Source organism: Borostomias antarcticus, assembly GCF_949987555.1.
Source record: "Borostomias antarcticus genome assembly, chromosome: 20".
NCBI lineage: Eukaryota > Metazoa > Chordata > Actinopteri > Stomiiformes > Stomiidae > Borostomias > Borostomias antarcticus.
Window position 1 is genome coordinate 16,026,797 of NC_140253.1, and position 72,089 is coordinate 16,098,885.

General features: G+C 45.7%; 1 pseudogene across 1 annotated transcript; it reads left to right on the forward strand.

Annotated features, from left to right (window-relative positions):
* The first annotated feature begins 29,272 nt into the window (after window positions 1-29,272).
* LOC311322609 lies at window positions 29,273-50,986 on the forward strand (annotated as a pseudogene). Its single transcript has 2 exons — window positions 29,273-29,332; window positions 50,143-50,986. The product of its transcript is annotated as an uncharacterized misc_RNA (transcript).
* The last annotated feature ends 21,103 nt before the right edge of the window (window positions 50,987-72,089 follow it).

The following is a 72,089-nucleotide window of genomic DNA, read 5'->3' on the forward strand; positions in this document are numbered from 1 at the left end:
GTATACTGTATACTGAAGTATGAAGTCTACTGAATCTGATATATACAGAATAATATTTGGAGGGCCTATTCATCAGTTAATAAGTGATAATAATGGGCAACCTTAATCTAAAAATATGCAAGCAAAGACAGTGTCATCATATCAATACAATAATATGGGTAAGACCATTCTAAGAGGATAAGTCGTTTTTTTATAAATCGGTATCTGTATCGGCCGATCCTGAGGAAAATAATCGGTGATCGGTATCTCACCTCTGTTAGACTGGAGCGTTGGTACCTACCAGACCCGATCAAACTATCGGCTTGTTTTCAGGGTTCCTCGTGTGCATTCTGAACTTAGTAGATCTGCTTTTGTCCATGATGCTCCTTATACCTGGAATACTTTACAACAGACTCTAAAGCTTGAGGTCCTTCCTTCAGTCGCAGAGTTTAAATCCATGGCTCTTGGCATTTGTACTTCGACCTGTAACTGTTTTTAATTAGGGCCCGAGCACTGGCGGTGCGAGGCCCTATTGAATTTCGAAGGATTATTATTATTCTCCTACCTTCTCCATCTTCTTCTTCTTCTTCTTCTCCCCAAACAAATGCCTTTTTGGCGGCCTAAACATCGATGAAAAAGGATGAAACTTTGCAGATACATCAGTCCCGGTGAAAATTTTGATAATTCATGGGTGACGGAAATGGGCGTGGCAAAACAGCTCAAGAGCGCCCCCTGGAATTTAAAATGGCGAGCCCCACCTTCCAGTTTGATGTAGGCGAACGAAATTCGGTGGGCATATGTAGTTCATCGAGACACACTAAAATGTCTTAGAGATATACCCAACATGCAACAGGAAGTCCGCCATTTTGCTTTTAATGTGCCATTTTGTCCTTGTTTTTACCATTTCCATGCCTCGTACTTCAACGAACTCCTCCCACAGATTTCATCCGATCAACTTCATATTCGGTCAGCTTCATCTTAAGACCTTTGTGAATCAAAAGTTATCAAAAAAATTGAGTTTTCACCACACACCCTTGCCGTGGCGCCCCGCCAAAGTTTGACATTTCGCCATAAAACACAAAGTCCTCATAACTCCTCAATACATTATCCGATTTGTCCGATATATCTCACGCTTCATGACGGTTCTGTCCTGAACACATCTATGTGTCAGTATTGCATCATACTTATAGCGACACCTATTGGTGAAACAGTACATCCTCATAACTCCTACATACATTATCCGATTTACTCCAAATTGCTGACGATTCATGAAGGTCGCATTCTGAACACATCTATGAGTCGGTATTGAGTCACACTTGCAGCGCCACCTACTGGTGAAACAGGAAGTACTCATAACTCCTACATACATTATCCGATTTACTCCAAATTGCTCAGGGTTGATGAAGGTCGCGTCCTGAACACATCTGTAGGTCAGTATTGAGTCATATTTATAGCGCCGCCAACAGGTCAAGCAGGAAGTCATCATAACTACTACATACATTGTCCGATTTACTCAACATTTCTCATGCTTCATCAAGGTACCGTCCTGAACACATCTAGGCATCGGTATTGAGTCACGCTTAGAGCGCCACCTACTGGTGACAGGAAGTTTCTCTCAGTACTGGACACCGAAATAGCCCGCTCAATGCTGCTCGCAGCCCTAGTTATTATTATTCTTGTATATTGTATTTGTTCTGTTGTTATTTGTGTATCTGTGTGAACTCATCAGCACTGTAAATGAGGGAAACCTCAGTGCTTTACGAGTATAAATATAAGTAGGAAATGAAGAAAAAAAAAGTGTGTGACCTTTGGCGTGGGTGGGACCTTGGACATGCTGCTTGATGTTGAAGCAGTCCAGCAGCCACAAGACTTCAGCTGCTGGAGTTCACAAGGACACTGAAGTCACTGAGCAGAAGTGTTAATGGACACATGGAGCTCACAGAGGTGAGTAACTGGGATTGCTCAGACATGGAGGCAGTGGAGGCTTTAGGGGGGCGGTAGATGAGGACGGCCTGGAGCAGAGCGGACCCAGCCAGCACAGCCCACCACCACGACCCATGGAGCGGGACTTCTGTATGTACTGCACCCCAAGCCTGGGGGGTGGCTTGCTTTAGTGTCCTGGGGCCTCATTTATAAACGTTGCGTAAGTACAAAAGCGTGCGTAACCCATGCTGAGCAACTTTCTACGCAACTTTCGGTATTTATAAAAAACGAGCTTAACGATAAGTTGGCGGAAGGTGTGTGTAACTGTACGCACACTCCGACCCTCCTGTTACTACGATAAGCACGTTTCTGGAGAAAGGGGAAAACGCGACTCCGATGGCAGAGGGATGAAACTCGGGAAAGTCTGCGAAACACATGACATATTGAATAATAAATACATCGGTCGCTGCAAGAAACCCTCCAATGTGTCACACAGTTTAAACGGAATCAATCGCCACCGTAGCCTATAATCACGAAATAATGTCGGCATTGCTTTGGATGTGTCTGTGAATTGACCCATTTGTGTCATAATATAATGTTATGTTGTAGGTCTATTCATTTATAAGCTATCCCGAGAAGCATCACGGTTAGTAGCCTATGAATAAAAGCCACATTACGTTGATAACACAACACGACACGAGCCTATAGGCTTATCATAGTAATGATTCCGTATGTCGATAGCCTACAACTATAAGGCCTATACCGCACCAAACAAATGTTGCATTCGGCATTGAAGTATATTTATTCAGTTAATCATTTATTTAGTTAATTATTCGTATGTTTAATTATCCACCTATTCATTCGTTAATGTATGTATGTATTTATAGCCTATATTTGATTAGGCTTTTATGTAAACCCGAATGACCACTGAGGCAAGCCGCAATTACAATGATGTTGAGCAGTGAATGGAAATGTCCTACTTGAGGCAACTGTAGGCTACATTAGGATATATGGTACATCATCATATATCCTCATATTGTCTTATGATTGTCATGTAGCAGGCATGCGAGGAATGTGGGCCTAAAAACGCATGTCATCCCAATGCTCACATGCCGCTTTGGTAGAATAAGCTGTGCGCAAAACAGCGCATGGAGGTGATGCGTCTCCAAGTTGTAAGAACACAAGGGAGCAAGTTAGATTATTAATTTGCCGAATCGTCATGTGTGTAGCTATAATTACGCTTTATAGAATCGCATGAAACTCATCCCTGGTCCATATATTTACAAGACCTCGATACAGGCACTGATATAGCTGGATTATAGTAGGCCATGACGCACGGGGCCTTGGATATGCCGGGACTTGGCACAGATGTTCTAATATGTGCTTGGCTATCCCGCAACATCCATTACAACACGCAGCTTCTATATGCCTACAGAATGTTTTGAGAAAGTATGTGAAATGCATGATATCCCGGAAAATACACAAATTGGCTGCTGCAAAGAACCCTCAGATCTGTCGTACAGTTAAATTGGGGATACTTGCCTTAAGTAGTCACTATAGGCCTACGTGTTTGCATTGCTATGGATGTCATTGTAAATTGACCCGTTTATACGTTGATAAGTTAGGGCTTTTATTCATTGGCCACACTGTGAAGCATTAGGTTACGTGCAATATAGATCCAAACCCCATTACCCATGCAACAACACTATAGGCATATAATGATTATCAGTTTGGATATAAGCAGCCACCTAATAAGGCCTACCGCACTTAACGAATGCCAATATAGCCTGCATGATAGATAATTCATTATAATTTAAATGGGACCACTCAGGCCTAACAGGTGCTCTTATCAGTCATGCACATGTGAAATCATCGTTCTGAAAAGATCCTTTTGCGGCGTCTCTACCTCGTTGACCAATACCTCCACCTCGCATCGGTAAAATGTCTCTTTCTCTTTCTGCCTTTTGCACTCGGCTCCATTGTCGTTGCATATGTATAGGCGTATCACTGACCATTTATAGGCAATTGTGGGCGTTAATTGGGGTGTGATCAGAACTTCACGTGCGCCAAGTTAAGTGTTGATTGTGATTTATAAAGGGCATCTGGCATTGGCGTGGCCTAAGTGAACATGGGTTGTGATACGCAACGTTTTATAAATCGGAGATTTTTTGTGCGTATATTTTCATACTTACTTAGCTAAGCAAACTTAGTTACGTGGATTCTACGCAACGTTTATAAATGAGGGCCCTGAAGTCCTGCTGGTTTTGCCATGTCTCAGCCACACATACAATGTCAATCCTTCTGTCTGTGATGATGTCATGGATGAGTAGTAGGGAGTGAGTATTGAGCAACAAACATTGGTCCTAGGGTCCACTATCTGGGCGGAGTTGCCAACAACAACGGCTCTGTTTGATGGATGTTGCACTATAGGATTGTGGGTAGTGTTTCTTTCCAGTACGAACAGCAATATTGTGAGTGGACAAAATTAGGACAGATTTCAAAATACTGACAAAATTCAGTTTTTAAGATCAAATTCAGAAAAATGGCACACTACATGTCATGAACATGTTGAATATATATTTGATTTGGTTTTATAGTTTTTGAGAAAAAACGTGTGATGCTCACTTAATTTTGATGGTGGTTGCACAGTCATTGCACGTACAGCTGATTTGTTATGACTTGAAGTTTTAAACTTTAGCTCATGCCCACAATGCCAGTTGAAGATTTTTGGTATAGGACTGGACCTATGTGCAAAGTTTGGTGATTTTTCATGCATGGGAGGTCAGACTTCCGAAGAAGCAGAATAAGAAGAAGAAGAGAGGAAGAAGGAGAATAAGAAGAAGAAGAGAGGAAGAAGGAGAAGAAGAAGAAGAAGAAGAGAGGAAGAAGGAGAATAAGAGGAAGAAGAGAGGAAGAAGGAGAATATTGGCAAATACAAGCAGGACCAGCAGCTGAGCTGCCCGGCCCCAAATAAACTGCCCTGACACTACATTTCACTACTGGACACATATAGCCTGAGGCGCCAAATAGTTTGTGCTCATGAATGCGCAAGATCAAAGTCAAATCAAGATCAAATTCAAATTAAGATCAAATTCAAAGCAAGATCTAATTCAAAGCAAGATCAAATTCAAATCAAAGTAGACAAAGTAGAGATATATGGTGTAATGTTTACAATGTAGATCTGGCTGACATCTGGCTCTTCTTCCACGCTAAAACGAAGTGTGGAGAAAAGTCTGGCTATGCGAGACCAGGTCTGGTCTGGACCAGGTCTCATTTAGTGTTGCTAAACCTAGTCCACACATGCACAATTAAATTATATTGGTGGGAAGTTTGAATCTGAACCAAATCTTACCCTATCCATAGTGATTATTTTGCAGATAGACTAGTAACCTGCACGTAAAAAAAGAAAAGAAAAAAGGAACGAAATGAGCAACAGAGCCATAAAACATGTCTCCCTTCAAAGGGTAATTCCCATCACTAAACTGCACACTGCACCTTTAAATACCAACTGTGTAAGGACTGCACACTCAAGAGATAAATAACAGTGCACTAATTGCATCATCTGAACTATGAGTATACACAGGGTTAGGAAGGTTACTTTTAAAAAGCAATCCCTTACAGTTACAAGTTACTTGTGAAAAATTGTAGTCAGTAACGTAATCCGATTACCACCATTTAAAAGTAAAGTAAGGGATTACTTTCAGTTACTTTTGGATTACTTTAAATAAAATGTACTGTGTATTTCACCAGATATAAAATGTACTGTGTATTTCACCAGAAATCCTACATTATTTATTATTTTTCTGTGTTCTAGAGCTGACAACATAGCTAAACAGCAGTTGCCCAGCGCCCGCCCAGTTAGAGCAAGTTTTAATTCCAAGAGGTTAGGGTGCGTGTCATCTTGCCTTGGCTAGTTAATTGCAGTCTGCAAAACACGACACTCGTTGCTAATGTAGCTAACGTTAGGTGTAAACATCGGAGCCAGCTCTAAACTCCAGCGCTAATGCATTCTAAGCAGCTGTGATTGACGCTATTCAGCTATACAGCTTGCCAGTGGACACACAGCCTTATATATTATGGATAAAGCACCCACTGACCAGTTTTCCCAGGCAGTTAGTTATAGCTCTTGAAAATAATCTGAATGGGCGCTTAGGTCTGGTTTTCTGGTTGAACATTAGTGCTATACTGTAGAAGCCTACTACTAGCTAGTTTAGCTGTCAGTGGAAGTAAGGTTAACGTTAGCTACCCTAACGTTTGACATTAGCTAACGTTAACCTACCTGCAAATGCTTTTTCAGGTTGGACGTTGAGTCCTTGGCCATCGAGAGGGTTTTGTTGGCTGGGAGGCATAGTTTACACTGCTGTAATATTGTTGTGGTTCTGTGACAGGTAAATAAAAAAATGCTGGTATTTCCAGGATTTGAATGCACATTGCGGTATTTCTGCCATGATGCCCGTGCTGCTCGCTGTCTGTCTGGCAGCTGTGGTCCAACGAGCACATCAGTGGGAATCTTGTTGGCGCGCTGCGTGCAATTGGTATTAGCCTACTACTTCTTTTTTCTTTTTTTTTTTTAAAGCTATTTTGTAAAACTGATGAGGAGGTGAGGGGTGATTGTAATCATGCCTGTAATCCCCGTTAATAAGCAAATGTAACTGTAATCTAGATTATATATTTTAAATTGTACTGTAACGGACTACAGTTACTGTTTTTTTGTAATCTGATTATGTAACGGCGTTACATGTAATCCGTTACTCCCCAACCCTGAGTATACAGTACTATCATCGGGATAATTATTTACCTGTGAAGGACTATTCAAAGTGCTGCTATGGTACTGTACTATAAATCACTAAGCTTTCTTAAATCGTACATTCATCCATGACACAATATAAAAAGCAGCTTTCTGAGAAATTCTGTAACCGTTTCTGTTCAAATGGTTCCTTAGACAGGATGTTGCTTTCCTTGATTCTTCAGGCAAGGACAAACAAATGCCTTAATAAAGCCCTTGGAGGCACCAATGCAATACAGTCTCCTGTCAGGTCTGTAGAGAGCCTAGCATGTCTGTTCTTACACCCCTAGCATGTCTGTTCTTACACCATACAGTCTCAGGTCAGGTCTGTAGAGGGCCTAGCATGTCTGTTCTTACACCATACTGTCTCAGGTCAGGTCTGTAGAGAGCCTAGCATGTCTGCTCTTACACCCCTAGCATGTCTGTTCTTACACCATACTGTCTCAGGTCAGGTCTGTAGAGGGCCTAGCATGTCTGCTCTTGCACCCCTAGCATGTCTGTTCTTACACCATACAGTCTCAGGTCAGGTCTGTAGAGAGCCTAGCATGTCTGCTCTTACACCCCTAGCATGTCTGCTCTTACACCCCTAGCATGTCTGTTCTTACACCATACTGTCTCAGGTCAGGTCTGTAGAGAGCCTAGCATGTCTGTTCTTACACCATACTGTCTCAGGTCAGGTCTGTAGAGAGCCTAGCATGTCTGTTCTTACACCATACTGTCTCAGGTCAGGTCTGTAGAGAGCCTAGCATGTCTGCTCTTACACCCCTAGCATGTCTGCTCTTACACCATACAGTCTCAGGTCAGGTCTGTAGAGAGCCTAGCATGTCTGTTCTTACACCCCTAGCATGTCTGCTCTTACACCATACTGTCTCAGGTCAGGTCTGTAGAGAGCCTAAAACACATACATTGCATGTGTGTTCTTACACCATCGGGCATTGTGAACACGTGAGAAACTGGACGGTGTTCAATGTTTGTATTTGCTGCTCATCTGGTGACAGGAAATTAACCACAAGGCTTAGAAGAAAAAAGTCAGTCCTTCTCTCTCTGTTATTCAACTGAGATGTTTTAGTGCTGGACATCCACTGATCTTTTGCCTGGCCAGCTGCAGTGCTGAAGAGGCCAGCTTGCCAAGTTTGCAATGATTCACTGATTGCTGACCCTGTTTGTGTAAAGGCCTGAAAAGAAAACATGATTGTTTTTGATTGAGCCTGAGATGTGTCTTAGATTGCAGGACATCCTCGTGACAGTGTTTGAAGCATTTCAACTCAAGACAGAATGTTCCGAAGAAACAGATGCATACTTTCCCTCATATCTTTATAAATGACTAGTACAGTATGAGTAGTACAGTACCAGGCCCAATAACAAGGGGCGCAGGAGATATGTCCCCCTCACATTTCAAAATCTAGCTTTTGCCTACTCCCCTTTTCTAATCTCTCAAATCATATTTAGCTTTGGCTGCCTCTTTCTGCCGATCGCTGAACTGTTTGCGTGTTGCGTTGATGAGAGCAAAGACTGGGTGTGTCCAAATATCCAAACTACATACAGTGTGTTGTATCATTCAGCTGTACTTGAATGATAACGTTCTCTGGATTTGAACGCCCGCCAGACTCTGCCCCAGCCTAATCATCTATGTATTTCCTATATTAAATTATGAGTATTATGTATATGGTATATAGATTGTTTCATGTATATTATAGCTTGCCTCTCTGTCTGTCTTCCTGAGTCTTGTTTAATCTCTCCTCCCCAGTCCGAGTATCCTCCATCTTCTGTCACTACAAAGACTCTTACAACCACACTAATTAGTACATGCTGTTCTCAAAAGTCACCAGAAATGAGTACCTTCCCTCCTACACCCTTGCAAATAACGTGTGCAGGGGCGATCAACAGTTGTGTGGAAGCAGTAATCATCCATGGACTCTGGGTTGCCATGGATCTCATCTCCTGGTAACGGGTGAGATCAAAGCAGGGCTGACGGGGAAGCTGAAAGGCTCTATAGACAACAGTCTGTGATCGCAGGGAGCAACATCAGCACACTCATCACATCAGTACACTCATCACATCAGTACACTCTAACATCACATCAGTACACTCTAACATCAGATGTGCACGTGTGCTTGTGAATAGAACAGAAGAATGCCCACATGAAGGATCAAAAAGGCTTCGATTAAATGCTGTCGCTTGATGTAGATATAAATTAATTATTAAAAGAATAAAGAACACTATCAAATTTAAACATCAAAGTTATGATACCAACCTATTTTTTGTAATTTGTTATTAAGAGTCGTCGTTGTCTTTAGCAGTCATTAATTTTGTGTTCAGGTTTTGGCGCCACCCACGGGTGTAAGCCCTCTCTCGCTGGGCTTTCCCTTAGCCTCAGCCTGCTGCTAGATGTGCCTAGGGTAAGCATGCTTCAAACCAATCAGTAGCTTGTTCGCTCCGGTGCCTTATCTGTTACTAGGTAAATTAGGATGTCTTCTGTTATTTTTAATCAACTCAATCAACTCTCATCACATCCACATTCAAGCAATGGATCTGTACCCTGTAATGGATCTGTATGCTAACTTTACTGTTGACTTACAGTGAAAAAGGAAAGTAATGTTACTGGAGATATCAGCAAATTTCAGGGATTTTGCAAAGCACATTTATCATAGTTTTTCAAACGCATTTACGTATATGCCCCATTGACTTCCATTGTAGCCCAGTGAGAGCCTGCAGAAAAACTACAGCTAGCTTAATACTGGAACGTCAAGATCATGGTAAACAGAGCTCTGAGGTCCAAAATAGTGAACTACCCCTTTAAAAAAAACTGTAGAAGTAGTGACAAGTTAGAAAACGGGTACACATTTGAAATTATGTGACGTGTCCATTAGTAGTTTGAGATTTAGACCAAGCAGTAGTTGCCAATACCGTTGCACACCAGCACTAGAGGGCAGTAGAGATTGCTCATACAGATGTGGGAACATAAGAATGTAACTTGACCCGCGGTATTCTAACAGGCGCTTTACGTCATTCCGCACCACCGCTCGCCTGCCCATAGGGGTGCAGTAATACCACTCATTGACCCATTGCTGTAGCTCATCTCGCACATTCGATGAGCCTATCGTTCTCAAACTCCTTGTTCTCTGTCTGGTTGTAATTTAATTATTACGAACAAAGCCTATCTATTTATAGTTTCTATCTCTGTAACTGTCGCCGGGTCTATATCTGTTAACTGTCGGGACAAGTAGAAGTTTAATACATTAGGTTGAGTGTTCTCATATGGAACATGGCATCAGGACGAGTAAGATGGCTAACGGAGCTGACCAGAGATGTGTTTGAAATGGTTCACTCACTCCCTATTCCCTATTACCATGGATGTATTGAGTGCGACTCATAGTGAACTACATGGGGAATGATTTAACAGTTTTGGGACATTACATGGAATGTAACTGCGTAAGATATTCATGACTCAAACAAGCAGACGCGCCGATCACTGATGGCAGCAGGTTGAAATATCAGGTAGTATTCAGGTTCCATGTTTAGTTGAATGATAAATCCCATATAAATGGTTGGAATTCTAATGATGTGCAAGTGTGATTTTGTCAACTTTAGTGCTGTCTGCTAATAGCAGGCTGTGATGTCTGCTAATAGCAGGCTGTGAAGCTGCACGATAAGACCGTGATAGCAAGTTAGCTCACGACAGCAGCTTCCATAATATTAACTGTAGCTGTCGGTGGCTAAAAAGCAGATGGCTAACTTTACAACGATGATTCCTGTAGCTATTTTGATTTTGATGCTATTAGTTCAACTTCTGTTCCTCGGGCAGGAACGGAGACGAACTCGCATTAGCAGCAAAGCAGCTAGAGGAATGATCTTAACATTAGCTAACTGCTTTAGCTACTGCTAGCTACCGTCTTCTTCACTTCTCCTTCGGTAAAACATGACACCGTTGTGTTGTGGTATTGTGGAGGGCTTAGGCAGAAGCAGGAAGAGAAACCACTTTTGCCCCATATAAGTAAAATAATGGCCTCATAAGCATTTTTCAATTGTAAAATTGTGTTCACTTGTTTTAGTTTGCAAACATATGCAATTTTCTTAGCATTCCCAGCTTTGTATGTAGTTTTAATGTGAAAGATACATCTTGAATGCAGTCAAGACAAATTTAATTGCCTCTTAACTTTTGTCAAACCCCCTGGTTCCAGTCAATTGGATTATAGGCTATAGGCTACTTTCGTTTACAATGACGTTATCTTATGAACACCAATAGCTTAACCTATAGGCCTACATAAAAACAATAGCCTAAAACCATGTTTATTTACAATGTATTTTCTTTCATTGATAGCATGCCAATAGTTAGGGGGAGGAAAACGACGCGCGGTCTCTTTAGCCCTGAGACCATCAGGCAGGCAGCTCAGGAGGTCGTTGAAGGCTATATATATTATGATATTATGTCTAATAATACATTCGTTGAAAGTACACAGACTGATCTACTATACGGAATTGGACCGAGGAGTGTTCTCATATGGAACTAGGCTGCACACGCCCGCCTGCGACAAGAGCGGAATTGTAGTCAGCTTTCCCCGCTGCGCGCAGGACGCGTGCGTCCCCCGCTGATCCGAGCGAGAACGCAGGCGGAATGTCGCTCCCCGTCTGAAACGGCCTTGACTCCTGGAATCCCAAGGTCTTTCATATTGAAATTCTCTTGATGGTCTGGGAAGTTGGGAGACGTGTTAAGGGAGTGCATCAGTCGTGAGCCTTGACAGTAGGCTACCAGCCTGCGCTGCGCTCAGCACAAAGTTGGATGAATGGATGGACTTATTGGAATCCTGGAAAATGTTTATTGCGCTCTAAAATCATGAAAGCATAAATGTAAAAATGCAGCAACAGAAGTAGTCTAGATGAGATGGTGGTTTAGATGAATGGCAACACATAAATTGAGACATAAATTGAGACTGGTGATAATGCTGATAATCTACAGTAGGGCCTACCTCTGGCTGAGTTCATGGTTACAGCCATTCATCTCTTACACATGGGCCTATACAATACTTGCACAATCTACTTTGGAGGTTAAATCCATCCAAACTAACGAATTCAATGGCCGCCGGTCATGGCAAAGCACCCGCTAACGCAGGCTACCCCCCTCCCCACGATCCAGGGCTAGGAAACCGGTTCATCCAGTTTATTTGAATATAAAAGAATTTGGGGGGGGGGGGGGTTACAATAGTCTAGTCCAGGTTCACTGGCGAGTGACGAGCTAGTCAGATGGCGCATGCATGTGTGGACATTGTAGGCCGATTCTGTAAAACCTAAAGAATAAAAGTAGGCTGACAGGGAGGAAATCTATTTGTTTCTTTGTTTGTGCTCTGTATGCACAAGATAGTTAATGTTCGGATATAAATGGCAGTATAGCGGGAAAAAACCCTATCAAAGGCCAAGATTAGAAGGGATTTGAAGATGTAATTGGTCATTTTAAATGGGCCTACTTTATCTTTTGATGCCTATTTGAACGGACTGCATCGATCAATGCAATGACTCCATGTTTTTCAGTTTTACCCTTTTCATCAATAAAACATCATTTTTACAACCATGTCTCATTGATTGGGAAGGCATTTAGAGCTGCCGGTCTATTAGCCTACATTCGGACTCAGAGGATGACATAACTGTTTATTGAGAAACAATTGCAGGCTGGGCTATATAAAGAAATACCACAATGCATGTAGTCTAGTTATATTACATTATGGTTAGGCTATAGCCTACTCTACTTATGGTAGACCGCTCGCTAAGCATATAAGTAAAATAATGGCCTCATAAGCATTTTTCAATTGTAAAATTGTGTTCACTTGTTTTAGTTTGCAAACATATGCAATTTTCTCAGAGGATGACATAACTGTTTATTGAGAAACAATTGCAGGCTGGGCTATATAAAGAAATACCACAATGCATGTAGTCTAGTTATATTACATTATGGTTAGGCTATAGCCTACTCTACTTATGGTAGACCGCTCGCTAAGCATATAAGTAAAATAATGGCCTCATAAGGCTACATTGTGGCTGTTTTGTTCATCGCAGAAGCCTATAGCCTAGGCTACACATTAAAAAAATTTTTTTTTTATATAGACCTAGAAGGAATCAGAATATGTGGAAATTTAATTTTAGCCTATTTTAATACAATTCAAATTCTGCTTAGAGGGAATTATTTTCAACGGACATTATGACCTGAGCATAATTAATAATTATCTAAGTAAATATAGGCCTATGAGAACGCAACGCTTTTTACGGTAGGCTAGGCCTATGCGTCTTGTGATTGTACTGTAGCCTAGGCTACAACTTAAGGCTTATTTGGCCCTATTGAATTCATTTAAGCCTACTAGGCTACTCATTATTATCGAATTATCTAGTTGATATATGAATAAAACAATAAGCCGTTTTAATGGCTATGGGCTACTAGTTGTAGCTATACACGAGTTGATGCGCTCTGCTCTTATACGCACGGTTGAGGCGGCAGCTCAAATACACTTCGCACATATCCTCTGCTATAGCCTCTCACAGCTGGCGGCCGGTATAAATAACTAAAAACATACACAATATTTTCTTATTTGAATGATCTTGAATATATATATATTCAAGATCATTCAAATAACAAAATATTGTATATATTGTGCATGTGAACGCACACTGTCAAACCTGCCGCTATCTATGCACAAGATAGTTAATGTCCGGATATGATTGGCAATGAGTGATCTTTACTCATGGCGACTATGTCAATTTTGTATGGATCCACAAGTCGATCAAGCTTATTTTTTCTTTGTATCGTGCTGAAGCCATATAGCCTACTGCGCTCAGACTTGGCTACATTATGCCCCGTCTTCAAATTTACTTCCGGGGTTTACGAGTAGCCTACCAGTTGAATGCGTTCCAGAAACAAAACGCAAAACCCCCACGTTCACCATATCTTTACTTACAAATATATTTACAATACTGTTATTTTGCGCATTTGACCAAACAGCCACCACGTCTTGACCCGACGTCAGTTACCGAGATAGATAGGCTACTGTAGGCCTAGATATAGGTGTTCGTAATAATTAAATTACATCCAGATGGAGAAAACATGTGTTTGAGAACAAGGTATAGCACCTTTCATACAGATAAATTCAGCTCAAAGTGCTTTACAACAGAGCATTTAAATTAAAGAATGTGAAACTTAATGATGCTTCATTTGTAGACTATAGGAGAAAAACACTGAGCCCAGCCTGCTAAATCTACTCAAAGACGCCACCTGGCGGTGGTGCATCACTAAAACGAAATAACACCCGTCTGAAATCCCACGAGATTTCCAACGGGATTTCCCTGCCAAATACCGCGAGGTGAAATGCTGCAGCATGTGACATTTCTAACTTCCCACATCTGTAAACCTGCACTGCTTACTTCACCACCTGGGTGTATTTATTAATCAATTAAAACATCTATTAGGCCTACATATATTGTTGGTGCTCCTTACGTTCTGGTGTGTGTGTGGGGGAGGGGGGGGGGGGGGGGGTTAAACGTTTCATGAATGGCCCTCTTAAGCCACATAATTCAATTTATCTAGTTCTTTGGATACTAGAATTTCATTATTTCTATCTTATTTCCTGAAAGACAAGGTGTTACGTAATGAGGGAGGTGGTTGTGAGGGTCAGCTCCAGGAACGCCTCCATTGCAGACATCTCCAGTCATCTCTGTAACGTGATCTGAGAGGAAGGGAATGCTTTGCAGACGACGAGTTCCCACAAGCTTTGACTTGACCCCTGACCCCCACCGGGTCAGTCAAATCCTGTAGGAGTTGGCCTGTTAGGGGAGGAGGCCAGCACACAATGCACACTTCAGGGCAAACAGGCATCGGAGAACAACATGTTAGTCTTTTTCCCAGTCAAAGGTAGAGAGACCTTGACACAGAGAGTAGTGAGAGAAAGCAGTCCCTGGTGGGAGAAAGGGACAAGGGAGTGGAGGATGGTCCCCTCAAAAGGACACTATTTCTATCAGCTGTTTTCAGGGAGCAATAATCGAAAGCGCAAGAAAATGAAACAAGACTGAAAATTCTGGAGACGTAAATGAATTGAAGCCTTTCATTAATTATCATTATAAATGTGATTAGAATATTGCTAACGACTAGTTATTACAAGGTTTAGTATTCCTGGTCCTATGTGGGCCCATAATTACAATATATTTTCATCCATTTACTGTATAATGTCGTAGTAATTACAAAAACTGGAAGCCTTAATTAAGTACTGCGGGGGGGTCCAGTCTAAAGTCTCCCAGAAAAGTAAGCATCAGACTGTTTTATACCGGTAGTACGGTAGGATACACCTCTTAATCCATTTGTCACGATAACCATAGAATGTAAATCTCATCATCACTGAACAATCTGAATAGTCAAGCTTGACCCTTCACACATAGTCACTCTTCTCCAACACAGGATGATGTCATCACTCACCCTTCAGACCCAAACCTTGTGCTGGGTCTGCTGTGTTTGGTCAACCATTCTACCATCCTGGAGTGTCTATGTTTACCAATCAACCATCCTGGAGTGTCTGCTACCATTCTTAGTACTATCACAAAAATGCTGGTACACATGACACCAATCACACAGCAAGGCAAGACCATTTAAGCAAGGCAGTTTGCTAGAAGACGAATAAGATACATTAAACACATTGATTAGCAATTCTGAGCATTCAAAACGCAGCAGCAGTTAGGGTGAAACCCTCCTGAGTGAGTGAGTATCTTTGAAATTTCTCTGCGACACTTTGTTGAGAGCCGCCACTTGTTAGAACAGTGTGTTTCAGTATGTGGGAGGGTTGGGAGTTCTACAGTACGGTACGTGGGAGGGTTGAGAGTTCTACAGTATGTGGGAGGGTTGGGAGTTCTACAGTACGGTACGTGGGAGGGTTGGGAGTTCTACAGTACGTGGGAGGGTTGGGAGTTCTACAGTACGGTACGTGGGAGGGTTGGGAGTTCTACAGTACGGTACGTGGGAGGGTTGGGAGTTCTACAGTACGGTACGTGGGAGGGTTGGGGGTTCTATAGTACGGTACGTGGGAGGGTTGGGGGTTCTATAGTACGGTACGTGGGAGGGTTGGGGGTTCTATAGTACGTGTGAGGTTGGGAGTTCTATAGTACGTGGGAGGTTGGGAGTTCTACAGTACGTGGGAGGGTTGGGAGTTCTACAGTACGGTACGTGGGAGGGTTGGGAGTTCTACAGTACGTGGGAGGGTTGGGAGTTCTACAGTACGGTACGTGGGAGGGTTGGGCGTTCTATAGTACGTGGGAGGTTGGGAGTTCTACAGTACGTGGGAGGGTTGGGAGTTCTACAGTACGTGGGAGGGTTGGGAGTTCTACAGTACGGTACGTGGGAGGGTTGGGAGTTCTACAGTACGTGGGAGGGTTGGGAGTTCTACAGTACGTGGGAGGGTTGGGAGTTCTACAGTACGGTACGTGGGAGGTTGGGGGTTCTACAGTACGTGGGAGGGGTGGGAGTTCTACAGTACGGTACGTGGGAGGTTGGGAGTTCTACAGTACGTGGGAGGGGTGGGAGTTCTACAGTACGGTACGTGGGAGGGTTGGGCGTTCTATAGTACGGTACGTGGGAGGGTTGGGAGTTCTACAGTACGTGGGAGGGTTGGGAGTTCTACAGTACGTGGGAGGTTGGGAGTTCTACAGTACGGTACGTGGGAGGGTTGGGAGTTCTACAGTGCGTGGGAGGGTTGGGAGTTCTACAGTACGGTACGTGGGAGGGTTGGGAGTTCTATAGTACGGTACGTGGGAGGTTGGGAGTTCTACAGTACGTGGGAGGGTTGGGAGTTCTACAGTACGTGGGAGGGTTGGGAGTTCTACAGTACGGTACGTGGGAGGTTGGGAGTTCTACAGTACGGTACGTGGGAGGGTTGGGAGTTCTACAGTACGTGGGAGGGTTGGGAGTTCTACAGTACGGTACGTGGGAGGGTTGGGAGTTCAAAAGCAGAAGGCTGACACGACGGAAGCAGAGATGCACTGACATGTCATCCTAAATAAAACAAACTCTTGAGAAGTGGGGAGGTTAGACGCCGGGGCTTTTTCACACATCCTGCGGTGGTGTGTACGTGTGTGTGTGTGGGGGGGGCGGGTCTTTGGGCTCCATTGGTGCATGAGAGGGGTGATGGAAGCCAGTCTCCTCCTAGTATGCTACCAGCATTCCTTTTACAGCAAGAATACTGCCAGAACGAATCTGCAAGACAATACATTACATTTGACACAGTGACTGAATGTCCAAGACACTGGAAGTCTGAATGAGGCTTCTAGGTGTGCAAGTTCTCAACAAAGCTACTGTGCAGTATACTGTATACTGTACTGTACAGCCAAATGAATACTGTAGATTACACAGGGCCAAAACAGAAACAGACAAAGCCTCATCATGATTACATACTGTAGGACAAAATACTGGCAATAATCTTAGTGACATTAGTCACTGCATCAATATTTCTTCCAAAACTGTCAGATTTTTACTTCAACATCTTTACTATCAGTAATTTTCAGGCATGCTCCAATCTGCATCTCTCACACTTTTTGTTCCAACTGCTCCACACTCAAACTAATTGGACAAAAATGTTCATGCTACGAAAATCACTGATTTTAATGAAATATTTTGTGGAGATTCATACACTCTGCAGCTCAATATAACTTCATATGTGGGCTCAGGAGCCAAAATGAAACTTGCAGAGTCAAACATAGACTTGAATAACTGCTCCTGCAGCTCAAGCCTTCAGACTCATACATTTTTCATCGACCCTCATATCTCTGCTATCTGTGCTTCACTGCTGAGACTAGCCACAGGTTAATTAGCCTAACCTCCACAATGTATGCTGGGTCATGATACCTGTCTGTGGCCTACACTGTCTATCAGGAATCAAAGCTTACCGCTCTCTATGATCTGATTGGAAAGCATTTCAGCCATGAAACAGGTGTAGCTTTATCCCTTTTATCCCTTTTATAAGGGATAAAGGTCTTTGCGGGCAGGGGCTGTTTCCAAGGGGATTTAATACATCAGCTGGCCGTGCCATTCCAATAGGTTTGCAGAGTTCCAGAATATTGCTAGAATTTTCATAAAAGTTTGGTAATTAATGGAAATCGACAAGTAATGTTTGGATAATAATTGCATTAGGAAGCGCTTTATAGTAACCATCCGTAATAAGCATTAATTAATAGGTAATAAGGACCTTATAAGTCCTTATAAGATGCTTATAAGACATTATTATGTGTTAATAAGACTATATTAATGTTTAATAATAGCATAATAAACACGCTTATTGATAGATTATAAACGTTAGTTAATAGGTAATAAGGACCTTATAAATCCTTATAACATGCTTATAAGACATTATTATGCATAAATACGACTATATAAGTGTTTAATAATAGCATAATAAACACGTTTATTGTTAGATTATAAGACATTTATAAGCACTTATAAGAAGCTTGTTAACTGTTTATAGACTGCTATTATGCACATATTATGCATTTATTATTAAGGTTAATAAATCCTTTATTATGCACTTATTAACAGTATGTTTCACGCAGCTCCCCCATCTGGAATGAGCACTACATGTGGTCAAGGTTGATACAATGTGAATAAAACATTACATACTAAAGCAATATTTTAGTGGTGAAACACAAAAACACACAAAGACAACTCTTTTGGGGGACCTGCGTGAAACATACTGTTAATAAGTGCATAATAAAGGATTTATTAACCTTAATAATGCATTGTCTCACTTTAGATCCACTACTGCAAAATTGCATAGTTAACTGTTAATAAGTGCATAATAAAGGATTTATTAACCTTAATAATGCATTGTCTCGCTTTAAATCCACTACTGCAAAATTTCATAAGTGCATAATTAACTGCTAATAAAAGCAAAATAAGTGCATATTAGCAGTCTATAAACAGTTAACAAGCTTCTTATAAGTGCTTATAAATGTCTTATAATCTAACAATAAATGTGTTTATTATGCTATTATTAAACATTAATATAGTCTTATTTACGCATAATAATGTCTTATAAGCATCTTATAAGGACTTAATAAGGTCCTTATTACCTATTAATTAACGCTTATTACGGATGGTTACTATAAAGCGCTTCCGTAACTTCTTGGTATGTTACAGGTTTAGGAATGTATGTAATATGTTTGAAAAACATTTAGACTTTAAACTAGAGGAAATGCTTCCAAATTTCTGTTTTCGGCCCTGTTTACACAACGATCCCTACATAAAATGGAAAACTTTTGTTGCGATGTGGCCTTTTGTTTACATGAAAACGGCATTTTGGTGGCCTGAAACCGCAAACTTTTAAAACCAGGTTCCAGAGTGGAATTTTTCAAGAACGCCACCCTTATCGTTGCCGTGTAAACTGGCAATACACAATTCTTGTGAAAACGGTGACATTATTTTGTATACTTTATATTGTATATTGTCTATCGTATGTTTTGTGGATTGTCTATTGTATTTTATGTTGATATGGACCCACTGGTGAGTCTGAAATAAAGATTGAATTTAATTGAATTGAAAAAGGCCCCACTTCCTGCCTAATAGGCATGCGCGAATAGAAGAATATGAGGGATATAGCCTTCTTTACTGAATAGAAGAATATGAGGGATATAGCCTACTTTACTGAAACTAGTTTAAAAAATCCGGAACCACATCTGGATACCCTTAAGCATTTTAGTCCCTTGCCAGACAATTTAGCTCACTGGGCACAAGGATTGCTGTCCATAATCTGGATATTACAATACCATTCAGAACGAGACCTAGCACTAGCCTATTGACTGCAGGCATAGAGACCTACTGCATATAGAAAAATAGATTACAATAATAATAACAATATTGTTATTATTATTATTATACTGATAATTACATAGAATAGCAAAACATAATATCATAGAATCGAATAGAATAGCCTGGTAACAAAATGACTGACGGTTCGGTGTGGGACCCAGGCGCAACAGGAATGGAGGAGGCAAGGAACGGTTAAAGCCCGGAGGGGCGATTTAGTAAGGTAAGACAAAGGGGGAGCCACAAAAAGGGATTGCCACAAAAATATGATGGGAGGAAAAAATAGGAGCCACCAAACTGCCACTAAATAATAAAATGTTCTTGGCTCAAGGGAGCCGGAGGTGGAGCAGGGTGAGGGCTCTGCTAGCTGGTACAACTCAGCAGAGGGGGTCCCGGATACTGGAGAGACGAGGAGGAGAGGCAGGGTGAGTGATAGTAATCACGAGCAGGGAAAAAATAAGTTAGCTGGGTAGGCACTGCAACTGAGTAAAGTTCACAGGCAAAGGGGAAAGCACTACAAAACACTGGTAAGCAAAAATGTAGGCTAGGAGGCTATACGTTACCACATGTGGGTTATGGTAAGATCTGGCGACGAATGGAGAGTAGACCAGGTTCTTGTAGGGGTTGAAGGTGATTGCAGAACGAGGGACAGGTGTGGTGATGATGAATTGGGAACCGGTGAGCAGAGCCGCGCCCGCGTCACCGTCGGAGACGAGCGAGCCGTTCTTGTTGTTGCGCACGGGCCGATGTGCTGGGCATGTCGGGATCCGACTCTTCGTCACCGGAGTGGGAGGAGACTGCCGAGTCCGCAGAGCTGGCAGGAGACGGGGAACGCCCGGTAGTGAGGAGAAACTCCGGAGAGCCAGAGCGTCGCATGCCTGGGCCGAGGCGACGTGCGGTAGAGCGCGTAGGACGCCCCGAGCACGCAGCGGGCCCAGAGGGGAGAGGGGGAGGCGGTTGTGGAGGCGAGGGCATGCGAGCCGTAACAATGACCCAGTGGGCATTACAATACCATTCAGAACGAGACCTAGGACTAGCCTATTGACTGCAGCGGCAGAGACCAACTGCATATAGAAAAGGGTTTAGATAAACATAATAATAATAATAATAATAGTTTCTCACATGTGTGCTGTTAAGGATAATTTTTTATATAAAATATAACAAAATATATATAAAATATAACAAAATAAAAATGTGTAAGACTGCTTACTATTGTGAAATAACGACAGGCCTACATTATACACAGTGGTCTGACAGGTGTGTGAAAACCTGGTGGAAGCGGTGTTCATAAAGGATGTGAATGAATTAGATTTCTGTAACAGTAATGTCAAATAACCAACATTTCTTAAATGGATATCTCACAACCAAACTCTTCATAATATATATATAAAGACCTGGGAGAACAAGCATTTGGTGTGAAAACTTTGTGAATGGCACGAGCATAGATGGAAGTTAAACTTGTTAAACCATGTCCAAAGCCTGTTGCCTGCTGGCCTGGCATGTATAGCCTACTACCATGTTTTCAATCATTTTTGCGGATCCTTATCACAATACTGTTGTGTGAACGCGGAAGTTTAGTAAAACACAAAAGAAAAACGTTCCCGTTTTGGAAAATGTGTTGTCGTGTAAACAGGGCCTTAACCACAGCAACTGAACTAGGCAAGTTCATCAGTGTGTGGCGGGGTGGGCATGAAGGTACAGTAATACAGTTTTAGTATGACCTCTGGAGGTCAGGCCAGAGACATGGTTCAATAATATACATATAGTTTATTAACAAGATTGATTTAAAATCCTAAAATAGCACACACACACACACACACACACACACACACACACACACACACACACACACACACACACACACACACACACACATTCACTCAGGGAAGGAAGGGGAGGGGGAACCTGATCAGTGCTGAGGCCAACTGGAGGAGGGTCAGAAGCTGGTGAGAAAGGGGGGCAGACAATCCCAAAAGATCACAGCAGAGTCACCCTGACACGTGACGGACGCACGATAGTGAAGTAGCTCAAATCCCAGGGGTGCACAGCACAGCCACCACCAGGTCACCAGCACTGCCACCAGCAGGTCACCAGCACTGCCACCACCAGGTCACCAGCACTGCCACCACCAGGTCACCAGCACAGCCACCACCAGGTCACCAGCACTGCCACCACCAGGTCACCAGCACAGCCACCACCAGGTCACCAGCACTGCCACCACCAGGTCACCAGCACTGCCACCACCACCACTGGCCGTCAGCAACTGAAAAGGATGGGATAGTTTGGTGGGGTTGCACATCAAAACAAACTTCACTGTAAATCAACGGGCAAATCACTAATTATCAACCTAAACTACCAAATAATAGTTGCCCAAAAGCAAAACAATAATATTGAATAGCCACAGAATAAAGAACACAAACTAACTACAAAGGATATGAAATTCACAAATGAGGTCAGCTACTCTACACTTCAACTCAATTACAACATTACTTGGGCAGTAAAGTAGCCTAACTAGATAGAGAAATACTGAAACTGAATAAACAAAATTGTACAAATAAACCAAAAATAGGAGGGGTGTAACCCCACCACATTCAGTCGGTCAGTCACAAAAATGTGGGGGGGGTTGAGCCCAGTCCGTAGCTGTCCATATGGGGGGGGTTGAGCCCAGTCCGTAGCTGTCCATAGAGCCACGTGCCCCAAACAACCAGCACCAGTCCAGGTTACCCATCCCAGCTTCTAGTTAACTTCCCACGCCGGCCAGGGTGTGCGAACGGGGCACAACACCCCGCCGACAGTAACAGATTAGACTGTAACAGATTAGACTGTAACAGATTAGATTGTAACAGATTAGATTGTAACAGATTAGATTGTAACAGATTAGATTGTTACAGATTAGATTGTAACAGATTAGATTGTTACAGATTAGATTGAGTGAGACAAAGCACAAGAGGGAGGAGGGACTCTTATACCCTAGCTCGCCTCAGTGATTGGCTACCAGCGCAAGCACATAGAAATCCATATTTCTATGCTGCTACTGTACAAGTGTAACTGCAGGCACCTGTGCTAAATACCATATTATTATGCTTCTTTTCATCAAGTTTATATAGGTTTCTGGGGTTCTCAAACCATCTCTGTCAATATTTTTGCTGTGAATACCACTTTGATTTAGCTTTTTAGCATGCCTCTATACCCTTTCAGTCGTGTTCTGGACGCACCGTTTCTGTGTCTGTACACTTCACTTTTTATAACTTTTTTTCTTCAGATAGGGGGCTCCTGATGTCACTAGACCAGGAACATCTGAACGGCTTGCTGATGATGTTTTCAGAATTTGGCTTTTCATGATAGGTCCCTTTAATTAACCTTTCTCCTTGTTTATGCTCTCTGAGCTTCACTGGTCACCTACCATCACCCTACATCACCAGATCACCTACCGTCACCCTACATCACCAGATCACCTACCTCCACCCTACATCACCAGATCACCTACCTCCACCCTCCATCACCAGATCACCTACCTCCACCCTACATCACCAGATCACCTACCTCCACCCTCCATCACCAGATCACCTACCTCCACCCTACATCACCAGATCACCTACCTCCACCCTCCATCACCAGATCACCTACCTCCACCCTACATCACCAGATCACCTACCTCCATCCTACATCACCAGATCACCTACCTCCACCACCAGATCACCTACCGTCACCCTACATCACCAGATCACCTACCTCCACCCTACATCACCAGATCACCTACCTCCATCCTACATCACCAGATCACCTACCTCCACCCTCCATCACCAGATCACCTACCTCCACCCTACATCACCAGATCACCTACCTCCATCCTACATCACCAGATCACCTACCTCCACCACCAGATCACCTACCGTCACCCTACATCACCAGATCACCTACCGTCACCCTACATCACCAGATCACCTACCTCCACCACCAGATCACCTACCTCCACCCTACATCACCAGATCACCTACCTCCACCACCAGATCACCTACCTCCAGCACCAGATCACCTACCTCCATCACCAGATCACCTACCTCCACCACCAGATCACCTACCTCCATCACCAGATCACCTACCTCCACCCTACATCACCAGATCACCTACCTCCACCCTACATCACCAGATCACCTACCTCCAGCACCAGATCACCTACCTCCACCACCAGATCACCTACCTCCACCCTACATCACCAGATCACCTACCTCCACCCTACATCATCAGATCACCTACCGTCACCCTACATCACCAGATCACCTACCTCCACCCTCCATCACCAGATCACCTACCTCCACCCTACATCATCAGATCACCTACCGTCACCCTACATCACCAGATCACCTACCGTCACCCTACATCACCAGATCACCTACCTCCACCCTCCATCACCAGATCACCTACCTCCACCACCAGATCACCTACCTCCACCCTCCATCACCAGATCACCTACCTCCACCCTCCATCACCAGATCACCTACCTCCACCACCAGATCACCTACCTCCACACTCCATCACCAGATCACCTACCTCCACCCTCCATCACCAGATCACCTACCTCCATCACCAGATCACCTACCTCCAGCACCAGATCACCTACCTCCACCACCAGATCACCTACCTCCACCCTACATCACCAGATCACCTACCTCCACCCTACATCACAAGATCACCTACCGTCACCCTACATCACCAGATCACCTACCGTCACCCTACATCACCAGATCACCTACCTCCACCCTACATCACCAGATCACCTACCTCCACCACCAGATCACCTACCTCCACCCTACATCACCAGATCACCTACCTCCACCCTACATCACAAGATCACCTACCGTCACCCTACATCACCAGATCACCTACCGTCACCCTACATCACCAGATCACCTACCTCCAGCACCAGATCACCTACCTCCACCACCAGATCACCTACCTCCACCACCAGATCACCTACCTCCACCACCAGATCACCTACCTCCACCCTACATCACCAGATCACCTACCTCCACCACCAGATCACCTACCTCCACCACCAGATCACCTACCTCCACCCTACATCACCAGATCACCTACCTCCAGCACCAGATCACCTACCTCCACCCTACATCACCAGATCACCTACCTCCACCCTACATCACCAGATCACCTACCTCCAGCCTCCATCACCAGATCACCTACCTCCACCCTACATCACCAGATCACCTACCTCCAGCACCAGATCACCTACCTCCACCCTACATCACCAGATCACCTACCTCCACCTCCAGATCACCTACCTCCACCACCAGATCACCTACCTCCACCACCAGATCACCTACCTCCACCCTACATCACCAGATCACCTACCTCCACCACCAGATCACCTACCTCCACCCTACATCACCAGATCACCTACCTCCACCACCAGATCACCTACCTCCACCACCAGATCACCTACCTCCACCCTACATCACCAGATCACCTACCTCCACCCTACATCACAAGATCACCTACCGTCACCCTACATCACCAGATCACCTACCTCCAGCACCAGATCACCTACCTCCAGCACCAGATCACCTACCTCCACCCTACATCACCAGATCACCTACCTCCACCTCCAGATCACCTACAAGTGTGATTGGTTGTTCTGTTTTTATCTGTATTGAGCATTGATGTGTCAAATCTCTTATTTCATTGATTACATTCCGGAGGAGATGGCACCTTTAAACACATTTCCACCATGGGTCGCAGTGATAGAGAACCCTGCCTACTTTTTTTTTTTAATTAATGAAAAAGCATTCAATTTATAACAAACAGGGAACTATACAATCAATAACATTTCTAAGTTGAGTTATTAACCTCATACAGTACAATATGAAGGATATAAGCGGAAAAAAAAAAAAACAGGAGCAGTTTGGCAAAGAATCCTGCCTACTTCAACTGTGAACCAAGCAAGCAGTGACGTCACGGGATAGCCCGACTGTAATACAACGTCACTGTCACGTTGTATAATGACGTTGCAGGGACCCATGTTGCCAATGTTTCTGCAACGTTGCAGTAAAGTCTAATAAGACTTAGTTGGGTAAAGTTATTTTCGACCATAGATGGACGTTGTCACAACATCGCCTGATGGTAACGTTGCAACTTACCTAAGTACAACTTATGTGCAACGTTGCTGAAACCCACTGTGTTAGTAGGGGTATTAGGAGTAAAGGCGCCAAATCCGGAGCTCCCATACAAAAGGAACGCAGCATAAACAATAGGGATTGCGCAGATGAATGAATGAGGTGACTAATTATTTAAGTCTTTTTATTTTTTATCTAATTCTATTATATTTCGTTTAATCGACTATTATTTCTTAAACGACTAGCAAAATCTGCGCCGTTTAGTCGTTTGAACGACTAGTCGCGCACATCCCTATCACCTACCTCCACCCTACATCACCAGATCACCTACCTCCACCCTACATCACCAGATCACCTACCTCCACCCTACATCACCAGATCACCTACCTCCACCACCAGATCACCTACCTCCACCACCAGATCACCTACCTCCACCCTACATCACCAGATCACCTACCTCCACCACCAGATCACCTACCTCCACCCTACATCACCAGATCACCTACCTCCACCCTACATCACCAGATCACCTACCTCCACCCTACATCACCAGATCACCTACCTCCACCCTCCATCACCAGATCACCTACCTCCACCCTACATCACCAGATCACCTACCTCCACCCTACATCACCAGATCACCTACCTCCCCCACCAGATCACCTACCTCCACCACCAGATCACCTACCGTCACCCTACATCACCAGATCACCTACCTCCAGCACCAGATCACCTACCGTCACCCTACATCACCAGATCACCTACCTCCAGCACCAGATCACCTACCTCCAACACCAGATCACATCCATTCTACACCACCATGTCACCAATGCCAGCACCCTGTGTTCTCCAGACCCCAGTATGATGGGGATCATTCAGAATCTGACATTGCAGTCTTTCATGGTTTAGCTGCAATTGAGTGACATATAGATTCTGCATTCCAGGGGTATTGAGGCCAACGTGAGACTTACGGGCATTACTTTGATGATATTCACAACAGCTACAGTATAAGCAGGATGAACAAACGTACATCCAGGAAGCTTCTGCGACGTCTACCTAGATCTTGGAATAATGTGTTGAATGTTGAATGGGGTTTCATAGAAAATATTCAAAGCCTCATATTAATTTGACATACTGTTTTGCTAAGGGGATCCAGACTTGCCAAAAATAACATTCACAACATGACATGTAGCCTAACTTATTTTGGAATAAATTGTAAAACGCAAGGCCCAGTCTGTCAATACTGTAGCCGCTGGCTATCTTGTCTAATGCACCATTTAATGTTTGCTCATAAGAACCGAAGCGTAGCGTAGAAAAGAGCTCTTTATCGCAGGTTCCGCTGCAGAACGCTGGCGCCCCATCATGATAAATCAGTAAGCTCTCCTGCTGGTGGAAGGTTTAATCCATCAGCGCTCGGGGAACGTAAATCAGCTTTTTTAATCAGGCACAGCAGGACGGCTCGGGGGGGGGGCCTCACCGGGACACATGGCGCGTGTCTGGCAGCGAGGCGGAGGAGGTGCGGCGCCGCGTCCTGCCCCTCCGAGGCGTCCACCGTCTGGAGAGCAGCAGGGAGACGGCTCAGGAAGGCTGTTCACAAGCAACGCCTGTTTGCTTTCCCACAGCACTGATGAGCCAGTCTCTGTCGTCTGGAGCAGTGGTCCCCAACCGGTACCGGTCCGTGAGGCATTTGTTACCGGGCCGCACCGAAAGAATAAATCATTCATATAATTTCCGTTGTATTCATTATTAGAGTCTGAAAGGTGTTTTATTTTGAAAAACGACCAGATTTTCTCCGACGTAACATTCGCCTGTAGCCTACCTCTTGACACGTTAAGACGCTTGTCTCGGACACGTGATATGTTACTCGAAAAAGCCCGCAAACTAGCACTGAAAACCCTGCTACCATTTCCAACATCCTATCTTTGTGAAGCGGGCTTTTCTGCAGTGACAGCAACCAAGACAAAATGACGGAGCAGCCTGGACATAAGGAACACACTGCGGTTGTCATCGTCTCCCATCACCCTATGGGACCATCTCGTTGCAGAGAAACAAGCCCAGGGCTCCCACTGATTCAGCGTTATGGTGAGAGTTGTATTTTTCATGCACTTAACATTCGTTTTTATGCCGGTCGTGTTGTTTTATTTTTGATGTATTTATCTGCCACACCTTGAAGGCCGGTCCGTGAAAATAATGCCTACATTAAACCGGTCCGTGAAAATAATGCCTACATTAAACCGGTCCGTGGTGCAAAAAAGGTTGGGGACCCCTGGTCTGGAGGGTCAGTGCAGAGGGCCGTGCTGCCTCTGCTGGCGCTGTGTGGGCTTGCCACTCTGCCTATGCCACCCTGCCCATGCCACCCTGCCCTTACCACCCTGCATGCCACCCTGCTCGTGCCACCCTGCCCATACCACCCTGCTCGTGCCACCCTGCCCATACCACCCTGCCTATGCCACCCTGCTCGTGCCACCCTGCTCGTGCCACCCTGCCCATACCACCCTGCCTATGCCACCCTGCTCATGCCATCCTGCCCATGCCACCCTGCTCATGCCATCCTGCCTAGGCCACCCTGCTCATGCCATCCTGCCTATGCCACCCTGCTCATGGCCAGGGCCCAAACACACCACTACTGGATCTCCTTCCTCAAGATTCAGGAAGCGTGAGAGCAGACGTACACGCACACACACACACGCACGCACACACACGCACACACAAACACACAGCATGCACACACACACACACACACACACACACACACACAGCATGCACACACACACACACAGCATGCACACACTGCCTGCATCCTCCGACCTAAAAATTATACTCATGGACCAAGCCCCCAGGATTCGAAATCTAACGTGAAGCCCTATAGGACCGCGACATCTTTGAAAATAACGCGCCATTGGCGCGTTTGACATGTGCAGTCAATGACGCGTTTTTGTAGTCCATGAACAGATGTGAAATGCAAACGCGCATTCATGGCTCTCCCCGCTCTGAGTTAGCAATGAAAACCGGCTTGCTTATTAATCTACTTTCGTCAAATATATCCGTTGGAAAACATATTTTTTATCCAGGCATCTTAGTTTTAACAGTATCATTGTGACTGAACAAGTTTTGTTTCCTAGTAGGTGATATTCATTCTGTTCACAACAACACGATGGACAGCCAGGCGAAATAGCTTCAGGGGACCTGGGGAAAATATCAGTCACTGGGGAATCCTCTGAGTTCTTTACAATTCCTGAGGCAGACTAGTCCATTCACATTGGGTCTATAGCAGAAATATATAAAATTAGCACCCCACAACATAGGAAAATTAGATTGCCACAGCATGCCAAACTCCAATACCAAACGAACAAATTAATTGTAAGGCTAAGGACCCAAGTGATTCATCATATGGCCTTTGACTGATAAAATGTGTACATATGGGACGAGACAAGTAGACTACATAACAGGGATGAGGGTGAAGCGAACTTCACTCTCCTCCACATTCCCCTCAATGCGTACTCTCTGGTCTCTCCCTCCGCCAGGGTTAGGCACACCTCAGCGTCTCCTGCCCAGTCTCTTTAGAACTGGCCCGTCTTGCTCCATGCAGACCTTGTCGCTCTCTGCCCAAAATGCAGCTGTGAGCGATTTCCATCGATGAAGATCACCATCTCCATCATCAACGAGAGACGCAAGTGGAAGATTCCTGCCAAGCCGGCGAGACTCAATAAAGCTCGGAAATTCGTGTGAAATGTGATGGTCACATTTATTAGGGAACTAGGCGGTAACAGTGTTGGGCATCCTCAAATAAAACATGACAACTCCGATTTATTTGAGCCTGATGGATGTCATTTATCCACTTTGGGAAATGACCTTTTTTTAAGAAACATCTCGCGGGCCCTTGAAGCAACAATCCGGAGTGGGTGAAGCTGCCTTGGCCTACACCTCCTCTGGATTGCAACCTCAACAAACTAAGCATTATTTTTTAATAAGAACAGCTCAAATAAATCAGTGTGTTATTTTTATGTGATGATGAACATACTACTGTTGTTCTTTTTTTTGTTAGTTTAGTAAACATAGGCTAAGTACATTTTTGTACCGATACATATTTGTTGCCATCACATTGTTCATTAATTTCCCTGTTCTTCCTCATCCCTTTCCCACCCCCTCCTCCCCTCCCTCTTCTCATCCTCCCCAGCCAAACCACCCAGTGGGTCTGTTCTGTGCTCTCCTATATCCTATTGTGGATGTATCTGTCCCAGTGGTGTCTGTCAGTTATATGTGCTCCACGGCCATGAGTCCCCACATAATTGTTTACTTTTAATTTATTTTCTTTTTTATCATTATAAATAAATACTTAAAACTATCAGTAAAGTATGTTTGTCTGTCTGTGCAAATTACAGTAGGCTGTGTGTATAACTATTACATTACATCTGCTAAACGGGTACATAATGCAGTGTTTCCAAGCGATTTTTGTGAAATTATGGGAGATGGACCTTGGAACAAACAACTACATGAAGACATTCACAGTTTGACTGCTGTAACCATTACATTTTGGAGTAGGCTGCATAATACACTTAACACTGCAAACATTAAACGATCAAAAAGGGCTTAATACTATTGACTAATTAATCAAATGTATTAATTAAAATGACCACAGCACAACATCCTATGCATAATAATAATGCATTTTATGTACTGTATATAGCGCTTTTCACAAGTCACTCAAAATAGTTGTGATAAACTGTCATTCAGCAATTCCACTATAATTAGTCTACTGGTAATACATCTCCGCACTGGCCTGTGAGCCCCCCGCTCGGCGCGTTAGCCGCGAACTTCATGCCACAACGAGCGATCTCGTCTCTTGGTGGACAGCTGTTCAACTCGCCTGGGACCAGGTCCCCTGGAGCTATTTCACCTGGCTGCCCATCGCAATGTTGTGAACAGAATGAACACCACCTACTAGCAAACAAAACATGTTCAGTCATAATTATACTGTTAAAACTAAGATAACCCTAACCCTAACCCTAACCCTGGATAAAAAAAAAAAAGTTTTCCAACGGATATATTTGACGAAAGTAGATTAATAAGCAAGCCGATTTTCATTGCTAACTCGGAGCGGGGAGAGCCATGAATGTGTGTTTACATTTTACATCTGTTCATGGACTACAAGAACGCGTCATTGATACCTTTGACTGTGCATGTCAAACGCGCCAATGACGCGTTTTTTTCAAAGATCCTATAGGGCTTCACTTCAGCAGTCAGTGAATGGAGTGACCCTATCCAGTTCTATTAATACATCCATGTCATGGACACACTCTCTCTCTCTCTCTCTCTCTCGTTCTCTCTCTCTCACACACACACACACACACACACACACACACACACACACACACACACACTCAACACACACACACACACCATCCTGCACTCTGCTCTTGTCATCAGTCTATGATGCTCCTCAGTCATGTCCATGCATATAAATCAGGTACATACATGAGCACCCAAAGACACGCCCCTCGTGTTTACAGGTATGGGAATGCATCAGAAGCCAGCGTGGACAGATGCACTGAGCAGGCGAGGGGTCATAAGGTCAGATCAAGGAGAATGTGCGCACTACTCCAAAACGTTTATGAACACCTTGATGTCTCTTACCGGTTGCACAATCAGAAAATGTCTATAAAAGGAAGCGATGTCCTGCACTCATGGATAGAATCACAACTATATATTTATTCAGGTTCATCTGCACGGACACGCTGCAGCAACAAAGCTTTCAGACAGGGGCCTTCTTCACTGTTACCATAACAACAGTAACACTGAAGAAGGCCCTTGGCTGAAGGTTTTTTTTCCGCAGCATGCCCGTGCAGATGAACTTGAATAAATATATAGTTTTGATACTACTATTTTGATACTAAATATATAGTTTTGATACTACTATTCTGATACTAAATATATAGTTTTGATACTACTATTCTGATACTAAATATATAGTTTTGATACTACTATTCTGATACTAAATATATTGTTTTGATACTACTATTCTGATACTAAATATATTGTTTTGATACTACTATTCTGATACTAAATATATAGTTTTGATACTACTATTCTGATACTTAATATATAGTTTTGATACTACTATTCTGATACTAAATATATAGTTTTGATACTACTATTCTGATACTAAATATATAGTTGTGATACTACTATTCTGATACTAAATATATAGTTGTGATACTATACTATATATAGTTTTATATGTCACAAAGTCATGCCAAGGAAAAAGAAACCAGATCAAAACAGTGGTTATAAATTATGACATGTTCGATGTCAAAGACACAGTTATTTAATGGCTTGTTAAGTATAGACCGCTGCCTCACAGTTCAATAAGATACTGGACCCAACGCTGGGGTCATAAAGAATAACACGCTACTACGCTTTGAGAACCTCCGTAGAGAGGAGCTGTGCCAACTTATATTATGGAAATAACAACAGGAAAGCAATGCATATACTTTACTGTTACAGCAGGCAGGTTGAGTAAACACAATTTGCACATGGAGAGTGTGTGTGTCTTGTACATGGAGAGTGTGTGTGTCTTGTACATGGAGAGTGTGTGTGTCTTGTACATGGAGAGTGTGTGTGTCTTGTACATGGAGAGTGTGTGTGTCTTGTACATGGAGAGTGTGTGTGTCTTGTACATGGAGAGTCAGAGCATGGCCACTCAGCCGTGTGAGTGACAGCCTAGCATGCAGAGCAGATCCACTGTCTGTCTCACACTGTCAAACCCTCACCGTCTGTCTGCTCCCACTCCTCAAGACTCCTCCTGTCGCTCCTTCTGTCTCCCTGGGACTCCCTATTTTGAGTTTGTGACAAACACCTCCTCCTCCTCCTCTATAGTCAAACACCTCCTCCTCTCCTGTCAAACACCTCCTCCTCCTCTACTGTCAAACACCTCTCCTACAGTTGAACACCTCCTCCTCCACCTCCTCTACAGTCAAACACCTCCTCCTCCTCTACAGTCAAACACTTCCTCCTCCTCCTCTACAGTCAAACACCTCCTCCTCCTCTAGTCAAACACCTCCTCCTCCTCTAGTCAAACACCTCCTCCTCCTCTACAGTCAAACATCTCCTCCTCCTCCTCCTCCTCCTCCTCTACAGTCAAACACCTCCTCCTCCCCTCCTCTACAGTCAAACACTTCCTCCTCCTTCACCTCCTCTACAGTCAAACACCTCCTCCTCCTCCTCTAGTCAAACACCTCCTCCTCCTCCATACAGTCAAACACCTCCTCCTCCTCTACAGTCAAACACCTCCTCCCCTACAGTCAAACACCTCCTCCTCCTCTCCTCCATACAGTCAAACACCTCCTCCTCCTCTACAGTCAAACACCTCCTCCTCTCCTCCATACAGTCAAACACCTCCACCTCCTCTACAGTCCAACACCTCCTCTATCGTCAAACACCTCCTCCTCCTCCTCTAGTCAAACACCTCCTCCTCCTCCTCTAGTCAAACACCTCCCCCCCTCCTCCTCTCATCCATACAGTCAAACACCTCCTCCTCCTCTCCTCCATACAGTCAAACATCTCCTCCTAATTCTCTCCTCCTCTACAGTCAATCTGTATTCCCATGGTTACCGGCGTGGGCGTCTGAGTTTGCATGTGTGTGTGTGTGTGTGTGTGTGTGTGCTCTTGCATGCATTTACATGACATTTGACGTTCGTCAGTTAGCAGATGGTAAGCGACACATCTCTGTGTGTGTGTGTGTTTGGGGGGGGGGGGGTAGTAGTTTGGCAGTGTTAGGGACAGTAGGAGAGTTGTTTGTGTTTCCCTGTAAGGATGCTAATTGGTTTCGAGGTTCGTTCAGAGAGAGACAGAGAGAGACAGAGAGAGAGAGAGAGAGAGAGAGAGACAGAGAGAGAGAGAGAGAGAGAGAGAGACAGAGAGAGAGAGAGAGAGAGAGACAGAGATGGAGAGAGACAGAGAGAGAGACAGAGAGACAGACAGAGAGACAGAGAGAGAGAGACAGAGAGAGAGAGAGAGAGAGAGAGAGAGAGAGAGACAGAGAGAGAGAGAGAGAGAGAGACAGAGACAGAGATGGAGAGAGACAGAGAGAGAGACAGAGAGACAGACAGAGAGAGAGAGAGAGAGACAGAGAGAGAGAGAGAGAGACAGAGAGAGAGAGAGAGAGAGAGAGAGAGAGGGAGAGGGAGCCGGGGGCCATGGCAGGTTAGCAGCACTGGCTGGGGTGCTACGGGACTGGGGTGCTACGGGACTGGGGTGCTACGGGACTGGGGTGCTACGGGACTGGGGTGCTACGGGGCTGGGGTGCTACGGGACTGGGGTGCTACGGGGCTGGGGTGCTACGGGGCTGGGGTGCTACGGGACTGGGGTGCTACGGGACTGGGGTGCTACGGGACTGGGGTGCTACGGGGCTGGGGTGCTACGGGACTGGGGTGCTACGGGACTGGGGTGCTACGGGACTGGGGTGCTACGGGACTGGGGTGTAGCAGCAGCGAGGATCGGGAACATCTCCCTGTAAAAGCACATTGATATTTCAAGCACAGGGCTTCTAGTCTCCGTGCTGTGTTGGTGTTGTGTGCTAATGCACTGTCCTGCGTGTGTGTGTGTGTGTGTGTATATGGGGTCTGCTGAGTCTGGTAAGGCATCATGATCAATTATTCATCTGAAATATTGGGGAATTCATACACTCAATAACATCCAGTGGGAAAATGTTGATTTTGTACTGTATTTTTGCTAAGGAAATTGTGTATGTATGCTGCAAATACAACAACTATTTAATTATTGATGATAATGATAAAACTATTGAGACTGAGGATGAAGATATTGAGGTTTGACCTGTTTACATTGCAAGCAATACCTGAACCTTAAAAACATGTAATGAAGCAAGTGGGAGAGTTAATGAAGACCTGCCCAGCTTCTTACACACTGTTGAGGAACTCAACCAGGCATGTTAGGGGGGGGGGGGCACGCTGGCACAGGGGTGGTCAACCAGGCATGTGAGGGGGGGGGGGGGGGGCACGCTGACACAGGGGTGGTCAACCAGGCATGTGAGGGGGGGGGGGGGGGGGCACGCTGACACAGGGGTGGTCAACCAGGCATGTGAGGGGGGGCACGCTGACACAGGGGTGGTCAACCGGATGGAGGGATGGACTGGAGGAATATGGATGGTCTTGGCGGCCCATGGAATGTCCTCATCAGTCGTGGTGAAACGGAGGCGAGCTTGTTCTCTGATCTGAACCTCTCCGCTTCAGCACATGCTTTCATTTCATTAGGCTCTCATGAAATGGGCTGGAATAATTGGTCTTGAACATGGTGCCTGATAAATAAGACTTCAGTCCAGATTCAGATGGAGGCAGGCAGAAAGAACACGCTGTAAGGTCATCTGATGAACGGGTAGACGGAGTGATCAGCAGCCCTTCCCATTCATGCCAAAGGCAATATTTCCCCCAGTAGCCTTTGTACTAAACAAAGGCCGTAGCACCGGTTGCTAACTTTCAGAAGAGTTGAAACAAAGGCTTGACTCACAGCCGGTCCCTGCTGCCCCTACTGCGCTACATGCTTCTCCGTGTCTTCTCTCCATGTGAACAGTATCTCGGCCAGAGAGAGAGAGAGCCCGTGGAAGCGGTTGCTATGAGAACAGGACGGTTCTGTCTAGTGGCAATGAGCATCACCAGCCCGCGCCCCCCCCCCCCTGACTCATGACATGGCAACTGAGAAAGAAACATCGTCAAAATACTTTGACATGTGACATGACAAGAACAGTCAAAGGTCATCCCTTTATATACCGCGTAGTATCATTGCGTCACGCAGACATGCTCTCGGTGTGTCCAGTTGTCTTCCCTTCTGGTCGGCTGTGGACTGGGCTGTAGAGGAGGAGGAAGTGTTTGACTATAGAGGAGGAGAGAAGGAGATGTTTGACTATAGATGAGTAGCGGAGGAGGAGGTGTTTGACTGCAGAGAAGGAGAGGAGGAGGAGGTGCTTGACTGTATGGAGGAGAGGAGGAGGAGGTGTTTGACTGTAGAGAAGGAGAGGAGGAGGAGGTGCTTGACTGTATGGAGGAGAGGAGGAGGAGGTGCTTGACTGTATGGAGGAGAGGAGGAGGAGGTGTTTGACTGTAGAGAAGGAGAGGAGGAGGAGGTGTTTGACTGTAGAGGAGGAGGAGGAGTTGTTTGACTAGAGAAGGAGAGGAGGAGGAGGTGTTTGACTGTATGGAGGAGGAGGAGGAGGTGTTTGACTGTAGAGAAGGAGAGGAGGAGGAGGTGTTTGACTGTAGAGGAGGAGGAGGTGTTTGACTGTAGAGGAGGAGGAGGAGGTGTTTGACTGTAGAGAAGGAGAGGAGGAGGAGGTGTTTGACTGTAGAGGAGGAGGAGGTGTTTGACTGTAGAGGAGGAGGAGGAGGTGTTTGAGTGTAGAGGAGGAGGAGGAGGAGGTGTTTGACTGTAGAGGAGGAGAGAAGGAGGAGGTGTTTGACTGTAGAGGAGGAGGAGGAGGTGTTTGACTGTAGAGAAGGAGGAGGTGTTTGACTGTAGAGGAGGAGAGAAGGAGGAGGTGTTTGACTGTAGAGGAGGAGGAGGAGGTGTTTGACTGTAGAGGAGGAGGAGGAGGAGGTGTTTGACTGTAGAGGAGGAGGAGGAGGTGTTTGACTGTAGAGGAGGAGGAGGTGTTTGACTGTAGAGGAGGAGAGAAGGAGGAGGTGTTTGACTGTAGAGGAGGAGAGAAGGAGGAGGTGTTTGACTGTAGAGGAGGAGGAGGAGGTGTTTGACTGTAGAGGAGGAGGAGGAGGTGTTTGACTGTAGAGGAGGAGGTGTTTGACTGTAGAGGAGGAGAGAAGGAGGAGGTGTTTGACTGTAGAGGAGGAGGAGGTGTTTGACTGTAGAGGAGGAGAGAAGGAGGAGGTGTTTGATTGTAGAGGAGGAGGAGGAGGTGTTTGACTGTAGAGAAGGAGAGGAGGACGAGGTGTTTGACTGTAGAGGAGGTGTTTGACTGTATGGAGGAGAGGAGGAGGAGGTGTTTGACTGTAGAGGAGGAGAGAAGGAGGAGGTGTTTGACTGTAGAGGAGGTGTTTGACTGTATGGAGGAGAGGAGGAGGAGGTGTTTGACTGTAGAGGAGGAGAGAAGGAGGAGGTGTTTGACTGTATGGAGGAGAGGAGGAGGAGGTGTTTGATTGTAGAGGAGGAGGAGGAGGTGTTTGACTGTAGAGAAGGAGAGGAGGACGAGGTGTTTGACTGTAGAGGAGGTGTTTGACTGTATGGAGGAGAGGAGGAGGAGGTGTTTGACTGTAGAGGAGGAGGAGGAGGAGGTGTTTGACTGTAGAGGAGGAGAGAAGGAGGAGGTGTTTGACTGTAGAGGAGGAGGAGGAGGAGGTGTTTGACTGTAGAGGAGGAGGAGGAGGTGTTTGACTGTAGAGGAGGAGAGAAGGAGGAGGTGTTTGACTGTAGAGGAGGAGGAGGTGTTTGACTGTAGAGGAGGAGGAGGAGGAGGAGGTGTTTGGGCTGGCTCGCCTCTGAGTCCTGGCGTGGGGGCGATGCCAGTCTGAGATACATGATGGATACACAGGTAATATACATGATGGATACACAGGTAATATACACACTGGGAGAGACAGCAGGGCATGAATGAGGCAGGCAGGGGAAGAGAAAAAGAGGGAGAGAGAGCGAGAAAATACAGAGAGAGAGAGAGAGAGAGAGAGAGAAAGAGAGAGAGAGATAGAGAGATAGAGAGAGAGAGAGAGAGGTCATTAATCATCCATGCATGTAAATTGCAGCATCACCAGCCATCCCAACTAACAGGGTGACATGTACAGTGACAAGTTGAGTAGGGCAAATGGCTTGCTGATGGCAGGTTTGTGTAAGAGTGTGTGTGTGTGTGTGTGTATTAGTATGACTCACCACATCATGGTTTGAGGGCGGTAACCTGCACTGATTCGGCGATTAGAAACAGGTTAAGTACTGAACGTCCAACATACAATTACGCGGCTCACCGCTGGCTTTCTGCGCTCACTAACGTACGTAGGTCTGCCCCATGGACTCCTGCCATATGATTATGAACCGTATAAGGTATTAGCCAGGTCTGTCATTACAGTATATGCCACCCACACCACAAGATGAATTAGCAGCTCACACCAGTACCAAAAACAAGACGAAGTACTGTAGCACTAAAAGCAAGGGCAGTCAGTACCAGAAGCTCCCGGAGCCAAGTTCCATGTCATCCTTAATGAGAACACGAGGGCGACCATCTCCCCCGCCCCTCCCTGTGAACAGACATGGTCATGGATAATTAATAATCAGAAGGTGGCTTTGCTTTGCAGGGGACTCCACTGTCCTATTGGGGGACTTCAATGCACACGTGGGCAATGATGGAGAAACTTGGAGGGGCGTGATTGGGAGGCATGGCCACCATGATCTGAACCCGAGTGGTGTTTTGTTGTTGGACTTCTGTGCTAGTCACGGTTTGTCCATAACAAACACCATGTTCGAACACAAGGATGCCCACAAGTACACCTGGCATCAGAACACCTTAGGCCGAAGATCGATGATAGATTTTGTTATCGTATCATCTGATCTGAGGCCATGTGTTTTGGACACTCGGGTAAAGAGAGGGGCAGAGCTGTCCACTGATCACCATCTGGTGGTGAGCTGGTTTCGATGGCGGGGTTCTGCAGTCGCTTTACCGTACTGTTGTGACGAAAAGAGAGCTGAGCCAAAAGGCAAAGCTCTCGATCTACCGGTCTATCTTCGTCCCCACCCTCACCTATGGTCATGAAGGATGGGTCATGACCGAAAGAACGAGATCACGGATACAAGCGGCTGGAATGAGTTTTCTCCGGAGGGTGGCTGGGGTCTCCCTGAGAGATCGGGTGAGAAGTTCAGTCATACGGGAGAGACTCGGAGTAGAGCCGCTGCTCCTTTGCGTCGAAAGGAGCCAGTTGAGGTGGTTCGGGCATCTAGTGAGGATGCCTCCTGGGCGCCTCCCTAGGGAGGAGGCTGCGGGGTAGACCCAGGACTAGGTGGCGGGATTACATCTCCACACTGGCCTGGGAGCGGCTAAAGATTCCTCAGGCAGAGCTGGTTGATGCTGCCAGGGAAAGGGATGTCTGGGGCCCCCTGCTGGAACTGCTGCCTCCGTGACAAGACCCCGGATAAGCGGATGAAGATGAAGATGAAGAATGAAGATGAAGAAGGTGGCTTTGAGTAAGTTCAGTGTCTTTTGTTTTAAAATATCCGATAAAGGTGGGAATATAATGCACGCAAACTCCCATGGTAGCCTACCAGTCAGGAACAGGCTTGCTTGATGAATATGCATGTGAGCCCCACTGCAGACTCCATGGAGAAGGATTATGTAAAGTTATCACACGGCTCCCTAACCACGGGCTCACAGGCTTGCGTTTGATGCGTGTCCGTCAACGTATGGCGGAAGGCGTGTCTGCCGCACGCAACAACAACGAATCACATTGTCCGAAACTGTGCTCGCAACAGCCGAGTAGATTCTCCGAATCTGCTAGCGCGCACTATTTTGAAACCCACCCGGCTTTTCGTTTAGTGCTGTCATGGATGCTAATCTGGTCGAACGTGTGGTGATCGTCTATGCATTGTGGTTGAGGCAAAGTGAACGTGGTGCCCGCAGGCATTGGGTACATCCTATCCTGCAAACAAACAGCGATTGTCCTCCATCTTGGTATCGAAAAATGTGAAAATCCCGCCTTGCGATGACGTCTTTCTCCGTCAAGACATCTGATTGGTCGGCAGCTCCGGCAACGCATCTGAAAGTTGAAAATGTTTCAACTTTCGACGCTAGCAACGCAGGCAACGCAACGCACCGGGACAACAACGGAACCAGAATGCCATTCGGCTGCAGCCATTGAAAGTGAATGGCATCCGTCAATGTTGACGCATCAAACGCAAGCGTGTGAGCCCGGGGTAAGACACTCAAAACTGCTGCTAAGGGCAACACATTACAAATGATCGTATTTCACAGGGAAATCCCTTGTCCTTAGTCTACGGATGAAGACAAGCAGTTATGAAGATGGGGCACCAGCTAGTATAGCTGAGCGCAGTATGGCTTCATCACGATACGAAGAAAAAAAAAGTTTGATTGGAGGTGTGGATCCATACAAAATTGATATAGTCGCCATGAGTAAAGATCACTCATTATTGCCAATTATATCCGGACATTAACTAACAATTTTTCTCCATCTGTATGTAATTTAATTATTATGAACATATCTACAGTATGCTATCTATCTCTAGGCTATAGCTGTAGTCTAGGCTATAACTGCCTATAGTTTTAACTAGTATATTATTTGGTAACACTTTATAATAATGATCAGTTATAAGGCATTTATAAAACATTTGTTAACAATGAACTAATAATTAACAGATCATTTATAAACGTGTAAATTATTCATAAATGACTGTGAAAGTGAATGAAAGTGTTACCTATTATTTGTATTATACTGTGTATATTGTACATGGTATTGTATATTGTGTACATTGGCATAGTCTAAAAGCAACATTCTCATGAGAGTTCGACAAGTTACTCACTAAATCACTTCCTTCTTTTGCTGTCACTTCTACGGTTATACTAGTGTTGTTATAACTATAGTGTTGTATTTAGTTGGCCTATTTTATTATAGTATTGTACTAACTTAGAACATCGTGATGTCTTGTGTAGGCTATGTTGCGTATTTGCATTACTTTTGTGAGTGCTGCAACGTGCAACGTTCCTAAACTCTAGTAGGCCTAGGCCTGCATTTCAGTATACTGTGATGTCTCCTACCTTATTGTAGCCTATCTTGTCGCTATGGAAATCCAAATGTCCCACCTTGGGGAATAATAAAAACTATCCTATCCAATTAACCATATTCCTAGTGCAGCGAGGTAACCCACACGCCCACTCGCCCACTCGCTAACGTCATTCAAACACTTCTGCAATGAATTAACTACAGTATAATGGCCGGGTTTCCCGAACGAGTTAAGTAGCACTTAACTACAAAGTACTTCTTAACTCCCATACAAAGGGTTGCTTAAGAAGGTTTCCTTATGCTGTGTTCACACCGGGTGCGGCGAGAAAATTTGCGCCGCCCAGTTCGCCCAATCTCGCCGCGGGATCAATGGGTCGCCGCGCGAATCAGCCGCAGAAAGTTCGAAAATTTTAACTTTTGCGAATGTCGCCGCACGACGAATCCTGGCCGTCACGCCGCCGAGTTCTGCGATTCGCGCCGCCCGTGCCGCCCGCTGCTCAGTTTGCGCGAATTGTATTGACTTTCTATGTAAACTCGCCGCGCCGCAGGAAAAAATTGCGCCCGGTGTGAACACAGCATTAAGAAGATTCTTTATCGGGAAACCTGGCCATTATCCATTCATGAATATGGCCTATCATGAATTGGTCCGTAGGCCTAATGGTGAATGTGTGTGAATAGGCTATGTTGTCAATAGCGTAATTATCACAAACATTTGAATAGATTTCCTCCCTGTCTTTCTGTGCTATTCGCTACCAGCAAACACTGAAAATACAGGTCATTAATCTATTTATATTAGGCTAGACTGGACCAGTCCAAAGCATGAGCAGAGCAAGGGGGCTGGAGGTCGTAGTTCCGCATCACTGCCGCGTCAATAGTTCCGAACTCCAATCTAAATCCGTTCTATTGCATCTGCTCAGGAAAACATGCTCAACTCAATGGAAATGGACATGGAAGCTACAAAGTTGTTACAAAAGGTACAAAGTCGTTCAAACGAGATAAACTTAAAAAGCTCCGCTTTTTTTTGTTACCCTTCAGGGCTTCTGTAATATTACACGTTGTTTTATGTTTTTGTTTTGATACTGTAATGCATAGTTTAACAAGTATGTCAAAATGAAAGTGAAATTACTTTAGAATCCAGCAATTGCCTCTTCACACTGTGATATATTTGGATGCCGTATATATTGTAAATGAATAAACAAGGCGGAGACCGTTTTCCATACGTCTGGCTTCTTTTACTGCAACTAGACTGACGTTTCAAAATCTATCTGACATTGATAAGCTAGCATTATAACACAAAGTGAAAAAACAGTTTTTGATTTGGGGACAGTGAGGTGTCTGGCTCTCATAAAGAGTTTGTTGGCAAATATCAGACGTGGGGGAAAAATCAACTTGTTTGAGGACAATGAGGCTGGCAATCATAACCAGTTTGTTGCCAATTAGTTTTGACAACTAGGCAATCGATATGTTGCACAGTAAATATGCATGGATCACACTTAGATTGTGGCAAGCTAGCAAGATCAGGGGTGCCTTACAGTAGCTACGTCACTAGTCTAGGTTGTCAAGCTAGGTGTTTGGTTGCTAGGTCATATCCAGGACTCAGACACATTGCTGAAAGGTAGGGTAATGGATCATTTCCATTTCAGTTACAGTTCCAAACCTATGTTAACTATGGGATGTCATCACTGTTCTTCCAGGAATATTGATCCTCTTTTGAAACTCCATAGCAACGTGATAGTTTTGGGAACTATTTTTCTGGGCGCAGTTCACTAAAATCGGTATTAAGACACTTAAATACTAGGTTTTGATTCTATAAATATTTCCCGAATGTGTAACCCGTTGTATAAAAGCAATAACTCACTCGAGGGTTGTGGTATATGGCCTACAGTATATACCATGGCTTGTGCTGCGGTCATAGGCACGAGGCGAGCCAAGTATATAGGCCATATACCACACCCTCTCATAAGTTATTGCTCCAATGTAAGGAAAAACAGAAGAGCAACTCTTCATTGACTGAAAATGTCAATGCAGGACGTGATCAGACTGTGTCAGCAAGAACAGTCTGGCGGAAACTCCCTAGAGGGGATACTATGGTATCGTTGCAGTGCATAAGCCTCTCATTACAAAGACATTTGAGAGTTCAGTGGTGCAAAAACCAGAGGCATTGGTTTACATGTGGAAAACAGAGAGTGCATGTATGGCGTAGGCCAAGAGAACAGTACAGGCCTGAATGCTTGACCCCTACAGTGAGGAGGTCCAGTGGTACAGTCCTGAATGCTTGACCCCTACAGTGAGGAGGTCCAGTGGTACAGGCCTGAATGCTTGACCCCTACAGTGAGGAGGTCCAGTGGTACAGTCCTGAATGCTTGACCCCTACAGTGAGGAGGTCCAGTGGTACAGGCCTGAATGCTTGACCCCTACAGTGAGGAGGTCCAGTGGTACAGTCCTGAATGCTTGACCCCTACAGTGAGGAGGTCCAGTGGTACAGGCCTGAATGCTTGACCCCTACAGTAAGGAGGTCCAGTGGTACAGGCCTGAATGCTTGACCCCTACAGTGAGGAGGTCCAGTGGTACAGGCCTGAATGCTTGACCCCTACAGTGAGGAGGTCCAGTGGTACAGGCCTGAATGCTTGACCCCTACAGTGAGGAGGTCTGGTGGCTCTGTTATGCTGTCGGAGCATTTTCAGGGCATGGTTTGGGTCCATTGGGAGTGGTCTCTTCCAGGATGACAATGCCTCACAATAAATCCACAGGTCACAAGGGGTCGCCGAATGGTTTGAAGAGTACGGAAATGGTGATGTCAACGCTTGCAAGTAAAGCCTTTCATCGCAAGGAGGTTCATAATAGATAAACATCCGCTGGAGACGTAACCCAAACGGAGTGTGTGCCAAAATCAACTGCTTGGTACATCATCAAACCAACAAAGCTCTGTAAAACGCACCAAGGGCACAGGAGGGAAAGAAAGGAAAACATTTGACATGGCAGAGATGGTTTTAACCTACATACACAGCTGCTCAGTGTGGGGCAGAGTTAATCTACACAGCTGCTCAGTGTGGTGCAGAGATGGTGTTAACCTACACAGCTGCTCAGTGTGGTGCAGAGATGGTGTTAACCTGCACAGCTGCTCAGTGTGGTGCAGAGATGGTGTTAACCTGCACAGCTGCTCAGTGTGGTGCAGAGATGGTGTGAACCTACACAGCTGCTCAGTGTGGTGCAGAGATGGTGTTAACCTACACAGCTGCTCAGTGTGGTGCAGAGATGGTGTTAGGGTGCAAGGAGCAGAAGCTGTTTTCTTGTGTGTAAATGACTGGTACTGTTCCTGGGAGAGGCCTCGGCTCTGTGCAGTAGATTGAATACGTCCCAGTCAGAACGGAGCCGTTCTTTCCCCTAACATACAGGAGCCTCGTTCTTTCCTCTAACATACAGGAGCCTCGTTCTTTCCTCTAACATACAGGAGCCTCGTTCTTTCCTCTAACATACAGGAGCCTCGTTCTTTCCTCTAACATACAGGAGCCTCGTTCTTTCCCCTAACATACAGGAACCTCGTTCTTTCCTCTAACATACAGGAGCCTCGTTCTTTCCTCTAACATACAGGAGCCTCGTTCTTTCCCCTAACATACAGGAACCTCGTTCTTTCCTCTAACATTCAGGAGCCTCGTTCTTTCCTCTAACATTCAGGAGCCTCGTTCTTTCCTCTAACATACAGGAACCTCGTTCTTTCCCCTAACATACAGGAGCCCCGTTCTTTCTCCTAACATACAGGAGCCTCGTTCTTTCCTCTAACATACAGGAGCCCCGTTCTTTCCTCTAACATACAGGAGCCCCGTTCTTTCCCCTAACATACAGGAGCCTCGTTCTTTCCTCTAACATACAGGAGCCTCGTTCTTTCCTCTAACATACAGGAACCTCGTTCTTTCCCCTAACATACAGGAGCCTCGTTCTTTCCTCTAACATACAGGAGCCTCGTTCTTTCCCCTAACATACAGGAACCTCGTTCTTTCCCATAACATACAGGAACCTCGTTCTTTCCTCTAACATACAGGAACCTCGTTCTTTCCCCTAACATACAGGAGCCTCGTTCTTTCCTCTAACATACAGGAGCCCCGTTCTATCCCCTAACATACAGGAGCCTCGTTCTTTCCTCTAACATACAGGAACCTCGTTCTTTCCTCTAACATACAGGAGCCCCGTTCTTTCCTCTAACATACAGGAGCCTCGTTCTTTCCCCTAACATACAGGAGCCTCGTTCTTTCCTCTAACATACAGGAGCCTCGTTCTTTCCTCTAACATACAGGAGCCTCGTTCTTTCCTCTAACATACAGGAGCCCCGTTCTTTCCTCTAACATACAGGAGCCTCGTTCTTTCCTCTAACATACAGGAGCCTCGTTCTTTCCCCTAACATACAGGAGCCTCGTTCTTTCCTCTAACATACAGGAGCCTCGTTCTTTCCCCTAACATACAGGAGCCTCGTTCTTTCCTCTAACATACAGTACAGGCCTGCAAGTTCTTATGACTAGGTACTGAAGTAGCTCCTCCTCCTTCCCCTGTTCTTGATAGCAACCCCCTGTCCTTTCCCTCCTGTCACTTGTCACCTGTTGTCATTAGCACTAGACCTTCTGTCTGTGTATCTTGCAGAGGTCACTATAATTGTTACTCCAGCAATGTCGTCTGTTTAAAAAAGGTTGTTTCACCACTGCCTTCGAATTGTGACCCTGTCCTTGATCCCATGTCCGCTAATGATAAAGTGTTCTGCCTTCTGAATGTGAGATGTCTTATTTTATTAGGTCATACAACTTTGACCCCCCCACCCCGGATTTCTCCGTCTTCCATCAGCCCAGAAAGTCTGGCTGCTGGGGTGGTCTAGCGGCCATCCATAGAGACTTGTTTAATTGTTACCCCATTTCTCTTGGTAGTACTATTTTAACTGTTTTTATCTATTCTGTACAGCACTGTGTGCTACATTTGCTTGTATGAATAGTGCTATATATAAAGTTGACTTTGACTTTTGCTTCCTTGGAGATTCTTAGCTTTGATTTAAAGGGTAAGGCCCCTTTATTATGTGTTTTAATTTACAGACCTCCCAGGAGTGCTGTAAGGGGGGGGGGGGGGGCTTGGGACGATTCCAAGGGCCCCACACTGACAGGAGCTCCATAAACCACTATTATTATTTTCATTATGATAAGGTCTATGTTTGGGGGGCCTATTATGTTCTTTCAAAGGGCCCAAAATGTCTAGCAGCACCCCTGAGACCTCCGAACTAAATGTTGGTTTTATTCAAGTGTTCTCTGATTTACTCTCAGCTGGTATGCCTCTTAATGGCAGAGTTCTTATTCTTGGTGCTTTTAATATCCATGCTTGCTATCTCACTTTTTCTTCTACTACAGATTTTAATCATCTTTTTGAATCATTTAATTTTGTTTAGTCTGTCTGAGGTCCTAGTCTCATTAAAGGTCATACCCTTGACGTTGTGCTGTCTCATGTGTTGACTCTGGATAAGTTACACTAGACTGGTAAAACAGGCTCATCGTTTTTTTTTTTTTATGTTTTCACTATGCGTTTGGACTTTCACCCGCCCAGAGCGATTTGAATTTTCCCAGAAAATGGGGCACCAATCAGGGACTGCATTTTAACTGCTGATCTGCCCCGAGTCCCTGATTGGTTCCCATAGATGATGACGCGAAATGCAGGAGTCCGCTAGTAGTAGAACAGTAATGGCAGCTCCCAAAGCAATGAGCGGTAACGTTAATGTTAGAAGAATAAACACAGCCATAAGTGCAGTTATTGCAGAGATACACTCAATAATAACAATTAAAGAAGAACAAGAGTATGCACTAGTGGAGTTTCTCGGCAGAAAATATGTTTTTGCTGTTCTTCCGATTGAATTAGGCAAAAGTTTATGTTTCGTAACGCTGATTGGCTGAAGGGGTTTGTCTGTCAAGGTAAGTACTCCCGCCCACTCAAATCACTCTGGGTGGCTGAAAGTCCAGAGTCATCGTGAAAACGTTGCGATGAGTCTGGTTCACCAGGCTAAAGTTACACATGCTAGACATCCCTGCGTCCGACCATAAGGCTGTGATTTTCCCAGATCCGTCCCCCTGTACCCAAGCCTGTCTCATCCATACTTCCTCTCCCAATGCACACTGCTCAGAGCTCACCAGGCCTTCCTAGCTGCTCCCCCTAGCGCTTCCAAGCAACTCCGTTACTCCTCTGATGAGCTGCCATCTACTTTTAAAGAGTCCTGCTTGAGTATATTAACTCTATTACACCTTTTAAAGAAGAGAAAGTGAAACATCACACTCTGCCTTGGATTAATGACCATACAAGGGACAGTAAAAGGATTAATGACCATACAAGGGACATTAAAAGGCAAGGCAGGAAAGCAGAAAAGCAGAATGCAAGTGGAAAAAGGATAAGCTTGTGGTTTCAATAGACTTTCTCTGAAAGGGTTGACGTCTATATATATATATATATATATATATATATATATATCAGAGTGCAGTGAAAGATGCCAGGCTTTTCCTACCTTTCAAACCTAATTTTGAATCAGCGTCACAATCCCAGGGTCCTTCTTCAGACTAGTGACTCTAACCCTAACCCTAATCAAGCCCCCTTCCAGTCAGCTATTAGAACCCACCAGTGTTAAATGTGATGAGTTCCTCAATCATTTCATTAATACAATAGAAGGGATAAGGCAGCAAATCTCCCATCCTATCTCTTCTGATCCTTAGTCTCAGACAAGCTGAATCATTATCTTGTAAGTCTCTTCTAAACATTTATTTTTATGTAAAAGCTTTTTCATACAGTAGTAGCTTTTTCATACTTTTTTCCATTTTATTCAATTACTTTTAGTGGGTTTTTTCTCTTATACTTCAGTTAAGTGCTATAAATAAATTGTATTATTAATATTATTAATAGTAGTATTAGTACTGCTATTATTATTATTAGTAGTAGTAGTAGAAGAAGTAGTAGTAGTAGTAGTAGTAGTAGTAGTAGTTGTAGTAGTAGTAGTAGTAGTAGTAGTAGTAGTATTCAGGCTTAAGCAAGTATAGTATGGTTGCCAGTGGAACTTTCTCTTCATTGATGGTGTAACTACTGAGCAGCAGGATGCATTCTAAAGAGTGCAGTAACCTCTCCTATGCTCAGACATAAACTCCCTTCAAACTCAACCAATGCTGCTTCACAATGCAGCAATACAATGGCCCCAAACATACTACCATAGCAACCAAGGAGTTTTTCAGTTCTAAAAAACCCCCCAAATAAACATGTACAGTAAACATGTTGTCCCCCACCCATTATGCATGTTCCCTTGTGGTAACATGCCCCCTGTCTCTCACTGACTTCCTCTACTCCCTACTCAATGTCCCCATCTAGTGGGCAAACAAGTCCATTTACCTGTATGGTCTTCAGTTCAATATGATGAATGTTGAAATACGGACATATCTAGGGCTATTAAACACCTCAAACTCTACTCTCTGCGGGTGTAGAAAGTACATGGTTTCCCGAGGTTAACTGGTTGACTTGAATTAACTGGTACATCTGAGTTTTTAGACTCTGGCTTTACTGTGTTTACTTATAAAGCTGCAACAAAGGAATTTCGGGGTCATTAAAGTATCTGTCTGTCTGTCTTTCTGTTTGTCTATCTATGTATCCAAATACTGTTGGTGTTTCCAGTACCAAAAGCTTAGCACTGTGGTAGCAAATTAGTTTGGGTCCATGCCCTTCAGTCCTGGGAGACATGGGACAAAATTCACACCAACCAGTTTTCTCTCTCCCAAATCTTCTCTTCTGTTTATTAACAACATTCAATAAAAATATACAAAAATATCAATCATGTCCCTTGTGCTAGTGTATAATGCCCATGTCCATATCTAAATTCAATGTCCACTGTCTCAGCATTATAGTAAGTAAATACTATTAGATCTAATCCATACACTCTTTCCAATTCACCAAACACAAATACATTCTGACAGGAAATAAGACTACTTCTATCTTGAAAATAAGTGACTCACTCCTAAACATACAAAGTCGGCTCCTCCAACTATTCAGCACGTCACACTGGGAGCTAGTATTCAATGTGGACCATTCAAACTCAAGTCTCACTATGAGACTTTTACCATTCAATACACGTAACACATGTAGGCTATATTGGTTAATAATTATAGGCAAGGCAAGGCAAGACAAGTTTATTTATATAGCACATTTCAGCCACAGGGCAATTCAAGGTGCTTTACATGAGACATTAAAAGCATTAAAACAAAAAGCAAGACATTATAGACATTTAAAACAAAAGGCAGGACAAATTAAAAGCATTAAAACAAAAAGCAAGTCATTATAGATATTTAAAACAAAAAGCAGGACAAATAGAATACAGGAATAAAAGTTACAGTGCAGTATACTGATAAACATAACTCCTCTTAGAAAGCAGTGGCAAAAAGAAAAGTCTTCAGGCTTGTTTTAAAAGAACCAAGAGTTGCAGCAGACCTGCAGTTTTCTGGAAGTTTGTTCCAGATATGTGGGGCATAAAAACTGAACGCTGCTTCTCCATGTTTTGTTTTAACTCTGGGGACAGAAAGCAGACCTGTGCCAGACGACCTGAGGGGTCTGGATGGTTCATAGCATATGAGCAGATCAGAAATATATTTTGGCCCTAGACCATTCAGTGCTTTATAAACCAACAGCAGTATTTTAAAGTCAATTCTTTGACAGACAGGAAGCCAGTGTAAAGACCTTAGTACTGGTGTGATATGCTCCACTTTCTTAGTCTTAGTGAGGACTCGAGCAGCAGCGTTCTGAATCAGCTGCAGCTGTCTGATCGATTTTTTAGAGAGACCTGTAAACATGCCGTTACAGTAGTCGAGTCTACTGAAGATAAACGCATGGACAAGTTTTTCCAAATCCTTCTGGGACATAAATCCTTTGATCCTTGATATATTCTTCAGGTGATAGTAGGCTGACTTTGTAATTGACTTTGTAATTATATATTATATATATATATATTATATATATTATATATATAAACAACAAATCCATAAAATATGTTCTGAACTGTCAAGTGAATAAATAGTCATCTAACGCTTTGACCGTGGCACCGCAGTGCGGTTACCATGGCTACTAGCTACTGGCTAGCCAGACGGAGAAATGCAGAGGCCGCAGCGCACAACTCTCCTCTAAACTCAAATACTGACACTCAAATGTACACAAACTGCATCGGACGTATTCTACATTAATATAACAACCTTAGAAGTTAGTTTCTTGTGCTTATCACGATCTACTGACCTGGGAAACATAGGACAAAATTCACAGGATGAAGACGTGAACCAGTTTTCTCTCTCCCAAATCTTCTCTGAGGGGAAAGGCGCGCGCGCCTCAGAGGAACTGGGCAGAATATCACATGACCTCCTTATCCTAAACTCATTGGCTCCACTCTTCAGTCCTGATCTAAACTAAACTTCTTACAGTGTATGTAGAATACATTATTAATTTAAATAATATAGAATAGTAATATATATATATATATATATATAAAATAGCAAATACCAAAATGTATATAGCTTTTCTTTAAGTGTACTACATTGGTGTAAACTGTAGGTAGTTCTTGAGTAGGTCCATTGAGATGATTCTTAAGTACAGGACTGGACAATGGGCCTAGGTGTCATTGGTGCTCCCCTTTTTCAGGCAGAGAGGCCAGAGCCAGCCTGACCGAGGAGAGAGACCAGTTAGAAACCTTCTATAACTACATAACAAATGAGAGACCAGTTAGAGACCAGCTAGAACAACCTGACAGCAGAGAGAGACCAGTTAGAGACCAGCTACAACAACCTGACAACAGAGAGAGACCAGTTAGAGACCAGCTACAACAACCTGACAACAGAGAGAGACCAGTTAGAGACCAGCTACAACAACCTGACAGCAGAGTGAGACCAGTTAGAGACCAGCTACAACAACCTGACAGCAGAGAGAGACCAGTTAGAGACCAGCTACAACAACCTGACAGCAGAGAGACCAGTTAGAGACCAGCTACAACAACCTGACAGAGAGACCAGTTAGAGACCAGCTACAACAACCTGACAGCAGAGAGAGACCAGCTACAACAACCTGACAGCAGAGAGAGACCAGTTAGAGACCAGCTACAACAACCTGACAGCAGAGAGAGACCAGCTACAACAACCTGACAGCAGAGAGAGACCAGTTAGAGACCAGCTACAACAACCTGACAGCAGAGAGAGACCAGTTAGAGACCAGCTACAACAACCTGACAGAGAGACCAGTTAGAGACCAGCTACAACAACCTGACAGAGAGACCAGTTAGAGACCAGCTACAACAACCTGACAGCAGAGAGAGACCAGTTAGAGACCAGCTACAACAACCTGACAGAGAGACCAGTTAGAGACCAGCTACAACAACCTGACAGCAGAGAGAGACCAGTTAGAGACCAGCTACAACAACCTGACAGCAGAGAGAGACCAGTTAGAGACCAGCTACAACAACATGACAGCGGAGAGAGACCAGTTAGAAACCAGCGACAACAACCTGACAGCAGAGAGAGACCAGTTAGAGACCAGCTACAACAACCTGACAGATAGACCAGTTAAGAGACCAGCTACAACAACCTGACAGCAGAGAGAGACCAGTTAGAGACCAGCTACAGTACAACAACATGACAGCGGACAGAGAGACCAGTTAGAGACCAGCTACAACAACCTGACAGCAGAGAGAGACCAGTTAGAGACCAGCTACAACTACATAACAAATGAGAGACCAGTTACAGGCGGAGGTTGAACGGCTGAATGTGAAGACAAGAGCTACAGTAAAATCAAATCAAATCAAAATGTTATGTCTCTCAACTAAAAATGTTATGTCTCTCAACTAAAAATGTTATGTCTCTCAACTTCGCCCCACCGTTAAATGACAGTGACCATGATGATGCTTTTTGGAATGGTTAGGTTTAGGTTCTAAAGTAAATCATCCATAGCCTTGTACAACCATCCCCATCACTGTTTCACTACACATTCAATCATCTCCTGACATCATCAAAGCCAAGGACCTGAATCCTGGATGGCCTGCTGGCTGGTGAGGAAGAGACCGGGACAGGGTGGGGTCTGGTCCCGTGGCTCAGACCGCCGAGGAGCCCGATGACAGATCACAATACGTGGAACTGTGAGAAACGGAATCTCCATCGGTGTTCTCTCTAAGCACTGCACTGTCAAAGGGTCTAGCTACTGTACCTGTACTTAATGGTAATGAGGGTCTAGCTACTGTACCTGTACTTAATGGTAATGAGGGACTAGCTACTGTACCTGTACTTAATGGTAATGAGGGTCTAGCTACTGTACCTGTACTTAATGGTAATGAGGGTCTAGCTACTGTACCTGTACTTAATGGTAATGAGGGACTAGCTACTGTACCTGTACTTAATGGTAATGAGGGACTAGCTACTGTACCTGTACTTAATGGTAATGAGGGACTAGCTACTGTACCTGTACTTAATGGTAATGAGGGTCTAGCTACTGTACCTGTACTTAATGGTAATGAGGGACTAGCTACTGTACCTGTACTTAATGGTAATGAGGGTCTAGCTACTGTACCTGTACTTAATGGTTATGAGGGTCTAGCTACTGTACCTGTACTTAATGGTAATGACATTGATCTCAATCTATCATGATCTTATACTATCAGAATATGAAATATGACACCACTGCCCATAGCCACAGGTCTCTAGTGATAGACACTTCCAAACGGTAATCTGGGCTCCAGCATGTACCTTCATGTAACAGTCTGAAATGTAGCACATGTAAACCAGATCACACCCTGGTTCATTGGGGATACACCCCTGTGTGAAGGAGATGAATTGCAGTTTATGTGTGTATGGCCTCAATAGAACAGCTTTTAATCGTGTGTTTTTGTACAGTTATAATTGAGTCTATCTGTGAGTGATGAATAATGCCTCCATTCTGTTGCCTGCTTTTTACTCAATAAACGGTTGAGCATTGAATGATTACATGACCTATCTAAAGAGTCTTGACCCCTCCTCCCTGGTCGGCTGTCCTGTAGGGGTGTGGTGAGTTTACCTGACATGGATCCCAGAAATGACAGATTCATCTAATAAAGTTCCATTTCACCCAAAATGTACTCAATGTATTTGTTTCCACTTGCCTTGAATTTGTTTATAATTATAGTTTACAACTGTGATCCAAGATGTAGTTTCAGATGCCAAATTCTGCTATTTATACATATAAAACCTCTTTCCCCAACACATTACATTACAGTCATTTAGCTGACACTTTTATACTTAATTTATACTTTATTCTTTAATCACTTGTACAGCCAGGAAGCATGTTTACACATCGGCTGTTAACATTAGTCCTGCCCATAGAAATGCACTGATATCAGATGAGCAGGGAAGAGCAGAAAAATGCTAGACTACTGGATTATTTTCAGACTTCATACATTGGATATGGAATCAACTGTCACTCAAAAATCGTTGTTTACACAAAGCTCTATTGATTAGATTAGATTCAACATTGCACCGTAGCCTATAACTTATTGGAACATCAAATGCTGTTATTAGGCTAACAATGAAATGCCGTTGACATCGTAAATAGGGATTTTTTTTCTGCAATGCGTGTCATAACAATCCAATGACATGTTCCTTTGCATCTACATTAAACTAAGCTTTACCACGGATTTTACACATTTTTAATGATTATTTGCGAAGATATTGGGCTTCATTCCCATGGTTTTTCACGGCACCGGCAGCTATGTTTCATATCACTGCCTCGTTTCGCAAAGCATTGTGTGAGTTTCCATCTACCCCTCGGTTTCAAGTCAGCATCTGAAAACCCTGGTTTTGGAGGGCTGTCTAAACGTCCACTAGCCATCGATATGCACCCTAGCCCTCGAAGCTACACTACGCTACGCTACACTACGCGTGAACACGTAAAATGTAGTGATAGGGCCAAGGGCTAGGGCTAGGGGGGGGTATTGGGATTGGGCCTGAATCTCACCAAGCACACATTCTTTTAATCGGGTGCGTGTCACAGGCTTCACTGCGTCGCTCATCAGTATCGCTTCCACCCTCACTTCCCCCCGCTGGGCTCCATCTCCGGTCCTCTGACTCACATGACCGCCTTCCAGAAAGAGGGAATGGCATGCTGGGCCGGTGCTCCCCGAGGGGGGCTAGTTTCATCTGGGCTTGAGGGCTTGTTGCACCACAGTGACCCCGTCTGGTGTGGGAGTTACGGTCCCGAGCTGAGAGAGTCAAGAAGTTGATAAACAGGATCAAATCTGAAAATAAATCGATTTTAGTAAAAACAACACAGCATTAGCCAGCTACGCTGCCATTAGGGCGCTAGTGATTTGAAGGTGCGGGTGGGCGGTATTGAAACTGAGGGGTGAGTTTAACCAGCTCAACTTGGTTGCACGTGGCCTCTACAGGAGGACATACCCTCAGCTCCAAGATTTTTGTTGTTTGTTTAATGCTCTGGTATCGTAGCCTGGCTCCGGCCCCTGAATCGCAAGCCCACTTCCATTTTTTAAATGCGATTCAGGGTCTGGAAAGGCTCTCATCCAGAATGATTTCTTCATTGGAACTGCAACCAGGCCAATGAGCGTCCTTTGAATCTGTGATTGGTTAGGCATAAACTAATGGGACTCCCTCTTCAGCAACGCCTTAATGAAGTGAAACGAAATGATAATTCAGTCTGAGTGTCCGGCTACTGGTATCGTTCCCCCGACAACAAATGTAAGAATTGCTGTAGCAAAGCCAAACCGCGGTCTACAAAGATGTTATGAAAACCGTACACACTGTAGCTTTAACGTAGGGAGTATCGTTATATGCAGGACCAAGTGAACCCAAACCTGTATCTCATCTCAACCTATCTCTCTGCTGCATTAGCGGCTTGGGCTGCACTCCAGCAGATAAGAGATGCTGATAAGCAGATTTATGTTGGGGAAACGAGACTCTGACGCTCGTTAAAAAGCTGGATTCTCAGGGAGACCACGAGCGATGGCTTCCTCTCCCTGATTCTTCTCTCAGGGAGAAGCAGTATGGCATGTCTGAGATGCTTCGAGCGTATAGCTCACCAGATCCCTGCACTGACATAGCAGATATGCCTTGACCATTCACACTTACTCCCACATACTGGGAATATTATTACTAAATACGTTTGATTTTTATGCGTCATAGATTCCCTTGATTTATTTTCACCTCTAAGACATAGACACACTCAGTCTCCATCTACATAGACACACTCAGTCTCCATCTACATAGACACACTCAGTCTCCATCTCCATACAGTAGACCCTGGATCAGAGCAGCAAGGCTGAGGTCTTGTGATTCTCCCCACCTGGCTTCCACTCAGCTGTACTGGAGTCAGTGGCAGGCGGGGCGACAGAGCGCTTTCCACGGGTGTATGAGATGGTCGGCACGGTGGAACCAGCGGTTCTACTCATGTTCCACACTGCTCCGCGCTACAGACACAGTCCAAACAGAACCTTGTTATTCATGCTCTGTGATCACTTGTTATTCATGCTCTGTGATCACTTGTTATTCATGCTCTGTGATCACACACACAACATTTACATACAGATATGAAACTATGAACACACAAGAAATAAAGTAATAGACTCTGGTGGCTTGTGTGGAATTAATTCAGACATTCCGACACTGAAGTCCTTGAAAACGAGGTCCTTGTCACATTCTTTATATGCTCATGTCACATTAGTTATATGGGCCTCAAAGCTCTGATCTTAGCTGTGAGGCCCATATAAAGAATGTGACAAGGACCTCATTTTATCACCTAAGAAACATTGCCAAGGTGAACCTTTCCTCTCCCAGACTGATACTGAAAGACTAATGCATGCTTTTATTACAGGTTGGACTATTGTAACGCTCTCCTGTCTGGTCTACCGAAAAAAGCAATTAGTCAACTCCAACTGATTCAAAATGCTGCAGCACGTGTTTTTACAAAGACCAGAAGGAGGACTCACATCACACCAGTTTTAAAATCACTGCACTGGTTACCTGTCAGTTTAGAATAGATTTTAAGATTATTTTATTAGTCTACAAGTCATTACATAATCAAGCACCTAAATACATTTCAGATTTTTAAAATAAAATGTACACCCAGTAGGTGTCCTCTGGCACTGAGCTTGTAATGGTCCCTAGAGCCAGGACTAAGAGGCATGGGGAGGTCCTAGAGCCAGGACTAAGAGGCATGGGGAGGTCCTAGAGTCAGGACTAAGAGGCATGGGGAGGTCCTAGAGCCAGGACTAAGAGGCATGGGGAGGTCCTAGAGCCAGGACTAAGAGGCATGGGGAGGTCCTAGAGCCAGGACTAAGAGGCATGGGGAGGTCCTAGAGCCAGGACTAAGAGGCATGGGGAGGCAGCTTTTAGCTCGTTTGCCCCCAGCCTCTGGAACACCCTGCCAGAGGACCTGAGAATGTCTGAGACTGTGGTCATTTTTAAGCATTCCATTCCATTCCATTCCATTCCAATCTTTTATCCAAAACGACTAACAATAATTGCATTCAACATAGGAAAAGCTAATGTGCTACATTAGCAGTACAATGTACCAGGAAAAGCCAATGTACTACTTGCCAGAACTCACAAGTGCATCTTTAAACATGCACACAAGCGAGATCTTAAAACATACATACATTGATTTTACCACGTAGCTTTGCTTGTTTTAATATCTTAGGGCCTGATCTACTAAAGGTTTGCACATATAAAAACCAAGTAAGGCCTTAAAGGAGAATGTTCGTTTTTGACAACCTGGGGCCTCATTTATAAACATTGCGTAGAATCCACGTAACTAAGTTAGCTTAGCTAAGTGATTACTAAAATATACGCACAAAAAATCTCCGATTTATAAAACGCTGCGTATCACAACCCATGTTCACTCAGGCACGCCTACGCCAGCTGCCCTTTATAAATCACAATCAACACTTAACTTGGCGCACGTGAACGCGCGTTCTGATCACACCCCAATTAACGCCCACAATTGCCTATAAATGGTCAGTGATACGCCCCAAAAAAATATGCAACGACAATGGAGCCGAAAATCAGAAAGCGAAAAAATAATTTCACTGAGTGCGAGGTGGAGGAGTTGGTTAACGAAGCCGAGACCCGACATCAAGTTCTCTTCGGAACACTGAGCATGGGAGTAACCCACGGCAGAAAGACTGCCAAGTGGGAGAAGGGCACGGAGGCGGTGAATGCTGTTGGCCTCCAGCAGCGTTCTGTGGCCGATATAAAAAAAAAGTGGTGTGATATAAAAGTGGACGCGAAGAAACGCATAGTGGCCCACAGACGAAGTGTCGCCAAGGCGGGAGGGGGATCAGCAACACGGGAGCCCACCCCCCTAGACGACAAACTAGCATCTATAATTGGCGATTCCTGCCTGAGTGGCATAGTGCCAGAGCAGGATGGGGACACCGATGTCTGCCCCCCGGACGATATTGGTAGGTCATTTAATTATATTACCGTTGCACCTGTCTAAAATATGAGAAACCAATTTAATAGTCATAAAACATGACGTTTAATATCCCATAAGATGCTGCAGATCCCAGCTGTGGGCCCACAACGCCGTTGGAGGTGGCTGGCTGTATTAGAGGTTGGTAGCCTAATTAGTCTGTCGTTTGAAAGGAATAGTGCTACCCCAAGTTAATTGTTTAAACATGCATGCTAACGATTGTCTACCTTGTCCTAGACACAAGTTCCAGCAGCATGGTGAATCCCTCCGGCGCAGTGCTGGCTCCTCAAGAGGTAGGCTGTAGACCATAGGCTATAGCATTTGAAGAATGAAACCCAGATGCAAGTTCAAACATTTATTCACACAAATAGAGCGAAACAGAATGCATATAAACCAAAAACATTGTGTATCCTAGATATCGAGTTCCAGCAGCATTGCCGTGACTGTCCCATCCGGTAAGCTAATTGTGATGCCATTGTATGTGAAATGCGCTATATAAATAAGACATTTGATTAATTAGGCTGATTAATTAGGCTGATTGGACTGGTGCAAACAATCTCAAAATGAATACAACCCACAATGCATTAACGTTTGGGTCTGGAGTTTACATTATTATTGTGTGAATACAAATTATTGATTGTTTAAACACATGTTTGCAGGCGCTGAGTCTCCCGACAGGGTCCAGCAGCGGGGTGCGCCCAGCCCCGACGTCCCCACTGAACCAAGCCGTGCACCACGGGTCCCCTCCGGCAGCAGAGGCAGTGTAGTCACGGAGGAGGTCCTGCAGAGGCAGACGGAAATCGTGGACGGAGTTCGTGCCATGACCAGGGAGCTCACCGACATCAAACATCTGTTGGCAGAGATTAGCTCCTCTCTGAAAACAATAGCCAATAAATGATCCATCTAACTTGCCCGCTTGCCGTGTGTTCTTAGAGCAGACGCATCACCTCCAGAAGCTGGCGAATGGCAGCTGCGTGTGCGCCCTCGGGTGGGATGGCGTCGGGGTCGGGACAAACACCATCCACTGCGTCAGGGGGTGCTGGCACATTGTGGATGCGTGCCAAGTTGTGCAGCACGGCACATGCCCGCACAATTGCGCACACCTAATTGAATGAATGGCAAAACATGAATTAATGAATTACAAAAGAGTTGGCGTTTCAGAGTTAGCGAAAAACATTTCTTTACAAGCTTTTCGAATTGTACATACTTTGTCGGGCTTGTATAAAAGCTTCCCCCCGGACGCATCCAGGCAGCGCCATCGGCCTTTGAAAAGGCCAATGGCGCGCTCGACCACAACGCGCGCCTGACAGTGGCGCACGTTGTAGTTTCGCTCCTCGTCTGTGTGGGGGTTGGTGAAGGGGGTGAGCAGCCACCGTTTCAGTGGATACCCACTGTCTCCTGTAAGGAATGTAGGCCTTCATATCAAATGTGTGCACCGTATTTCGCATGACAATATTGATCATATGAGCCACTCCCGTGTAAGCGCTATATGCTAGGAATCATCATTATACCAAGTGATTATAGCTTACCCAGGAGCCAGCCATCACGCGCAGCCCCAGCCTCAAGTGTCCGTCCCACACTGCTATTCCTAAGAATGAATGAGTCATGGGTGGACCCAGGCCACCTTGCCACTACATTCGTCATTAGCATGTCCGCATCGCACACTACTTGCACGTTGATGTATGTATGGTCATGCTTCCGATTGACAAACGCAACTTCATGCTCACTCGGGGCCCTTATAGCAACATGAGTGCAGTCAATGGCACCGATTACTTTTGGGAAACCAGTCATTGCTACGAATTGCGCTTTCATGTTTGCCTGTTCACCCACCGTGTATGGAAACTTGATGTATCGGTGCGTCATGCCGATAATTCCTCTCAACACGTCTGGCAAGATCCGGCTAAAGGTAGGCTGGGAGATCCCCGACCTATCTCCCAGCTCCCTTTGATAAGTGTCGGTCGCCAGAAAGCCAAGGGTGGTCAGGATTTGCAGTGGGACGGGTAGGGCTTGGTTCCTGCGGGTTCCTCTCTGCAACGCCGGGCTCAATGCGTTACAGAGGTCGAGCAAGGTTGCTCGAGGCAACCTAAAGCGGCTTATTAGCCACTCGTCATCGTGTGCCAGGAGATCGTGGCGAACCCTGAATACTCTCTCTCTCCTCAATCTCCTATTAATATCCTCTATAGCAATAACAGATCTGCCATTGTGCGTTGATGAGACAATTGTGATAGACGGCATGGCTTTTATAGCCTACTCATGATGATTTCACATGTGCACGACTGATAAGAGCACCTGTTAGGCCTCAGTGGTCCCAATTAGATTCGAATTAATTAGCTATCATGCAGGCTATATTGGCATTCGTTTAGTGCAGTAGGCCTTATTAGTTGGCTGCTGATATCCAAACTGATAATCATTATAAGCCTAGTGTTGTTGCATGGGTAATGGGGTTTGGATCTATATTGCACGTAGCCTAGTCTAATGCTTCACAGGGTGGCCCATGAATAACAGGCCTAACTTATCAACGTATAAACGGGTCACTTTACAATGACATCCATAACAATGCAAACATGTAGGCCTATAGTGACTACTTAAGGCAATGATCCCGATTAAACCGTACGACAGATCTGAGGGTTCTTTGCAGCAGCCAATTTGTGTATTTTCCGGGATATCATGCATTTCACATACTTTCTCAAAACATTCTGTAGGCATATAGAAGCTGCGTGTTCTAATGTTGATGTTGCGGGATAGCCAAGCACATATTAGAACATCTGTGCCAAGTCCCGGCATATCCAAGGCCCCGTGCGTCATGGCCTACTATAATCCAGATATCAGTGCCTGTATCGAGGTCTTGTAAATATATGGGGTCCATGGACGGGTTTCATGTGATTCTATAAAGCCTAATTATAGCTACACACATGGCGATTCGGCAAATGAATAATCTAACTTGCTCCCTTGTGTTCTTACAACTTGGAGACGCATCACCTCCATGCACTGTTTTGCGCACAGCCAATTCTACCAAAGCGGCATGTGAGCATTGGGATGACATGCGTTTTTAGGCCCCCATTCCTCGCATGCCTGCTACATGACAATCATATGGCAATATGAGGATATATGATGATGTACAATATAGCCTAATGTAGCCTACAGTGGCCTCAAGTAGGACATTTCCATTCACCGTTGCTCAACATCATTGTAATTGCGGCTTGCCTCAGTGGTCATTCGGGTTTACATAAAAGCCTAATCAAATATAGGCTCTAAATAGCCTACATAAATACATTAACGACTGAATAGGTGGATAATTAAACATACGAATAATTAGCTAAATAAATGATTAACTGAATAAATATACTTAAACGCCGAATGCAACATTTGTTTGCCATCGACATACGGAATCATTACTATGATAAGCCTATAGGCTCGTGTCGTGTTGTGTTATCAACGTAATGTGGCTTTTATTTAGCCTATTAATTAATATAGGCCTACAACATATATTATGACACAAATGAGTCAATTCACAGACACATCCAAAGCAATGCAGACATTATTTAGTGATTAGGCTACGGTGGCGATTGATTCCGTTTAAACTGTGTGACACATTGGAGGGTTTCTTGCAGCGACCGATGTATTTATTATTCAATATGTCATGTGTTTCGCAGACTTTCCCGAGTTTCATCCCTCTGCCATCGGAGTCGCGTTTTCCCCTTTCTCCAGAAACGTGCTTATCGTAGTAACAGGAGGGTCGGAGTGTGCGTAGAGTTACGAACACCTTCCGCCAACTTATCGCTCAGCTCATTTTTTATAAATACCTAAAGTTGCGTAGAATGTTGCTCAGCATGGGTTACGCACGCTTTTGTACTTACGCAACGTTTATAAATGAGGCCCCTGGACCTTATTTACGGCAAATTATAAGACGTTTGACTCACCGAGATAACTTTGGTGTAATTTGGAGGCCTGTAGAAGAAATTTAAAATCAAGCGCGAGCCAAGTATATCCATGTAATGGCGGCGGACGGGGCACTGAGAATGCAGCTTCTAAAAAATCTATTTTCTGCCGCGAAACAGTTGTTTTCATCAATCTGTCTTGATGAATCGCTAGTTGTGCTTACATAGAGCGAGGGCTTGTTGTGGTTTTTCACATGCCTCTGTATGATCTTTAGAAACGAAATAGCTTGCGCGCTGTGCGCATGCGTGCTATTTGTGTATATTCATTTTAAGGTAATTATTTTCCCACACAGGGGGAGGGGGAACCCAGTCTCATCATAGGCCCGTATAACGTTCGGTTAACGTGTAATCGGTTAACCTTGCCCAGCCAAAGCATCATCTCAGCTCATATGTTCCTTTTTAGATGATAGCATGTTCCTTTTTAGCGCGTATCTCTTACAGCCCTTCCTGATGATTCCAAATCTATACCCAAACACTCCTGGGGAGCGATTTTATTTGTATTTTTTATTTAACTTTTATTTAACCAGATAAAAGCATTGAGATAAAATCTCTTTTACAATACTGACCTGGCCAAGAAGGCAGCAAAGTTTCACATTGGAAGACACAACAAGGACATACAAATACAGAGAACAACACAACTAAATATACAAAAGGTCTAGAGCAATCATTACATTGTGCACGTAGGAACAATAAGAAATTAAGGTATATTACTACATGAGCAGCTGGTGGTAAGGACTTCTGATAATTTCAGTTTAAAGCTGGCTAAAGGAATAAGTGCCATCAGTTTGAGGCTTGACTGAAGGTGACTGAAGGCCAAGACCAAGAATAAAAAAGGTTCCTTTTCCCATCCTCAGTCCGCACAGCAGGTACCTGGAACCGCATCCAGGCACTGGATCTGAGGTTGTAAGAGTCACAAACTGGTACAAAACTGGAACATATGTACCGAGGGAGCTTGCCTAAAATGGCCTTATACAATAATATAAACCAGTGCTGCATCCTGCGCATATTAAGTGAGGACCAACCAGTTAGGCTATACAGTGTGCAATGATGAGTCCTATAAGGTGCGTTTGATATATGTCTCAGTGCAGCATGGTAGAGTGGGTCAAGTTTGGCCAAAACAGTGGGACAGGCAAATCTATAGATGGTATCGCCGTAGTCAAGCTGGGACAGGAATAAGCCAGAGACCAACCTTGTACGAGAAGAGGTTGAAAAACAAGCTTTAAGTCTGTAAAGGAAGCCAAGAGTAAATTTCAGTTTCTTAGTTAGGGCTTCAATATGATGTTTAAAGTTTAGGTTTCTGTCCAGCCAAAAGCCCAGATATTTGTATGTGTCGACAACAGACACACTGTCAAGGGTGTCAGTGGAGAGGCAGGAGGACACAGACTTGGGAGCAAAAAGCATCGCTTTGGTTACAACGTGATACAACGCGGCTCATACCCGCACGAGGAACATCACTGAGCGCACCTTTGGCGTGTTGCAAAACGAAATAATAGTCAAGCCTACTGCTTTTGTGTTTTCACTTCTCTTCCATGGTGCAATTGTGGGATACAAAATGCAAAACCCCTCATTTAAATAAGGCTGTCTTCACACTTTTGCACCTGTTGTCATTCACGCAATTATCCTTGATAGATCACCTGCAAAATGCATTTCAACTACACGTGCAATCGGAATGACTGCCAACGCAACGCTGCGCTCTTGATCTGGGACCTTAGTAGATCAGGCCCATAGTGATCTGGGACCTTAGTAGATCAGGCCCATAGTGATCTGGGATCTTAGTAGATCAGGCCCATAGTGATCTGGGATCTTAGTAGATCAGGCCCATAGTGATCTGGGACCTTAGTAGATCAGGCCCATAGTGATCTGGGATCTTAGTAGATCAGGCCCATAGTGATCTGGGACCTTAGTAGATCAGGCCCATAGTGATCTGGGATCTTAGTAGATCAGGCCCATAGTGATCTTTGTTTGCATTCTGTTTTTATAGTTCTTATTCTATTTTACACTATCTTGATTTTTAATGCTTTTACTTTTATTGTTTCTTTAAATCTGTTGTCACTGTTTATATGTTTTAAGTTTTTATCCTTCTCCTTTTATGTAAAGCACTATGTGCTACATTGATTTGTATGAATCGTGCTATATAAAATGACATTGACATGACAATGACATTGCTGTGGACCTTGGACTACTTCACAGTACTATTTTTTGGATGAGAATTATATGTTCTCCTCGAAAGATGAACAAGAATAACAAACTTAAATTCTCCAGTACCCTCAATACCAATGTGTTTGAGTATGATCGTTAGAGGGCTTGAGCAGTAGTGTCCGCTGGATTAGGGAGTGGATGTTGATATTCCTCTAAAATGAGTCTCTGATTAAAGTCCAGACACCTGGACACTCACACTGGTCACTTCCCAGGTGGCCTAAATTTCAGACTTGCTGGGAAGTGATCAACACGGGTGTCCAGGTATCAGGAAAGGATTTTGTGGGCAGAGAGCCTCAGTGAGCAATTACCTTAACGAGCCTGCAGGAAAACCCCTCCCCCTCCAGATCACGCAATCCTGTGGACAGCAAGTGGTGGTGCTGAACCGTTGGCTAAGGTCACATGGTCTCGCAGACCAGCTGTTTGTCTGCCACATTCTTGACTTACAAGTCCATTCTTCATGCGTGTAATGAAATCAGTGACTGATTCTTTCAGCTATTACACCTGTGTGCATCATAGATCAGATCTATCAAACACGATTCTCCCCCAAATGCAGGAGAATAAATCACTGGTTTTATTAACACACATGGTGCTGTCAGCATACCAAAACCAACAGCATGTCATATTTTCTCATAGTTCCTGGTTGCATCACTGCTCACTGGGCATGGAGAAAGAAATATTAGGAAAAATAACATTTATTATTTTGGCTCAATTGGATTATTTCTGTAAGCCTTCAATTTATTTTGATCTCGTTATGCTACAGTAATCATATTACAGAGAGCTTATTTTTCTACCTCAGATCCATCACTGTTTACATTGGAGATTCCCGCTCTCATTCTCATAGCCATGGAACCAGACGCTCCTTTTCCACTGGCTGGCGTTGACTACCTGACCTGCACAAGGTGCACATCCTAACCTCCATCAACAGAGAACCCCGACCAGAGCAGAGCTAAACAGGGACGGTCCACATCCTCGTTATGCTGATCTCAAAATGTCACCGTGCCACCTCCCTCTATGGGATTGTCCAACAGGCTGATTTGTTTATTTAATTGATATTTTATTTTATTTTTTGAAGACATAACATTAACCACATACAATTACAACATGTATTACAGTCAAAGACAACATTTTACACGCAACACAAAGACAAGACAAAACAAAACAACCACAACAACAAAGGCAGGATTAGGGAGGGGAAGAGGAGTGTAGCTCAAGCCCGACGATCAACGTATACAAACAAGCGTACACAACATATAGGGCCTATATACATGTATACATGCAACACATACATATACACATACATACACATGCACAGATACATGTACAGTGGCGGCTGGTGACTCAAAAAACTGAGGAGGACAGGAGGAAGAGAGGCGAACCGCCCATGGGCGCCGGGGGGGTACTTTCCCTCAGTCAGATATTATTTGAAATATCAGCTTTAAATTGGATTTACAGTCAATTTAAGCATATGAAAAACTGAATATCACTTTCTTTAACTACATGCAGCATTTATTTATCATATTCATGATAAAATATTACAAAACAATAAAACATTGTAAGCAATAGTAGTTGTAATGGATTGTATTCTTCTCTAAAGAGAAAAAAAAAAGTATATTGGTGAGGTGCTGGAGAGGTTAGGTGATATATGAAAAATGTTTTTGATTAGGGGACACTGAGGTGTGCTGGCTCTCAAACAGTTTGTTGGCAAATAGATGACAACTGGACAATGGAATACGTTGCACAGCGAATGCAGTATCCAACAGTTCGCTCATGGCTAGCTAGCAATGGTACAGCTATGGGATTAGCTCATTTGGGTTGCTGTCAAAGCTGCCACTCTTTTGTTGCTACAACTATCAGAGTATATACTACAATTATCAGAACAATATGAACATTCAGTTGAAAGTTTTCCATCCACCCATCCATCACTGGATGAGGAATAAGCACCGCAAAGTGATCAATTCTCACACAAGCAGGAGCCAGGCTGTGGATTTCTCCGATCCGGTGTTGCGACTAGAAATGTTTTGGACGAGTTGCCGACAGTTTGCGCTCCAGCCAATCTGCGCGCCTGCCTATGCCGTAGCCTGATATGCACCTCGTAGCTAACGTTACCGGCTATAGCCAGCCAGTGGAACTGTCGTGTTCAGACGGCTCTAGCTCAAAAAGTATTTATGTCAGCTTCGATATTTAGATGGTTAGAATCAAGACGAACAGTTTGATGTATAATATGTTCCATAATACTTTCGGATGTATTATATTATGGAGCTACAAACACACAAAAAGTCTCCAATGGCACAGGGAAGAGAAACAGACATCAACGCCGACTCAATCGGCCTTCACTGTGGTAAATCTGGAATCTGGAATGTGATTGGACTAACAAAATGTCAATCATTAAATCCTGTTCAGACAGGGCCGGAGTACTGTCCTCCCTTGCGGTAATTTTTCAGCGTTTTGGCCAATCACAAATTAGCAAGAAAAAAGGCATTACATTGATTTAAGAGAAAAGAACCCGCCCTAAGGGAGGCTAGCCTCCCTTCCATAGATATCTATGGGTCCTCCAGCTGCATGTTGTAAATGTCACTGTTGGAGCTTTAGAATTTCAATAATGGGTTTTTATCCATAGGGAAAACCTGCTTTATGAACAAAACTGACATAATATTAATTATGAATAAATAAATTCATATATTTATATTTAATCCCTCTCTTCTCTCCAAAAACTGAGGAGGACTGTCCTCCCCTGCCTCTTTGGACGAGCCTCCACTGGTACATATACATTAATACAAAACGGACATACATACAATACAAGCTTCAATCATAAAGAACTTCCTTGGGGAGTGTATTAAGAAATAACCTGACCTTGGACCATATTCCCTGCTCCCCTCTGTCAGCATAAGATAAATATGAGGTAGCTCCCTCCATACTGACAACATTCACAAATTCACTCAGCCAGTTATTTAAACAAAAGCAGTTGTGTTTCCTAACCTTCCAGTTCATCAAGATAAGCCGAACTGTGGATGCATATGCGAGAGAGATCATTTTCTGGGCAACTGCATTATGCAGGCCATCCGCATACCTGCCTAGCAGACATGCTGCTGGTTCCATTGTGATCTCTATGTCTAATATCTGAGAGAGTGCCTCCCCAACCATCTCCCACAGGGGTTTTACCGTTGGGCAGGACCATAGAGAGTGCACCAGCGTGCCATTCAGCAGAGGCCAGGCAGAGATGGATCCATGTTTTCAGTCTGGAGGGAGTAATGTAAGCTCTATGCAGGATCTTGAACTGGATAACCCTAAGCCTCACACTTTTTGATTTAGTTAGTGAATATTTCCAGATATTGTTCCATTCATCAGGGGAGAGGGAGATATTGAGGTCTTGCTCCCACTTCATCTGTGTCTGGAAATTAGTATTGGGGATGGAGAGGAGAAGACGCAAATATATGTTAGAAACCAGTCCTCTCTCATCTGTAACCGTTTTAAGATCGACATCTAGCTCACTCTGGCTCCCCACAGGTTGATTGGGAGCTTGATTGGCGGGAGGCCGTAGCCCCCCGGGCTCCAGAGGGAGGAGGGGCAGGGGTAGCGTGTTCAGGCCGTAGCCCCCCGGGCTCCAGAGGGAGGAGGGGCAGGGGTAGCGTGTTCCCAGACAGGGCTTTGTGAGAAAGAGACCTGATTAGCGGGGCAGGGTCATACTGTACCTCCCTGCATGAGTCAGAGAGAGGCTGGGAGAGAGGAAGGTGTGTGTGGGGAGTCCCAGTCCACACCTTGACTGATGGAGGGTGGTCAGGTCTGGGAGGTGTGGGGGGGGGTGATGGTAGAGGGTCTGGGAGGTGTGGGGGGTGGTGATGGTAGAGTCTCTGGGAGGTGTGGGGGGGGTGGTGATGGTAGAGGGTTTGGGAGGTGTGGGGGGGAGGTGATGGTAGAGGGTCTGGGAGGTGTGGGGGGGAGGTGATGGTAGAGGGTCTGGGAGGTGTGGGGGGGAGGTGATGGTAGAGGGTCTGGGAGGTGTGGGGGGGAGGTGATGGTAGAGGGTCTGGGAGGTGTGGGGGGGAGGTGATAGTAGAGGGTTTGGGAGGTGTGGGGGGGAGGTGATGGTAGAGGGTCTGGGAGGTGTGGGGGGGAGGTGATGGTAGAGGGTGGTCAGGTCTGGGAGGTGTGGGGGGGAGGTGATGGTAGAGTCTCTGGGAGGTGTGGGGGGGGGGTGATGGTAGAGGGTTTGGGAGGTGTGGGGGGGGGGTGATGGTAGAGTCTCTGGGAGGTGTGGGGGGGGGGTGATGGTAGAGGGTTTGGGAGGTGTGGGGGGGTGATGGTAGAGGGTTTGGGAGGTGTGGGGGGGAGGTGATGGTAGAGGGTCTGGGAGGTGTGGGGGGGAGGTGATGGTAGAGGGTGGTCAGGTCTGGGAGGTGTGGGGGGGAGGTGATGGTAGAGTCTCTGGGAGGTGTGGGGGGGAGGTGATGGTAGAGTCTCTGGGAGGTGTGGGGGGGGTGATGGTAGAGGGTTTGGGAGGTGTGGGGGGGAGGTGATGGTAGAGGGTTTGGGAGGTGTGGGGGGGAGGTGATGGTAGAGGGTTTGGGAGGTGTGGGGGGGGGGTGATGGTAGAGTCTCTGGGAGGTGTGGGGGGGAGGTGATGGTAGAGTCTCTGGGAGGTGTGGGGGGTGGTGATGGTAGAGGGTTTGGGAGGTGTGGGGGGGAGGTGATGGTAGAGGGTCTGGGAGGTGTGGGGGGAGGTGATGGTAGAGGGTCAGGGAGGTGTGGGGGGTAGGTGATGGTAGAGGGTTTGGGAGGTGTGGGGGGGAGGTGATGGTAGAGTGTCTGGGAGGTGTGGGGGGGAGGTGATGGTAGAGGGTTTGGGAGGTGTGGGGGGGAGGTGATGGTAGAGGGTTTGGGAGGTGTGGGGGGGAGGTGATGGTAGAGGGTCTGGGAGGTGTGGGGGGGAGGTGATGGTAGAGGGTCTGGGAGGTGTGGGGGGGAGGTGATGGTAGAGGGTCTGGGAGGTGTGGGGGGAGGTGATGGTAGAGGGTTTGGGAGGTGTGGGGGGGGGGTGATGGTAGAGGGTTTGGGAGGTGTGGGGGGGAGGTGATGGTAGAGGGTCTGGGAGGTGTTGGGGGGGGGGTGATGGTAGAGGGTCTGGGAGGTGTGTGGGGGAGGTGATGGTAGAGGGTCTGGGAGGTGTGGGGGGGAGGTGATGGTAGAGGGTCTGGGAGGTGTGGGGGGGAGGTGATGGTAGAGGGTCTGGGAGGTGTGGGGGGGGGGTGATGGTAGAGGGACTGGGATGTGTGGGGGGGAGGTGATGGTAGAGGGTCTGGGAGGTGTGGGGGGGAGGTGATGGTAGAGGGTCTGGGAGGTGTGGGGGGGAGGTGATGGTAGAGGGTTTGGGAGGTGTGGGGGGGAGGTGATGGTAGAGGGTTTGGGAGGTGTGTGGGGGAGGTGATGGTAGAGGGTCTGGGAGGTGTGGGGGGGAGGTGATGGTAGAGGGTCTGGGAGGTGTGGGGGGGAGGTGATGGTAGAGGGTGGTCAGGTCTGGGAGGTGTGGGGGGGAGGTGATGGTAGAGGGTTTGGGAGGTGTGGGGGGTAGGTGATGGTAGAGGGTCTGGGAGGTGTGGGGGGGAGGTGATGGTAGAGGGTCTGGGAGGTGTGGGGGGGAGGTGATGGTAGAGGGTCTGGGAGGTGGGGGGAGGTGATGGTAGAGGGTCTGGGAGGTGTGGGGGGAGGTGATGGTAGAGGGTCTGGGAGGTGTGGGGGGGAGGTGATGGTAGAGGGTCAGGGAGGTGTGGGGGGTAGGTGATGGTAGAGGGTTTGGGAGGTGTGGGGGGGAGGTGATGGTAGAGGGTTTGGGAGGTGTGGGGGGTAGGTGATGGTAGAGGGTCTGGGAGGTGTGGGGGGGGGGTGATGGTAGAGGGTCTGGGAGGTGTGGGGGGGAGGTGATGGTAGAGGGTCTGGGAGGTGTGGGGGGGAGGTGATGGTAGAGAGTTTGGGAGGTGTGGGGGGGAGGTGATGGTAGAGGGTCTGGGAGGTGTGGGGGGGAGGTGATGGTAGAGGGTCTGGGAGGTGGGGGGAGGTGATGGTAGAGTCTCTGGGAGGTGTGGGGGGGAGGTGATGGTAGAGGGTTTGGGAGGTGTGGGGGGGAGGTGATGGTAGAGGGTTTGGGAGGTGTGGGGGGGAGGTGATGGTAGAGGGTCTGGGAGGTGTGGGGGGGAGGTGATGGTAGAGGGTCAGGGAGGTGTGGGGGGTAGGTGATGGTAGAGGGTTTGGGAGGTGTGGGGGGGAGGTGATGGTAGAGGGTCTGGGAGGTGTGGGGGGTAGGTGATGGTAGAGGGTTTGGGAGGTGTGGGGGGGAGGTGATGGTAGAGGGTTTGGGAGGTGTGGGGGGGAGGTGATGGTACAGGGTTTGGGAGATGTGGGGGGGAGGTGATGGTAGAGGGTCTGGGAGGTGTGGGGGGGAGGTGATGGTAGAGGGTCTGGGAGGTGTGGGGGGGAGGTGATGGTAGAGGGTTTGGGAGGTGTGGGGGGGAGGTGATGGTAGAGGGTCTGGGAGGTGTGGGGGGGAGGTGATGGTAGAGGGTCTGGGAGGTGTGGGGGGAGGTGATGGTAGAGGGTGGTCAGGTCTGGGAGGTGTGGGGGGGAGGTGATGGTAGAGGGTCTGGGAGGTGTGGGGGGGAGGTGATGGTAGAGGGTCTGGGAGGTGTGGGGGGGAGGTGATGGTAGAGGGTTTGGGAGGTGTGGGGGGGAGGTGATGGTACAGGGTTTGGGAGATGTGGGGGGGAGGTGATGGTAGAGGGTCTGGGAGGTGTGGGGGGGAGGTGATGGTAGAGGGTCTGGGAGGTGTGGGGGGAGGTGATGGTAGAGGGTGGTCAGGTCTGGGAGGTGTGGGGGGGAGGTGATGGTAGAGGGTCTGGGAGGTGTGGGGGGGGTGATGGTAGAGGGTTTGGGAGGTGTGGGGGGGAGGTGATGGTAGAGGGTTTGGGAGGTGTGGGGGGAGGTGATGGTAGAGGGTTTGGGAGGTGTGGGGGGGAGGTGATGGTAGAGGGTTTGGGAGGTGTGGGGGGGAGGTGATGGTAGAGGGTCTGGGAGGTGTGGGGGGGAGGTGATGGTAGAGGTTGGTCAGGTCTGGGAGGTGTGGGGGGGAGGTGATGGTAGAGGGTTTGGGAGGTGTGGGGGGTAGGTGATGGTAGAGGGTCTGGGAGGTGTGGGGGGGAGGTGATGGTAGAGGTTGGTCAGGTCTGGGAGGTGTGGGGGGGAGGTGATGGTAGAGGGTCTGGGAGGTGTGGGGGGGAGGTGATGGTAGAGGTTGGTCAGGTCTGGGAGGTGTGGGGGGGAGGTGATGGTAGAGGGTCTGGGAGGTGTGGGGGGGAGGTGATGGTAGAGGGTCTGGGAGGTGTGGGGGGGAGGTGATGGTAGAGGGTTTGGGAGGTGTGGGGGGGAGGTGATGGTAGAGGGTTTGGACAATGGTCTCTCAAATAGAGAGCACTCGCTGACCCAACTAACTAACCCTCTCCCTGACCACACTAACTAACCCTCTCCCTGACCACACTAACTAACCCTCTCCCTGACCCAACTAACTAACCCTCTCCCTGACCACACTAACTAACCCTCTCCCTGACCCAACTAACTAACCCTCTCCCTGACCACACTAACTAACCCTCTCCCTGACCACACTAACTAACCCTCTCCCTGACCCAACTAACTAACCCTCTCCCTGACCACACTAACTAACCCTCTCCCTGACCCAACTAACTAACCCTCTCCCTGACCACACTAACTAACCCTCTCCCTGACCACACTAACTAACCCTCTCCCTGACCCAACTAACTAACCCTCTCCCTGACCACACTAACTAACCCTCTCCCTGACCAACTCCCTGACCACACTAACTTACCCTCTCCCTGACCCAACTAACTAACCCTCTCCCTGACCCAACTAACTAACCCTCTCCCTGACCACACTAACTAACCCTCTCCCTGACCCAACTAACTAACCCTCTCCCTGACCCAAATAACTAACCCTCTCCCTGACCACACTAACTAACCCTCTCCCTGACCACACTAACTAACCCTCTCCCTGACCACACTAACTAACCCTCTCCCTGACCACACTAACTAACCCTCTCCCTGACCACACTAACTAACCCTCTCCCTGACCACACTAACTAACCCTCTCCCTGACCCAACTAACTAACCCTCTCCCTGACCCAACTAACTAACCCTCTCCCTGACCACACTAACTAACCCTCTCCCTGACCCAACTAACTAACCCTCTCCCTGACCCAAATAACTAACCCTCTCCCTGACCACACTAACTAACCCTCTCCCTGACCCAACTAACGAACCCTCTCCCTGACCACACTAACTAACCCTCTCCCTGACCACACTAACTAACCCTCTCCCTGACCCAACTAACTAACCCTCTCCCTGACCACACTAACTAACCCTCTCCCTGACCCAACTAACTAACCCTCTCCCTGACCACACTAACTAACCCTCTCCCTGACCAACTCCCTGACCACACTAACTAACCCTCTCCCTGACCAACTCCCTGACCACACTAACTAACCCTCTCCCTGACCACACTAACTAACCCTCTCCCTGACCACACTAACTAACCCTCTCCCTGACCCAACTAACTAACCCTCTCCCTGACCACACTAACTAACCCTCTCCCTGACCCAACTAACTAACCCTCTCCCTGACCACACTAACTAACCCTCTCCCTGACCCAACTAACTAACCCTCACCCTGACCACACTAACTAACCCTCTCCCTGACCCAACTAACTAACCCTCTCCCTGACCCAACTAACTAACCCTCTCCCTGACCCAACTAACTAACCCTCTCCCTGACCCAACTAACTAACCCTCTCCCTGACCCAACTAACTAACCCTCTCCCTGACCCAACTAACTAACCCTCTCCCTGACCCAACTAACTAACCCTCTCCCTGACCCAACTAACTAACCCTCTCCCTGACCCAACTAACTAACCCTCTCCCTGACCACACTAACTAACCCTCTCCCTGACCCAACTAACTAACCCTCTCCTTGACCACACTCACTAACCCTCTCCCTGACCCAACTAACTAACCCTCTCCCTGACCCAACTAACTAACCCTCTCCCTGACCACAC